Here is a 72,089-nt window from a genome sequence, read left to right as displayed (position 1 = left end):
ATTCAGTAGACGAGTTAACGACAATATCCCTAGGTCGAGTTTAGAGGGTGCTCAACCGATAGAGGAGTATCTGCGAGTAGTTCCCTCCGAATTAGAAATTATAAAACAAGATTTTGAGAAGAGAAGTTCAGAGTTGGGGAAAAAGATAGAGCAACTCGAAGAGGAGAATGTATATCTAAAATTGGACATTGACGTCCAGAAATTAGACGCCGAGAAATTGAGAAAGGGGAAAAGGAAAGCTGAAGAAGACTTGGACAGTCTGAAGAATGATTACAAGAAGCTACATATGTCGATTAGAACTACCGGGTTGGGAAAAACATCAAAAAAATGGCAACAAAAAATCCAAGAAGAAAAGTCTAAGGCCGATCAATGGAAGAAGAGGTTTTTTGATGCTCGAGCACGAGAGGAAGCCTTGAAAAGGACTACATTAGAGAACCAAAGCGAAAATAAAACGTTAAGAGCTCAAATAACAGAGTTAGAAAAGGTATTGCATCAGCATCGTAGTCGCGACTCTGTAATGGAATTAAAGGCTAGCTTAAGTGAGATCGAGAATCTGAAGGGGAAGATAGAAGAACTTGAGGCTGCGCTACAGGATTGTGAACACCGAATTGAATCACTAGAAGTAAATAATGAGCAACTGGCGGAACAACTTCACTGGTCTCAGAATAAGGTTCGAGATAGAGATCACCTCATTGGAGAAGCTATAGTTCAGATTCGAGAAGTGGCGGAACATTTACAAATCCTGGCAGTCCAAGCTGATGTATTAAATGTAAAATATGAGTCAGCATCGAACCGAGGTCAAGAGCTGGCTGAAGTTCTTAAAAAAAAGTTAGAGCTCTGGGCATAAGGGCTAGGCCGTATATGTAGTCTATTTTTTATGTAAAGGATTTTGTCTTTTAGTAAAATTATTCTAAATAAAATTGAATCAGATTGACGCATTTTTGCATTCATGTCGTACATTTGCATTGCATAGCATCATAAACATTAAGTTGCACAAAAGAACCCTATTAATTAGTGATAATTTATCTAGTTACCCTGGAACATCGCTACTATATCGGAGGAAAACAAGGGATATAGATCAGAGGTTAGAGAAATTAGAACAAATGCAAAAGGAGATGCAAGAGCAACTGCAAGCTCAGATGCAAGAACAACTGGCTAGGATCCAGCAGGAGGTGAGGGATCAAATGCTGGAGTCTCAGAAAAACATGCTGGAGTCACAGAACAACATGATGAGCCAGCTGACACAGCTGTTGAAAGGAGGGTCTAACAAAGGAAAAAGCCCTATGGGTGATACTGGGAATGACAATGAGGATTCCGCTTGTCCTACAAGTTTTGCGCCAGTGAACATGCAAATACAACCACCAATGGTGTCTGTTAATGTCCAGCCTCTTTATCAAACTGGTACCTCAGCACCAATAAACTTCTCAGCAGGATCGAGCACCAACCCTGGAGATAATCTGGCAAACCCTCAGGTCCCTAACTTCGACGGCGCAGCAGAGGTGGAAAAGACAAAGGCTGAGGTCTCAAAATGATTTGAGGATCGATGTAAATGGTTGGAGGAAAAGTTCAAGGAGTTGGAGGATGCTAATCATTACTGCGAAATCGATGCAAAAGAACTGAGTTTGGTCCCAGACTTAGTACTTCCCCCGAAGTTTAAAATGCCGGAGTTTGAAAGATATAACGGAACCAGCTGCCCTGAGGCTCACATTATAATATTTTGTCAAAGGATGACGGGGAATGTCAACGATGATCAACTATTGATCCATTGTTTTCAGGACAGTTTGAGTGGGGCTGCATCGAAATGGTACAATCAATTGAGTAGGACCCAAGTCAAGTCGTGGAAGGACCTAGCTCAGGCCTTCATGAAGCAGTACGACCATATAACGGATATAGCACCTGACCGGATCACACTCCAGAATTTGGAGAAGAAGCCAAGTGAAAGCTTCCAACAGTATGCTCAGAGATGGAGAGAGGCAGCTACACAGGTCCAACCACCGTTGCTGGAAAATGAAACAACCATGCTCTTCATTAATACCTTGAAGGCACCTTTCATTAATTATATGTTGGGGAGCGCAACTAAGAGTTTTGCAGACATAGTGATGTCTGGCGAAATGATAGAAAATGCAATAAGGTGCGGGAAGATAGAAACGGGGGAAAGCACAAGAAGGTCATCCCCGAAGAAAAAGGAAAACGAGGTAAGCAACGTGAGCTTAGGCTATTCAAAACCTGTCACTATTAATCAATCGAGAACGATAGTCACAGGCCAGCAGGCCACACCAAGGCGAGAGCCTAACACAAGGCAGAATACAGAAAGGTTCTAGTTCACTCCTATACCAGTGACGTATAGGGAGCTGTACAAAAAGCTGTTCGATGCACACGTAGTGGCCCCTTTCCACTTAGAACCGTTACAACCCCCATACCCTAAATGGTATGATGCAAATGCTCAGTGCGAATACCACGCAGGGATTACGGGGCACTCGATAGAAAACTGTACCTCGTTCAAAAGGTGTGTAGAAAGACTTATCAAAGCAGGTGTTGTAAAATTCGATGATACACCTGGTACAGGAAACCCGTTGCCCAGTCATACTGAAAAAGGGGTAAACGCGATAATTAAGAATATAAGGGGGAAAGTCAAGCTGAATATCGCGGAGGTGAGAACCCCATTAAAGCTAGTTTGGAAGGAAATGCTGAAAAGAGGTTTAGTCCCGCAGGGGTTGGGGAATAAAATCCAAGATACATGGAACTACTGTGAGTTCCATTATGAGAACTATCACGAAATTCAGAATTGTATTGAGTTCAGGGCCTTAGTACAGAGACTAATGGATAATAAGGAATTGGAGTTCCTCTAGTCTGTCGAAAAGGAAGATGTATGCTCTCTAGGAGGAAAGTCAAGTGAAGAAGGCTGCAGAGCCAACCGTCCAGTGATAATTATTTCGAGGCCTAGAGTTAGTGAAGTAGAAGCAAGAATTACACTAAGAGTTTTAATCCAGAAGCCAACAGCTCCCCCTTATAAAGATAGTCGTCGGGTGCCTTGGAATTATAACTGTTGTATAGCAGTTTCAGAGAAGGAGGGTTTGATTGACACGCTAAACACAGAAGCCGAACCAGCAAAAGGGAAACCCGTCATGCTCAAGCAAGAAATCGAGAGATCAGAACCACTGGTTAATGAGTCAGTAATGGAAAATGAAGCCAATGAGTTCTTGAAGTTCCTAAGACACAGAGTGTATACTGTTATGGAACAACTACAACAATCGGATCGCATATCTGTATTGGCTCTGCTACTAAATTCAGAGGTCCACCGCAACGCACTGATGAGAGTGTTGAACGAAACCTATATTGCGGATGACATTTCGGTTAACAAATTAGACCGCCTCGTCGGTAATATAAGCGCTGACAATTTCATCTCTTTCAGCGATGATGAGATACCTCCAAGGGGTAGGGGGTCTACTAAGGCTCTGCACATCACTACATATTGCAAGGGGTATACACTACCTGGAGTACTAGTTGATAAGGGGTCCGCATTAAACGTATTGCCTTGGTCTATATTAAATCGTTTACCTATAGACAGCTCCAACATGAAGACATGTCAGAACACAGTGAGAGCGTTTGACGGCATAGAAAGGAAAGTGATGGGAAGGATAGAGATACCTCTCTAGATTGGCCCAAACGCGTACGAGGTAGATTTCCTTGTGATGGACATTAAGCCTTCCTATAACTGTCTATTAAGAAGACCTTGGATTCACTCAGCTGGGGCAGTGCCATCCTCGCTACACCAGAAGCTAAAGATGGTTACTGATGGTCGGTTAATAACAATAAATGCGGAGGAGGATATTATTGCGTCAGTTAACAGTGATGCACCCTACGTAAAGAATGACAACGAAGCGGTTAAATGTTCATTTCGATCTTTAGAGTTTATAAACGCAACATTTATAGCTGAAGGAGGCAGGATTTCGATACCTAAGATATCAGGGGCTACGAAAATGAGCCTGCAGTTAACAGTTGGGAAAGGGGCGTTACCTGGCAGAGAATTCGAGAGGCACCTCTGTGGACAAGTTAGAGTGCCAGTCTTGGTTGGCAAGTGGGATCGCTTCGGTTTGGGATTCAGGCCAAATGCAAGCCAAGTAAAGAAAGAGTTTGAAAGGAAACAAGAATAGCGGAGAGCAAGATTGAGTGGGACAGAAGTCAGGTGGGAACCGATGAGCTTCCCTCACATTTCTCAAACATTTGTATTTGGAGGGTTTATTCATTCTGCACAGAAGAGGATAAAAGAAGGAATGGTCGAGGATGTGATGGGAATTTGGAACATCAACGCCACGTTTGAAGAGGAAGCAATGGAAAGAAATTTATCAGGCATTTGCCCGTATGAGCCTGGGAGTGTTTTGAATAATTGGACTGTCGAAAAAATTCCTGTAATCTTTAGAGATAACACAGAGTAATATTCAAAACCCACTTGTTGTCTTCTAGCCTAAGGACAATAAGAATCTTTTGTGAAATAGGCTCATGTTCAAACATTATTATTTTCAATAAAAAATGCATTTTCATATATCAGTTCGAGCAATACACAATCATACCATACAAAATAATTTATTTTGTTTTCTTTGGGTATTTTTCTTGCACCCGTAATACGCCTCCGGATGTCAACATTATGAGCAATACTGATACGAGTCCAGAATCTCCTTTTGAGCGAGACATGTGCTTTGAGGGATCTCAGGATTTTAAAGATAACGGGGATTGTGGTTTATCTCCGAACTTGTTAAGGATGGTGGAGCAGGAAGAGAAACAGATTCTGCCTCACAAGGAAACTATCGAAAATGTGACCTTGGAAGAAGAGAAAGAGGTGAAAGTTGGCACTTGTGTGAGTAAGAGGACAACACGGAACCTCATTGAATTATTGCAAGAATTCAAAGATGTCTTTGCATGGTCATACCAGGATATGTCTGGTTTAAGTACCGATATCGCAGTACATCGTGTCCCCACAAAAGAATAGTGCAAGCCAATTTAGCAGAAGCTCCGAAGAATGAGACCCGATGTAGCAATGAAAATAAAGAAAGAAGTCAAAAAGCAGTTTGATGCTGGCTTTTTACAGGTGGTTAATTACTCGGAGTGGGTGGCCAACGTCGTCCCTGTCTCTAAGAAAGATGGGAAAGTGCGGATGTGTGTAGATTACAGAGATTTAAACCAGGCCAGCCCAAAAGATAACTTTCCATTGCCTCACATAGACACTCTAGTGGATAATACGGCAGGCTATTCATTGTTCTCCTTCATGGATGGGTTCTCCGGGTACAATTTGATCAAGATGCATCCTGAGGACGTGGAAAAAACCACGTTCATAACTTTATGGGGAACGTTTTGCTACAAGGTGATGCCCTTCGGGTTGAAAAATGCAAGAGCCACATACCAAAGAGCCATGGTAACCTTGTTCCATAATATGATGCACAAAGAAATTGAGGTCTACATTGACGACATGATTGCAAAAACCCGAACCTGAAAAGGAGCATGTGCGGTTGTTGAGAAAATTGTTCCTGAGGTTAAGAAAATTTCAATTAAAGCTCAATCCATCAAAATGCACCTTCAGAGCTAGGTCCAGAAAGTTACTCGGCTTCGTAGTCAGTAAGAAGGAAATAGAAGTCGACCCTGACAAAGTCAAGGCTATATAGGAGCTGACTCCACCACGAACTCAGAAAGAAGTCTGGGGTTTCCTAGAGAGACTAAACTATATCGCATGGTTTATTTCGCAACTGACAGAGAAGTGTGACCCCATATTCCATCTTCTTAAAGAGCACAATCCTAGGGTATGGGATGATGAATGCCAAAAAACCTTTGAAAAGGTTAAACAATATTTGTCCAGTCCTCCAGTGCTAACACCACCAAGTCCTGGTAGGCCATTGATACTATACTTAACAGTATTTGATAATTCGATGGGGTGTGTGCTCGACCAACATGATGAGACTGGGAGAAAAGAAAGAGCGATATATTACCTCAGCAAAAAATTCACTGAGTGTGAAATGAGGTACCCGCCAATTGAAAAGCTATGCTGTGCTTTGGTTTGGACAACACGAAGATTGAGGCAATACATGTTGTACCATACAACTTGGCTAATCTCAAAGTTAGACCCTCTCAAATACATGATGGAGTCAACCGCTTTAAATGGAAGGATGGCCCGATGGCAGATTCTGCTCTCCGAATTTGACATAGTCTATATAAACCAAAAAGCTGTGAAATAGAGTGCAATAGCAGATTTCCTAGCTAGTAGAGCTTTGGAGGACTATGAACCTTTGAATTTCAATTTTCCCAATGAAGATCTAATGTATGTAACAATCGCTGAATGAGACATGCCTGAAGATCATTCTTGGAAACTAAATTTTGACAGAGCGTCAAATGCCGTTGGAAATGGAGTTGGGGCAGTACTGATATCCCCAAATGGAGATCATTATCCGTTCACTTGCAAGCTGAATTTTGACTACACAAATAACATGACAGAATACGAGGCATGTATCATGGGAATTCGGGCAGCTATAGACCGCGAAATCAAAGTATTAGAAGTATATGGAGATTCTGCATTGGTAATTTATCAGCTTAAAGGCGAGTGGGAAACGAGAGATCCCAAATTGATCAGTTACCGAAAGTTAATCCTGGAATTAATTGAAGAGTTCGATGATATTACCTTTCATTACCTCCCGCGAGACGAGAATCAGATGGCTGACGCCTTGGCTACACTAACTTCCATGATCAAAGTAAATAAACAGGAGAATATGAAGCCAGTTCAGATGAGTATTGGTGAGGCTCCAGCTCACTGCTGTAATGTCAATGAAGAGGAAGAGAGAGATGATCGTCCTTGGTATCATGATATCTTACAATATGTGAAGAGCCGTGCGTACCCAGATCAAGCAACCGAAAATGATAAAAGAACATTGAGAAGGTTAGCCAGTGACTATGTCCTAGACGGTGAGGTCCTATATAAGAAGAGAAAGAATCAGGTGTTGTTAAGATGTGTTGATACTATTGAGGCAAAGAAAATTCTAGAGGAGGTCCCTGATGGTGTCTGTGGGACACATGTCAATGGTTTCACAATGGCTCGACAAATCATGAGATTCGGATATTACTGGTCTACAATGGAAAAAGATTGCATCAACTATGCTAAGAAGTGCCATAAGTGTCAAATTTATGGAGATAAGATCCATGTGGCTCCTTCACCCCTCCATGTTATGACTTCCCCATGGCCATTCTCAATGTGGGGCATGGATATCATTGGGCCAATTTCGCCAAAGGCTTCCAACGGATATCGATTCATTTTTGTGGTCATTGACTACTTTACCAAATGGGTAGAGGCTGCTTCGTACGCCAATATCACAAAGTCGGCGGTCAGCAAGTTCCTGAAGAAGGAAATCGTATGTAGTTATGGTATGCCAGAAAGAATCGTATCTGACAACGCGTTGAATCTGAACAATAGCGCAATAGTAGAAGTCTGCAGTCGGTTCAATATTAAACATCACAACTCATCACCATACCGCCCGAAAATGAACGAGGCGGTTGAGACAGCTAATAAGAATATTAAGAAGATTGTGGGGAAGATGGCAGAGACTTACAAAGATTGGCATGAAAAGTTCCCATTTGCCCTTTATGCTTATCAGACATCTGTTAGAACTTCTACAGGGGCAACACCTTTCTCATTGGTCTATGGGATGGAGGCAGTTTTACCTATTGAGGTCGAAATCCCTTCCCTCCGATTTTTATCAGAGCTGAAGTTAGATGAAGCAGAATGGATCCAATCTCGTTACGATCAACTAAACTTGATTGAAGAAAAGAGGCTGAAGGCTATTCGTCATGGTCAAATGTACCAGAGGAGAATGATGCGAGCCTACAATAAAAAAGTTCGCCCTAGAGTGTTCATGAGGGGGACTTAGTATTGAAAAAAATTCTCCCTATGCAAAAAGATTTCAGGGGGAAATGGATGCCAAATTGGGAAGGACCCTATGTGGTAAAGAAGGCTTTCTCTAGAGGGGCATTGATACTAGCAGAGATGGATGGCAAGAGCTTGCCTAACCCAATAAATTCGGATTCTGTCAAAAGATATTTTGCTTGAAGCAGTTGAGGTGAAAACCCGTAAAGGGCACAAAAAAAAAAGAAGGGAGAGGCCAAGGTGAAAACTCGTAAAAGGGCACCTTATGACCAAAGGGGTTTTGAATTGAAAACCCGCAAAAGGCAATTCAAATTTCGATCCAAACTGGGGCAAGTGAAAGTCTCACTACACTTGAATCGACAAAGAGGAGATAAGCTACATCTTGGGGCATCAACAAAATCCTATAGATCCCTTGAGCGCGTGCCAAGTTTAAAAGGGTCCCCGAGGAGTTCTACAGGGAAGCTCAAACTGCGAAATCTGGGACACCTATTTTATTCATTTTCATCCGTTTTTGTATCTCAAACAATGTCTGCTTTCTTTGTTGATACATCTTTCGTAAATTTTGACTCGAATAAATTTCAGTTCTACCTATCATTATAATCTTTTTCGAGTATTTTCATTGAAATAATGATTAATGAACTAATAATGCTCTCAAAAGAAGGTTTTGCATATTACTCTGAAAGGTTTCTAAACAATACGAGAACCTGAAACAGGACAGTTATTTAGAACTCACCGAGCTTAAAAAGGCTAGAAACGTGTGAGAAATAAGGGACTAACCCATCTTCAAGTCCTCTTCTACCGAGCTAAACAAGAAGGCATATGTCAGGGATGTTACCTTAGTAAACAACGAGGGATGACAACCCAAAAAGTAAAAATGGATCATTCTCATGACATTTTGCATTTTGTGCATTTAACATCCATAATACATGTAGTTAGGAGCATTTGATTCATATTTGGCATCCTAATCATCTAGCATAAGCATATCACTCTTCCACAGATGGATTCCCCAATGGACAATGTAGCAGGATTACAGATATCATCAGCCTTATCTTCACTGAGCAGGAAGCGAACAGGCTAAATACCAGGTCTTATCTTCGCTGAGCAGGAGCAGAGCAAATCAAATTTTGGTGAATCTTATCTCCAGGTACCGGCGATGGAGCAGATTCCAATCATCAGCCTTATATTCACTGAGCAGGAGTGGAGCAGGCTAAATACCAGGTCTTATCTTCGTTGAGCAGGAGCGGAGCAGATCAAATTTTGGTGAATCTTATCTCCACGTACCGGCGATGGAGCAGATTCTAATCATCAGCCTTATCTTCACTGAGTAGGAGTGGAGCAGGCTAAATACCAGGTCTTATCTTCGTTGAGCAGGAGCGGAGCAGATCAAATTTTGGTGAATCATATCTCCATGTACCGGCGATGGAGCAGATTCCAATCATCAGCCTTATTTTCACTAAGCAGGAGTGGAGCAGGCTAAATACCAGGTCTTATCTTCGCTGAGTAGGAGCGGAGCAGATCAAATTTTGGTGAATCTTATCTCCACGTACCGGCAATAGAGCAAATTCCAATCATCAGCCTTATCTTCACTGAGCAAGAGTGAGCAGGCTAAATTGCAGATCTTATCTTCGTTGAGCAAGAGCGGAGCAGATAAATTTCCAACAAATCATACCTTCATGAAACAGCTAGGAGACATTTGGAAGTAATAGGATGCAGCGGGTTGCGATAAGGTTACACCAAGAAGCCAAGATCTGACAGGACCGGGCAAAATTGGCCTTTGTAATCTTTGCTTCGTTCCCATTACATGACAACGAGCAAAGAGGGACAGCCAGCTGTCGAAACCATTTTAAATTTGAAAAACGTGGATCGACTTTAAAAATGTAAATGGAGTCGACACCAATCTTTTCCAAAGTGAGATTGGGCCACCTTAAAATCAATCGTTTTAATAAAACATCTGAGCCTATTAAAACAATAATTTTTTTTTGGTCTGATAAGTTTGAGAAAATGGGCTCAGGAGTCGGTTACGTACGAGGAAGGATTAGCACCCTCGTAACGCCCAGAAATTGGTACCTATTTGATTAGTTGATGTCTTGATGTCGAAATTTGAAAAGATTTTAGAGTACGATCCTTTTATTTGAAAGAAAATCGGGATTATTCGAAAAAAATGTAAAGACCTACTCATTTCGAAGGAAAGAATGCCATACCCAGTAAGTTAGGGTCCAACATTTCAGACCTTCGGAATTAAGTTGGTCTTCGATTTTACAATTCATGTAAGGAGGTTCAAGAGAAGGGTATTCGGTCATCCGAGCCTTGTGAAAAATTGATGCTCAGTAAGTTAGAACGCAATCTCTCAAAACTCCTAAATACCGAATATTGCCTTGATTTTGGAAATCATTATCCTCAATATAACGCAACGCCACACCCAGTGAGTTAGGGTGTAACATCCCGAATTTTTAAGAATAGGTTTTTTATTCGAACTTCATACAATTAAATTTGAGAAGGGTACTCGGTTATTTAGATTCAACAAGGAAAATTGGAACCCAGTAAGTTAGGGCACAATCCTCCCGTGGATCCTAAATATCGAACATTGCCTTTATTTTGAAAACAATCGAGGATAAATCTTTGAATAAAATGAATTTGGGCGGCTGAAACTTAAAAAATGATAACATGCAATATGAAAATAGCAATATAATAACCCTAATAACATATATTAATACCTAAAATATAGCAAGCATAAAGAAAATTAAGAACAGTAGTAATAACAGAAGTGATGAATGTAATAACAGTACAAAACTAGTTAATATAGTGCCATTATAATAATAAAAATTATAATAATAAAAATAACAATATGTTACTAATAATAATAAATAAATAATGGTAATAAATATATATAAAATAATAGTAAAAGTAATAAAATAAAATAAAATAATAATAATAATACTCTCCCCCTCCCATCTAAATCCGGCCATCAGTCCGACCTTGCTCTGGTCACCAAACCCTCATGAGCCACTATCGGAGCCACCGTACACGGCAGCCGAACCTCAAAAAAATCCTTTTTCGGTAATTTTAAAATGGGTAAGTTTCTTCCTTTTATTTTTACTTTCGTATAAATAAAATAAAATAAAATTGAAATGAAAAAATAGACAAACAAATAACTTAAAACAAGAATAGACAAAAAAAACTCTTTTGCTTTGATCTTTGATTAATCTCCAAAAACCAACCCCCCTTTACAATAGTTTTGAATGGCTTTTATAGCCAAATTTTACAACTGATTGCCTCCTTCCATGGTGACAAGTAGGGTAATGGAGTTAGTGGGGTAACTTAGTAGGGTGATGGAGTTAGTGGGGTGGCTTAGTGGGGTAGTTTAGGAGTTAGTGGTCAGTTTAGTGGGTGCTAATTGGATGGTTGGTGTTCTGGGCTCTGCTTATTGGTCCCGGGCATAAATTTGGTCCTACATATAACAGATTCCAATCATCAGCCTTATCTTCACTGAGCAGGAGTGAAGCAGGCTAAATATAGCAGATCTTATCTTCGCTGAGCAGGAGCAGAGCAGATCGAATTTTGGCGAATCTTATCTCCACGTACTGGCGATGGAGCAGATTCCAATCATCAGCCTTATCTTCACTGAGCAGGAGTGAAGCAGGTTAAATATAACAGATCTTATCTTCGTTGAGCAGGAGCAGAGCAGATCGAATTTTGGTGAATCTTCACGTACTGATGATGGAGTAGATTCTAATCATCAGCCTTATCTTCGCTGAGCAGGAGTGAAGCAGGCTAAATATATCAGATCTTATCTCCGTTGAACAAGAGTAGAGCAAGTCAGATACAGCGGATCTTATCTTCGCTGAGCAGGAGCGGAACAGATCAAATTTCAGCAAATCTCATTTACATTAAGCAGCAAAAGAGCATTTTTGAAGCAATAAAGTGCGGTGGGCTGTGACAAAAAAGACAAGACTCAGCCAGCCCAAACAAATTTGGTCTTCCTAAAATCTTTACTCTATTCTCATTACACGACAATGAGCAAAGAGGGGCAGCTGTGGACCAAATTTTTAAACAAACCCAGGCCTAAACAAATTAACCACTAAAACAAAACCCAGCCCAATTTTATTCAGCCCAACTAAACTAAACTACCCAAAAACCCCTAACAACAAAAATAAGAACAGCATCCCCAAATAGTTTCCACGCCGCATGTCTCTCACCGGTAGCCACCACGCGCGCCGCACATCGCTCCACCATGCCACGTCGACGTCCCACTCCATCACGGCTCCGAGATTCTCGCACAGATTTGCAAAACAAGTAACAAAAAGCATTGTAAACAAAGGCTATATAAAGCCGAAAATCATATGTAAAAGAAGAGGAGCAGAGAGTTTTTTTTGGGTGTAAAGGCACGATCCAAGCAAGAAATAGAAAAAAATTTCGAATACAATATCAGAAGGAAATTAGGTTAGAGATTTCTTTTGGGTAAATTCCTATTTTTATATTTCTAGCTTTTAATTTCATTTTCGTTTTGTTTTCTTTGTATATATACTGAAATAAGGGAATAAAGAAAGGAATACTTACCTTCGTGGATTGACTTTCGTCGGTCGGGCTCCGGTTTAGTGTCAGTGGCATTTGGGGATTCAAAACCCCAGCCAAAGGAAAAGGGAAGAGAAGGCCTGCCCTTTTCCCTGGTTTTGCTTGCAACGTGCAGTAGCAAATTGTTTGGGGAGGGGGTAAAGGGTTTATTTGATTGTAAAGAAATGGGGCCCGCGTGTTTTGCCCTTAAAGGGTCAATTTGCACACTAAATCCCTGTGCATTTAATGCTGCCCAAATCTGCTTCACTTTTTTTTTGAATTTCGCCCAGAAATTTTGTGCAACTTTTAATTTGGTCCATATTAAATGCTGGGTTCAGGAATTTGGGTAAATTCCATTTTTAAACCCCCTTGTTTCACGCGCGCTTCAATGTGGTCCTCCCTTCCCCTTTTATTTATGCTTTTACCCCAGAACTCCCGTTTCGATTCCAATTAAATCCTATTTCGACTATTTGGCCACATTTATCGTAATTAATTTTTTTTAAATTGTTTTTTATATTTTATTATATCCTACTATTAATTCTTGGTTTTTTATCCTACTATTTATTATAATTTTATTATACTATTATCTATTGTATTTATTATATTACTTGTATATTATGTTTGTTCCTATAAAATTCATTCTTTATACTTATTTTAAACTATCATATTATTATAATTATTTTTCTTCTATTTTTTTGAGGAGTTAATTATTTTAAATATAATTTATTATACTTATTATATTTTATTTATTATACTTTATACATTATTCCTTTTTACCATTTATTATTATTATTTTATTATTACTTATAATTTTTACATGTATATATTTTTTTTGTTAAATTCTTAATAGACTTATTACGTCATTTTTATTATTATTTTTATTTCATATCGGTTACTATTTTTATGCCAAATTATTATTATTTATTATTTCTTACCATTATTAATTCACCATAGTTATTATTTTAGTTTTACTTTTATTACTATTTTGATACCATCATTGACATATTATTTTCATTTCCATTATATATTTTTATATCGTTAACGTCATTCTTGCTATGTTTATATGTTGTTATATTTATTACTATTGTTATAATTATTATTAATTTTTATGTTTGCTATATTTTAGGTGTTAATATATACACTGTCAAGTTTATTATTGTGACAGCCCTAATTTGACTCTAGTCGAAAAGTAGTTTCGGGACCACAAAATCGAGACACGAAAATAATTAAATACTATATTCTATGTCTAATATATGTGAAAATGCATGTGTGAATCTTTGAATGCTTTGATTTTTGTCATTTGATGTGAATTAATCAAAAAGGGCTTAGTTGTTAAACATTGAAATCTTGCTAGGCAAAATTAAAAAGTGGCTGAATAGTTGTAGTTACAAAAAAAGGAGTCCTTGCATGTCAAATAGCCCATCTTTAAGTGTAGTGGGCGTAATGATGATGAATCATGAATAAAATATGATTTTATTATTTTATTTTATAAGTTAAATTGTTTTATAATATGAAATGAATATTATAATATTAAAGGAATATTAATATTATAACAATAGTGATAAAAACAATGTTTTCATGGGGGGTTCATCTTCTCACCTAGCCGAACTTGTGAGGAGGGGAGGAGAAAAATTCCTAAGGCATTTGGCACTTTGTTTTCTTCTATTAGGTAAGCTCTCTTGAAAATTTTGATGGAAACTTGATTATTGAGGTTATTGTTAAGTTGTCTAGCTAACTCATGGTCCAATTCTTGTTTATAATTGTTAAGCATGTTTCGGCCATGGATGCTTTGATAAGAATTCTTGTGTTTGATGCTTTAAAATGTGAAATAATGTTGGAAATTGGGAATTAATAAGAAATTGGGTGGTGAAAACAAAGTTTTCACGCTTTACTTTCCTTCAATTGCCGTAGCTTAAAGAACAAAGAAACAATTAGGCTCTATGGTGTTCTGCCCTTGTGAAGGCAATTTGAGGTATGTTTGATTTTATATCTTGATGAATAAGGTTAGTTGTGGCTAGTTAGATAGATAGTAATTGGCTATAAGGGTTAAAATGCATGAATAGTACATAGTGGGTTAAAATAATGCTTGTATGAGGTATATTTGTCCTAAATGGCTATTGATGTTCGACAATTGGCAAGAAATGAATTATGAATTTGAATTTTGAGGGAAAGAACGAATGTTAAATTTCAGTGTATATGGTTGCCGAATTTGATTATGGATAGTGAATAGAGGGATTATCCTTGTTCTAAATCAAGAACCTCATTGTCGAAATGAGTTTTGAACTTGTTAAATTAGGTATTAATGAATTGGGTTTGATGCTTCAAGTGATATACGCATACGAAACTAGATTTTGAATTTAAGGTTTATTAATTGGTCCTTGCCGAATGTGAATGTGAGTAATAGCTTGGTGATGTGTTTTAAATTATTAATATATACTGGATAGATGCCGAATGACCCTCTTTAGTTAATAGATTGTGTATGTGTTGTAAAAGAAGACGAATTGTTGTGAAGTAGATGATAGGATAGAATCGGCTGGTGTGCTTAAGTATTTTAACATAATTGCCGAATATAGATTGAAGAATTTAGTTAAGTAAAATTAATGCTAAATCTTTGTATTCATGTAAGCAAATACCGAATGTACTAAATGGTTGAAATGAATTTATTTTGTTTCTATGTAATCTTGGTATAGTAAAATTTAGTTGAAAGTTCCAAGTAGATTATTATGGTAGTGACGAATGTGATATGTGATAGTAGTAACCAAGTGGATTCAACCATTTAGGTTATATGTACTATGGCAATGTGGTATTTTAGTCAAGAAATGATTTAATTGAATTAGTATATAAGCTATGAGCATACGGTAAATTGGTATATAAATGATTTATATAAAGATTTGGTTATGAGTTTATATTTATGTTCGATCATGAGAGAAATGCATTAGTTGGTGTTTTTGATGTTGCAATTGGAAGTATTAGAAAGATAAGGTTGAGTTGGCAAAATGGTTTTATATGTGTAATTTTAAATATACCAAATAATTGGCTAATAAAATTAAATGATTACAAGGTTTGATTTAATAGCTAAGTTAATGTGTAGTTGTGTGTTCGAATATAACTTACAAGTTCATGATTTTGAAAACGAAATTTGCATGTGAACATGAAAAGAAACCATATTTGGCTAAATGCATATGATATTAATGTATAAATTATATATAGATTCGGTTGTGAATAAATTTAGTTAAATGATGAACTTGTAGTTTTGGGAGTAGATCATCGAATGGTAAACTTTGTTTTCTTCTATTAGCTCGAGAACCGAGGACACCAAATTCGGATAGGGGGAAAATGAAAGTACTCGAATAGCCGTATAAAATCGTTCAACCACTTTTGAGGTAAGTTCTTTTTAAGTACTTGAGGTTGATTCTTTTATAAGTTTTAAGTGATTTATTAAGTGTTGTATTTATTTAATAACATAGTATATCGTGAAAAAGAAAGAAAGTCTTAGATGTTGGTATTTGATTTTATTATATGATTTGGTGTTATATCCGGGCTAAGCCCCGAAGGCATTCGTGCTGGTGTTATATCCGGGCTAAGCCCCGAAGGCATTCGTGCTGGTGTTATATCCGGGCTAAGCCCCGAAGGCATCGTGCTGGTGTTATATCCGGGCTAAGCCCCGAAGGCATTTGTGTTGGTGTTATATTCGGGCTTAAAGTCCCGCATGCTTTGTGGTGGTGATTGGATTTGGGTTTTAAACCTAGCAGACTTAACGCCGATGATTGGAGTAAGATTATGATTTCGAATGTTCGTAGTAAACTACCATTGAATATGTCAAATACATTAAGTTGATCAGGTATGTATTATATACTTTTATATGTTAGATTGATCGGAATTGAATCATGATTGAGAAATGAGAAGTATATGTGAAAATCTCATATGTGTATTCGGTTATGGTGAAAGGTTATATGAGATTGATTTGGTGATATACATGTTAAATAATATGAATGCAAGAATGGGTAATAAATCTGCTTAGGACAGCAGCAGTAACGTGATTTCAGAAAATCACCATAAATCGTGAAAGTTGAGTTAGAAGCTGAATAAATCATATCATGAAATATTAATGAGTCTAGTTTCTTATAAAAGAAACCGTGTGAGCAAAAGAATTGCCAATAATGAGATATTTGAAGTGGCGTGGAATAAAGTCAAAATGACTTCGAGGTCCCCTGTTCTGTTTTCAGAAAATCATTATAAATGGTACAAAAATGGTTATAAGATAAAATTTATATCCTTAGACTCCTTAATGAGTCTAGTTTCAAATGAAATAAACGATAACATATTTCAAATTATGTATAATGAGAAAATTGATTTGTAGTGAAGAGTGGTCAGAATAGTCAAACAGTGAAACAGGGGAAACTTCAATAAAAATTTGGTATTGATTGGTCAAACCAAAAATTCTGAAAATTTGATGGATGGAATATATATGAGTCTAATTTCAGGGAAAATTAACGGAACTTTATTTGGAGTTTCTTATCTCCAGTTATAAATAATTTAGTGACTGTTGCTCAGGAAGACAGCTTGTAGTGAATTTGTGATTTTGTTGCAAACATGGTTAAAACTTATTAATGAGATGCTTTTCGAGTTCTTATGATCTTATTTGTGATTTCAATATTTGGTTTTAATTGAGTTCAGATTCAAGTGAGGTGAATTTGCTAAATATGCATTATGTTCATGGATACTTGGCCAAAATGGCAATTATCTAGGAATGATTTCTTGAAAATTTGAAATAATCGATCTATAAGTAAATTAATTGTTTGCATTGCTTAAAACTTACTAAGCATTAAAGCTTACTCCATGTTCTCTTTTCCATTTCTTATAGGTTTATACTTTAGCTCGAGTTGGAAGGGCCGGAGATATCATCACACTATCGAGTCATTATGTGAGTTGAGAAGATTGTATATCATCATGGTTTAAGGCATGTATAGGATAGACTATAGGTAGAATGATATTTCGACCTTGTATACATTATAGCCATGCGAAGATGGCTTGCTCATTTTGTTTAGAGAAACCTTATAAGAACTAATGTGGTGAAATGTTTTAGTTATAACTTGACAGTAGTTAATTTGTTATTAGATATTCGGTTATGTTTTGATAGTGAGTATCTTTGACCTTATAGAAGTTTTATTCAGTCAAGCAATTCCTCATAACCTTATTCCGGCAACGGATACAGGTTAGGAGTATTACAATTATTATACTGCTATTTTCATGTTGCATGTCATCATTTTTTTGTGTTGAGTTTCAACCACCCCAAATTCATTTTATTCAAAGATTTATCCTCGATTGTTTTCAAAATAAAGGCAATATTCGATATCTGGGATCCTCGGGAGGATTGTGCCCTAACTTACTGAGTACCAATTTTCCTCGTTGAACCTAAATAATTGAATACCCTTCTTAAATGTAATTGTATGAGGTTCAAATAAAACCCTATTCTTGAAATTCGGGACGTTGCACCCTAACTTACTGGGTGTGGCATCACGTTATTGTGGGTAGTGATTTCCAAAATCAAGGCAACCTTCGGTATTTGGGAGTTCCGAGAGATTGAGCTCTAACTTACTGAGTTCTAATCTTTCATGAGTCCCGGAAGACCGAATATCCTTCTCTCGAACCTTCATACATGAATTTTAAAAATCGAAGACCAACTTAGTCCCGAAGGTCTGAAATGTTGGACCCTAGCTTACTGGGTATGGCATTCTCTCCTTCGAAATGGGTAGGTCTTTACATTTTATTCGAATAATTTTAATTTTCTTTCAAATAAAAGGATCATTGTAATATCCTAATTTTGGGCCTAGTCGGAATAGTGGTTTCGAGACCACAAATCTGAGATAGAAAGAATTTTTTTTATAATTGTTTTGAGGTCTATGATATGATATGATTGTATGATTGTGTGAAAATTTCATGAAGAAATTCTATGCATAAAGTGCTTAATTTGAAATTAGGGACTAAATTGAATAAATTACAAAACTTGTGTTCTAGAAGCATTTTGCATAAAATTGAATTAGATTATTAATTAGAGGTCCTTACAGAGCAATTTGACCAATTTGTAAGTCTATGGACAAAAATTGGACATGGATGGAATTTTTGGAAAGTTTAGTAGTAAGGGCATTTTGGTCACTTGGATATTAAATGAAATTATGTAGTATAGGAAGTTGTAGATAAAACGGAATAAAAACGAGGTATTGAGACCTCGAATTCATAAACCGAGCCATAAATATTTTTAGAAATATTTATGGAGTGTAAATAAGTTAGTATTAAAATTTCGTCAAGAAATTTTAAGGTTTCGGTAATTAATTAGGTGAAAAGGACTAAATTGAACTAAGTGCAAAATTTGTGAGATGTGATTAAATAGCTTAAGTATTTAAAAAGATGGATTTAAAGAGCAATTAGACCCAAAGGTTAATGGTTGGACGGTTTGGGTATGAAATAAGCAAGAAAACAATGTGAACAAGGGGCAAAATTGGAAATAGCATAAAAGTTAGTAATTAAATAATGATGTAATTGAAAAATCTAGACATTTCTTCATCTTTCTCAGCCAGAAACGCCGTAGCAGGTCTACTATGCTGGTTTTTCATATTTTTGCACCATGTAAGTTCAATTTTTACTTTTTCTTAGTAATTTTTATGTTTTTGTGACTTTTACAATTAGGTCCAATCATCTAATTCATTAGTTTTTGATTTGGTGGATGAAATTGGAAGTTCCCTTGGCTGAGTAAGGGCATTTTATGATGAATTATTATGAAATTGAAGTTCTAATTTCATATTAAGGTTGTTTTATTAAGTCATTTTGATAGAAAATGGTATTTAGGACCTAATTGTGAAAAAAATTGTGAATTAGATGTTGGTGTTGAAATTCAGAATATCAAAGGTTGTGAAATAGTTTATAATGATAAAATAAAGAGTTAATTGAGAAAAATTAGTTCAATTTATGGGAGAATTGAGTAGGGACTAAATTGTAAAAATTGTAAATTTTGGGGTAAAAGTGCAATTTAAAAATTTGAACAGCATAAATTGTGAAGTGAAATAGAAATCAAATAAATGCTAATGAGTAGAAATAATTTATATTATAGATCAAGAGAAACGAGATTCAAGTCGTGATCGAGGGAAAAATAAAGTTTACGAGGAATAGGCTCGATTGCTAATATTTTATATCGAGGTAAGTTCATATGATTTTTAATAATGCAATGTGTAATTTAATGTTTTGAAATGAAAATTTCATGAATGATATAGTATATTATTGCATATAAAATGTCATTAAACTGTGATAATTGTAAAATGATATTTGAATAAAAGTACAAATTAAATGGAACAACGGACTTGAGTACTTTCATTCAGTGGCTAAGAAGAATTGACGGAAAAGACCATGGTTGGACCATGGCAACATGTGAAATGTGATTTCCGTATAAGACCATAGCTGGGCTATGGCTTCGGAGAAATGTGATATGTGCTACTGTATAAGACCATATCTGGGATATGGCATCAGTGTGATACGTGATCCGTGTAAGACCATGGCTGGGCTATGGCCTCGGTATGTGATATGTGACTATGTGCAAGACCATAGTTTTACTATGGCATTGTGATAATGAGGTACTCAATTCCGTAATCGTTCCCTAATTTGATTATGAACGAAAATGTAAAATGGCCCGAAAAGATTAAGAATTGGTGAATACTATGAAAATGACACGATTTGGAATAAGTTCTTGATACTTGATGACATTGAGATTATGGATCTATGCTTATGAAGCATAATTATGTGTTCTTACCATGATGGATGAAATGATATTGTATGGATTTAGTGAATAATAGTGGTGAATGAATAAATATGGCCTTGGCAGTTTTGGGTTACTGCAGTAGTGTAACTTTTGAAATTCACCACAAATTGTGGAAATTGAGTTACGGGCTGAGTAAAATATGAGATTAAAGCCTGATGAGTCTAGTTTCATATAGAGGAAACGGTACATGCAATTGGATTTTATGTTATGAGATATTTAAATTGTTGTGAGACAGAGTCTGAATGACTTCGAGATCCCCTGTTCTGATTTTAGAAAATCATCAGAAATTGTACAAAAATAATTATGAGTTTTAATTTATATATTTAAAATCCTTATCGAGTCTATTTTCAAGATGGACAGACGGGAACATCATCCAAGTCCCGAATTATGAGATAAATAATTTTTAGTGAAGAGAGAGCAGAACTGTTGGACAGCGAAACAGGGGAAACTTTAATGAATAAACTGTACTAAATGGCTAAACCAAAAATTCTGGCAATTTTATGGCAGAAAGGTATATGAATCTAGTTTCAAGGAAAATTAACGGAACTTAATTTGAAGTTCCGTAGCTCCAGAAATAAATTATTTAGTAAATGTATCTCGATAAAACAGTTTAAGCTGAGTATGTATAATTGTACAATTGTGGTGTTTTATCTTAAAAGCATGTTGGTAATTGCTTATTAATTTCATATGGACTTACTAAGCATTTATGCTTACTCCCTCCTTTTCATTCCTTGTAGTTTTGACAAGCCAGCTCGGAAATCGGGAACAGTCGGAGGCCCACTCACACTATCCGTATACCATCTTGGCATAATGGCTTGTATATTTTGAGTATGGCATGTATAGCATTATAATCATTTTGTGTATATGGTCTTATGATATGGATATTGAGTGGTATGGAAATGCTTGGTAATGATTAGCCATTGGAATGGCCAATCATGATCATATTTGGTGTTATGTATGCTAAATTGCTAGCTAATCCATGGAAACCATGAAATAGGCAAAATTTACCATAAAATAGATTCAGACAGAAGCAGTGATGTGAGTTTGAAAAATCATTAAAAATAGTAGAGATACAATTAGATGATGAATAAAATATGGAATTTAAGAATTATTAGTTTATTTTCATATGGATGGAACAAAACAGGTATATGAGTTATATTTTATGAGAAGTTTAAATTTTTGTGAAACAGGGCCAGAGCGATTTCTGGATCCCCTATTCTGACTTTGGGAATTCACCATAAATTGTACAAATATAATTAGAAGTTATGCTTTATATGTACAGATTCCTTATTGAGTCTAGTTTTATTAAAAACAAACGGAATAGTCATTGAAACTCTGTATAGGGAGATATCTGATTCGTAATACACAGAGGTCAGAGTAGTCGAACCCTAAAAAAGGGGAGACTTTAACTAATAAACTGTACTAATTGGCCTGACCAAAAATTGTAGAAAAAAATTAGTAGATAGATATATGAGTCTAGTTTAAGGAAAAATTTACGGAATTTGATTTCGAGTTTCGGAACTCGAGATATGAATTTTTAAGAAACTATGACGCAGTTGGACAGCTTGTCCGAATTTGTTTAAGTGCTCAAATAAGTTTAGTAATGCCTCGTGCTCGACTCCGGCGACGGTCTCGGGTAAGGGGGCGTTACATTTATTGGTATCAGAGCAGGTTTAGTGGGTTCTCGGACTAACTTAGCATGTGTAAAAGTTTAGTTATACATGCCATGCCACTGATCTGTGATAGTGTGATGTCTTCCGACGCGTATAAGTACCGTCTTATTTAGATAGGGTACTCTCCAACCGAGCTGCGCTGACCATGTTCAATATTATGTGAAGGTATTTGAGTAAAGTTATGATTATGATAAGTCTCGGTTCAGAAAAGTATGAATAAAAGTTTATGATACATATGTGATAATATGTGAGATGAAAGTTCATATTGTGATAAATATCCATATTTGCTTAATGCTCATATGATGTAGTGTATGTGGCTTACTTGATAAGATGAACGGAATAAATAGAAAGTAATAGAGGTATGAATAAAGGTCATAATATCATGATACAAATGAAAATGTCCTGGTCTTGATTGGACGTTGAATGTTGATGAATGTTAATGATATATAATTTTTATGAGATAAAGGATTATAATGAAATGAACTTATCTATGTTAAATTGTTGGACTGAATTATATGATTGTAATGATATGTACATGATGATGCACGAAATGAAAGTTGTGATTGTGATGCAAATATCTATGTTTGTTTGGCCTTATATGATGTCAAGAGCATGAATTAATTTAATTAAATGAATGGATAAGTAAAGCTATCTAGAAAACATAGAATGTATGCATAAGTATATTGTCTAAATGGGACAACAGGAAAATTTGTGTAAGCCAACATGAATGTTGCATTGCCTGAATGAATGACATGATTTTGATAATGTTGCTATGATGATGGAAGTTGTGTCATATGTGTATGTATAAGAAAGTCGAGTCAGAGGTCCTACAACCCCTCCCCCTTACCGGAGTGGTACTTATAATGGAATTTCATGAGATTTGTAATGAATAAGTTTCCAGTTGAGAACCCAAAGAGTTCAGTGATAGAATAATTATAAGTATGATCAGAGATTGAAAATGAGCTGATAAGTAAAGTCCGAGACAGTAAAGTATCGGATTGATGTAAAGATTATTGGAGTTATGCACTGTCCCAATTAGAGAAGGAATTCTCTTTGGTAAATCGAATTACTCAGGTGCAAGGTCGAGAAAAGAGTAAATCGAAATTTATTCAGAACTGGCCTTCTTTAGTGAATGGTTTAATATGAAATTTGTGACGGCAGAACTAGTTAGGGAAATGATATTTGAAATGTGAACTATCTGAGTGTGATACTTATGACTGGACAGATTTAGCAGCCTCTTTCGAGATGTTCTATGTGTTTACCCGTTCTCAAAAAATATTTCTATGGCTATTGATCTTCTAAAGAAATTTTTGTTATATGGGAATGTCTTTTAATCCTGGTGTTGGATGAAAGCATCGGTAGTCTAACTGGTTTATAATTTATATTGCTCTATTTCATCGGGTATTCTATTTCATTTTGTCTGATAAGAATTGATAAGAGAATACGTATGATATTATGATTCTGTTTCTTCTACTTGATGCTTCATCTGATATATATGTATGGGAAGATATATTGTTCTTGTTATATTTGATTCTAGTGGGATTAAATGAAGTTTTCTTTTGGACTTTCTTTCTTTGAAGAATTATCGGGGTATTCTGTATTTTCTCTATGAGTTTGGTTTTCGATTCTCCGGCATAGTATCGTATCTTGGGTTTCTTTATCCTGGATCTCTTTATTCTGGATTTCTTTATTCTGGGTTTCTCTATCTTGGAATTCCGGTCTCCATTAAATCAAGTTGAGATACGGGTTTTATGTCATGATATCATAGGAAACTGAGAAGGGTTGAAAATTTAAGAACAATTAAGAAATGAGTCCGTAAGCTTTCAGAATATATGAGAAATTAAAAGAGATATATTGGAGGCACATGGCACTGCCTAAGTGAAAGTTCTTTGGCACCGAATATGAGATTAAAAGTGAATACCACTTTTCTGGTAAGATTTTCGGGGACGAAAATCCCTAAAGGGGGGGAGAGTTGTAATATCCTAATTTTGGGCCTAGTCGGAATAGTGGTTTCGAGACCACAAATCTGAGATAGAAAGAATTTTTTTTATAATTGTTTTGAGGTCTATGATATGATATGATTGCATGATTGTGTGAAAATTTCATGAAGAAATTCTATGCATAAAGTGCTTAATTTGAAATTAGGGACTAAATTGAATAACTTGCAAAACTTGTGTTCTAGAAGCATTTTGCATAAAATTGAATTAGATTATTAATTAGAGGTCCTTACAGAGCAATTTGACCAATTTGTAAGTCTATGGACAAAAATTGGACATGGATGGAATTTTTGGAAAGTTTAGTAGTAAGGGCATTTTGGTCATTTGGATATTAAATGAAATTATGTAGTATAGGAAGTTGTAGATAAAACGGAATAAAAACGAGGTATTGAGACCTCGAATTCATAAACCGAGCCATAAATATTTTTAGAAATATTTATGGAGTGTAAATAAGTTAGTATTAAAGTTTCGTCAAGAAATTTTAAGGTTTCGGTAATTAATTAGGTGAAAAGGACTAAATTGAACTAAGTGCAAAATTTGTGAGATGTGATTAAATAGCTTAAGTATTTAAAAAGATGGATTTAAAGAGCAAGAAATTTTTGAGCTACCCCTCGTTAACTTTATATTTTCCTTTCTTAGCCAAGGTCTCCGGCACCACATTAACTACGAAAATTAAACAATTAAAAATAATCAATACAACACAATTTCACATTGAATATTTCAATTTTTATTCAACTTTTGCCTAAATCTAATGTAGTCCCTAAACCGAGACAATTTTATTTCTCCATATTTCCATTCAATTTCTACTTTAGACTAAATTTAACTCTCTAATTTCACTTAAATCCCTAAATTTCAAAATTTCTCTATTTAGTCTCTAATATTCAAATTTTAAAATTTATTTCACAATTCAATCCCTTTTTCGTTTCTAACTTAAAATTCTATCAATTTAATCCAAATACTTAAATTTTTCAACATAAACAACATCTAAAAATTCAATATTTTGTAAAATTTCAACATAGATTAAATAGTATTTAATACTAAAATTTAAAAAATATAAAAATTACAAGAAAAGAAATTAAATTAACTAACCAATTTGAGCTTGAACCTTGAAATCCTTTAATTTCTCCTCTCTCTTTTTTCCTCATCTTTCTTTTCTCCCTTCTCTCCTGTTCGTTTTCTATTCTGTTCTTTTTCTATTCCATTTTCTATTTTCATTTCTTTATTTATTTGTTTTATTCATTTAATTTATTATACTAATATAATATAATAATATAATAATATAATAATGATTACTTAAATAATAAGTAAATATATAATTGTTACAGATATATGTATATTATTTACACACATAACATCACCATCACCATCACCATTCACTTGTCAACTTTTGGCTTAATTCTTATTTAGTTCCTTCTCTTTTCTCTAATCTATAATTTAACTTTCTCCCTATATTCAATTTAATCCTTACACCTAATTACCCTTAATTCAAACTAATTCATCTAGTCAAAACCTAATTAACCACACAACTAGCTTCATAAATATTTTTAATAAACATTTACGAATCCATTTTACGAAAATGGAGACCCGAGAATACACATTTCGATACCCATGACTATCAGGTCGTTACATATTATAAAAAAAAAGATATAACTTATTGTAAGTCTTTCTCCAAATTAAAGTTTATATAAGTTTTTATAATTAAAGCTACTAACTATTTAGGCTGTGATTGTGAACCTAAATATTACAAGGTTAATGCTAATTATGCAAATAGAAAATGTTTTCTTGCACTATATTGTGAGATATGATACCATTTGAGAGAATGGTGTCAAACACAAATACCATAAGCGACTCACAAACTCTTTAATTTGAAACATTTAGGGCTTCAAAATGTGATCAAGAAGACATTTGGTGTTCTAAAAAATATTTTATATCTTAACATCATCTTAGTATCATAAAAAATAAAAATAAAAAAGCTGGGTTGTACTAGCATGTTGCATATTTTATAACCTCAATCATATGTGGAATTGATATAATTCATATTTCAAACAGTAAATGAAAGAAGGAGATCTCGATAATCTTAATTATGCAAATTCAAATGATGATGAACTCGATCAAGAACTAACAAATGATGATAAGAGAAATATATTAAATATTAAAGAGAGAATAGTACGATAAATATACATTAAAACAATTAGATAAAATTGCATACGATGTTTATTGTTTTTATTTATAATCATTATATAATAAATATAATGATTTGATTTTAATTTTTTGTTACTTTTTTAAAAATTATTTTTATCATATTAATATTTTTTATAATAATTGATATTTTAAAAATATAAATTATGTAATTGTATAATTATAATTTATATTATCAAATATAAGGCGAAAAACTATTATGTAATTATAATATGTGAATCACACATGTATAGGAAATTATAATTCATTACAATTACAAAAGTGCGATTATTACTCTCGTGGTACAATTTCACTCAATTAAAGCGCAGTACAAACATTTAACAAAGTTTTTAAATTTCTTTCGAATTATAAGAGAAAATCTATAGGTACACTGTAAAATTGAAAAGGAAACAACAAATTTAACTGTTCAAATGCTTACTGTTCTAATTCAGAATCTAGACGTTTAAATTAATTTTTTTTCAAAATTAAAATAATCATATTAAGCATCATATTTTATTTACATTTTTTTTGGCCAAATAATTTATTTACATAATAATAAATGCTTTTCAGGCGAAATACCTTTTATTTGACGGTAGCTATACTAATAAAAAGAAAGTAGTATTAAATGCTTTACTTAAATTTTGAATATTTAACATATTGAATCTAAAAGTGTTCATTAATCAGGTCGGATACAAATCTAAGTTCAGGCAAAATGTCTAAATTAATTTTTCAAGCTCATGAATCAAGTTGGCTTGAAAAATGACTTTACTTTTTTTATCCAAGTCCGACCTATTTTAAGAAAAGTAAACTCAAATTCAATTAAGTTTACCCATAGTTGATTTTTTTTTTACATTAATTTTTTTATTTAAAAATAATTTTTTTAAATATAATACACTAAATGTATCCAAAAAAAGACTAAAACAAAAATTTTCTAGCATAAAAATACATTAAAAAAGTATTTATAAAAAACACTATCATAAATATAATAAATAATTATTATATTAAAAAACATATAAATATAATAAATATTTTATTCTACTAAATATAATTTTTAAAATTTATATTTTAGATAAAATTATTTAGATGAATGAGTTATTTTTAAATTTAGGGAAAAAAATTTAATTGTTATTAGATTATTGAATTAATATAAACATATATAATTAATATAATTACTTTTTATATATATATTCAGACCTGGATTCAAGCCAAAAAAAAAATTACATAAGACTGACCCATATAAAAAATAAATTTTAAATTTTACCCAAATAACAGGTGACCCAACCTAATTAAATCCCTCTTTAAAAATTACTTATATCCATACACGCAGATAAATATACTTTTTAAAAAAATAGTAGTAAATAAACCGCCATAAATGCCTTTTAATTCTGTTCTTTGTTTGGATTCATCCCCCAAGTAGGGTAGCTTTTCAAGGGGAGTAGTCATTACAAAAACGAGAGAAGAAATGAAATTGCAACAAATTAAGCATCAAACATCAAAAGTATAGGCAACTATGAAAACAAATCCAGGGAAGCAGCATTGACAATATCTAAATCCGATACAATTGAACAAGATAGAACCACAGACATGTGTTTTACGAGTTGAGAGTGGCACCAAATTTTGGGTTAATTGTAAACCATGTATTTTGGGGTTGCACTAAACTTTTGATATCCCTTGATGACCTTGTTCACCGCATCTAGGAAATCTTTCTCTGTCACTGTTTTTCTTCGAGCCCGAATAGCATACATTCCAGCCTCTGTGCACACACTTCTTATGTCGGCCCCTGCAAATAAAAAAAAAATCACAAATATCAAGACAAGACAAAGTGGAGCATGTCTAAAACAATAAACAAGAAGACTTTTACCAGTAGAATTTGGGCAAAGTCGGGCTAAAAGTTCAAATCTAATATCACGTTCACAGTTCATCGTTCTTGTATGAATTTTAAATATCTGTGTTCGACTCTCCAAATCAGGGAGACCAAACTCAACCTTACGATCTAATCGTCCAGGACGTAATAATGCAGGATCAAGAGTGTCCGGCCTGGAAAATGCACAAAAATTAAGGACCACAAATGCATAAGCATCGCCCGTGCACGATTCAAATACTTTATAGAATATTGTATCAACAAAAATATATATTTCATAGAATAAATCAAAATAAAACCTTTCATGAACATTATCTTCAGGTTGGGATGGCTTAAAGGGAAAAAAAATGATGCGTTGCTTCGCAAAACAGAACTAGATATAATGAGTTGAAATTATTGGTAGTAAGTTTAACCTGTTTGTTGCCATCAGGACTTTGATGTTTCCACGAGCATCAAAGCCATCAAGCTGGTTGACAATTTCAAGCATGGTACGCTGAACCTCATTGTCTCCACCCACACCATCATCAAAACGTGCACCCCCAATGGCATCAACTTCATCAAAGAACACAATGCATGCTTTCTTTGAACGTGCCATCTGCAGTATTCAACAATGTCAAAATGAACAAAAGTATTATAGAACAACTCCAAGAGAAAAACAACAATTTTTTAGCAGCTTATAACCTGAAACAGTTCTCGAACCATTCTAGCTCCTTCGCCCACGTATTTTTGAACAAGCTCACTTCCAATAACACGAATGAAGCAAGCATCAGTTCTGTTTGCAACAGCCCTCGCAAGAAGTGTCTTACCAGTTCCAGGAGGACCATAGCAAAGAACACCCTTAGGAGGATCAATCCCGAGCTTGACAAATTTCTCAGGATGAAGCATCGGTAGCTCAACAACCTAAAAGAACAAAATTCATCAACATATGCGCGTTAGCCTCAAACCTTAACTTACTATAACCGTACAAGGAATAGTAGAAAGGCTTCAGTTTTTCGGTGTGTGCATGTACAAATTAAAAGGTGTCATACATACTTCACGCATCTTTTCAATCTGCTCCTTGCATCCACCAACATCATTATATGTCACGTCTGGTTTCTCCTCCACGGTCATCATGGTGACACTTGGGTCAATTTTTGGAGGCAAAGGAATCTGTATCTGATATTTGTTGCGATCAACCCTGCAAATGCAGAACAATGATGAAGAGATAAGAAGCTAATTCACAATAAAAGAAAAGAACATACAAGGATGTAAAAACATGATTGGCTTCCATGAAAAAATAAATAAAGGAAAGAATGAAAAATATCATAACACATTCCAATGCCACTACTATTTCTAGTAAAACCTACACTCGTCCATTCTACAAAATGATGTGGATGTATCACAAAGTCGACCAAACAACCAAACAGTTATACCAGGTGACAACAAACTGACTGATCATTGCCCTGATCGCAGTTCTTGGTTTGGCAAGTTCTTAGGGTTTTCCATACTCCCCATAATAGTGGCAAAAACAAATAAGTTATATATTCTAACTGAATTGCAAGCAAACACCTACAGAAAAATATTCTGAAGACAACAAATGAAGGCAGCAATCTTATAAGAAACTTAAAACTTACCCCACCCGCATGCCTTCTTCTATATCAGTTGGTGAGACTTTGTCACCAAGGCCAACAACAAACTGCAGTTAGAACCCATATGCATATCAGACCAAAAAATTTTAATGTCTATTCTTCTGAAAAAGAAACTATTTTCACAATAGAAACAGTATGTTTAATCATCAGATTGGCTTCTTTTAAAAGAATATTAAAAAAAAAATCATCAGACTGGCAAACGTTAAGCTCAGGGACTTAATGGTACATACCTTGGCAATTTGCTTAACATTGATAACGTATTTGGCATCTTCTGTATTTGGATTAATTATCTTTGTGCATCTTGCCACCTGGATGAAACTATAGTCAATAACACAATAAAAAGAACAGAAATACACTGTTTTATGGAAACCCATTTTAGTCAAAAACAATACCTGAAGCGGTTGCTCCTCCTGCATCATTTGCTTATCTGAGACAAGATCCCATTGGCTGGGTGCAGCTAATCCCGTGTCTGACTCCTTGATGCCTATTTTGCAAAGTATACCAGCATAAAGACATGAATAAATTAAGAATAGACCTATTCCGCAAACAATTAGTGAATAGTGGCCAACAAATAATAACTTGAGGAACCATAATCATTGGATATAATTCAATTTTTCAATATGACAGCCACAGCTGCTAAACACACTGATGTAATAATATGTTAGCAGCTGAAAATCAGGAAAACACTACAATATTAGAGAGAGTGCATGAAGGTGATGATGCTGAATTTGCATGCTATAGGGATAGCTTCTCCTAGTGAACATTGGCCAGATACTGGAATCTATCGAATCTAGGGACAAGCAGGTATGTTACTACCTGAAGCTAGCTTATTCTCCATAGACCACAATCCTTTATGCAAAATTTTTATGTGACAATATAAACTATATGTCACATTAATAATTTGCTTTTCCCCCTTTACTTTTTTTTTTTTATAAAGATGCATATAACGCACACATGTAATGTCTTATTGCATCCTATGCTGTAAAAATTATCAAAAACAAAGTTAATACTTACTCTTTATTTAGCACCCTACAACAAAAGTAGCCAAATAGAACCCTCAATATCATGTTTAAACCAAATAATACAAATGCAGCCAACTAACAGCGTCCTAACACAACAACACAAGCACTGGAAAAAAGGGTAAAACACATACCGCATAAGTCATTTACTTTCTTTGCCATTTCCTTAATCTCCTTCTCAACTTTCTTTATGCTCGTTGAATAAGGCCCTAACCCCTGCAAAAAAACGAAAGCAAATTTGCTTTTTAGTTGCCCAAGAATATCAGCGCAGCCTAAAAAAATGGAGTATAAATATTATCAGGTCGTAAACTATATAAAAAAAATTTCATAAACCCTAGAAATTGGAGGTTGATGCTATCAGCACATCTCAACCAATTACTATAAAAAAAAATAAAGAACTAGAACCAAACTCCTATAGACAACATGTTGAGAGAAAAAAGAAAAACAAATCAAAGATTCAAAATCGGAAAGTAAAAAAAAAAGTAAAAGGAGAGAAATAAGTTAAAATTACATAGGTTTTGAGAAGCGCAATATCGTCTTCATCAAGAGGTCGGGGATTTTTCTCGTCCTTGATCTCGTCTTCTGGTTCTGGTGCCATTGTTTGGGATCTCTAGCTTGCTTCTCTGAGCGGAGATATCAGGAACTGAGAAAGTTTAAAGAAAGAGGAAACCAAAACAAAGAGAGTTTTCTTTTCCGCTTAAAGTTGGGCCTCGGACTCACCAGCTCTGAATATTGGCCTGCTATGATTTGGATTATAAAATTGGACCGGTCATTATTGGTTTTAGGTGGAGTTAATTTGGATTATAAAATTTTGGGTAAACTCCACTCAAAGTTATTAAACTATTTGTAAGTTTACATTTTGGTCATTCAAATTCAAAGAGTTGTAAAACGATCATTGAATTATTCGAAAGTTTTCATTTAAGTCACTAGACTGTTAAAATCGTTGTTGTATGGTCTTCTCTATTTGCAATATAGAATAGTACAAGATAAGAGAGAATCAAAACAAAAACCCAAAACCTCGAAAGAAAAACCCTCTAAAACAATTAACAGAATTCTCTCAATCTAAATATTTATGTTATGTAAATCTAGAGTAACTAATTCTTATTTATAGGCTGAAATTCTTAGCATATATGAGTAGAATATCCCTAAGTTAATAAAAGTTCAAGTGGGAAACTAAACTAGAGTTTAACTGGGAGAATAAAACCGAAAAACTTGAGGAACACGTTTACGTCGTTGAGACGAAAATCTTATTCTCACCGTGAGTCGACTACTTGTCGGAACGAGGAGTATTCTCTTATTGTGATGTCACTTGCTGTTTTGGTCGAAATGCGAGGCATATTTTCACAAATCTCCACCTTAATTCATATTTCACTAACTCCCTTGCCAATTGACCGCCTCTAGACATACCAATTGTAATAGCCTAAATTTTCAGTGGTGTCGGAACAGTGATTCGAGATCACTAAATCCGACAAATGAGTAGAAAAATATTAATAATTTAGTGAATATAAGTTAAATGTGAAGTTAGGAAAATTTTTGAAATAGCGAATAGTGTACTAGAAATAAATATTAAAAAAAAATTAGAATCGAAAATGAGGTATGGAGAGTTTGAAATTTTTAAAACGAGCCATAAATAATTTTATAAATATTTATGGAGTGTTAATAAGTTAGTATTAAAGTTCCGTCTTAAAGTTTCGTCAAGAAATTTTAAAGTTTCGATGGTTAATTGAATAAAAAGGACTAAATTGTAACAAATGTAAAATTATGAAGAATGATTAAATAGCTTAAATGATAAAAGAAAGAGGGTTTAAAAGGAAAATAGACCCAAGGTCTATTTGGGCTGGACGGCAAGGGGTTTGAAATCAGCAGGAAAATTGATGAATTAAGGGAAAAATTGGAATATTGCAAAATTAACTAAATAAAGCTAGGACTAAATAGGAAATATCTAGATTTCTCTTCATTTCTCTTCAATTCAGCAGCTAAAAACGCCATAGGAGGGTTCTATAAACTGGTATTTATAATTTTTGCACCAAGTGAGTTAATCCTTGCCTTTTTCTTGTAATTTTTGTGTTTCTAAGACTTTTACAACTAGGTCCTCCTATTAAATTCATTAGTTTTTGATTTCATGGATGAAATTGAAAGTCACCATGGTTGAGTGCTGTAAGTTTATGATGAAATAGAATGAAATTAAAACATTAATTTGTTTATGAGATGATTCTATTAGGTAATTTCAATGGAAATTGATTTTTAGGACCTAATTGTGAAAATGTTTGGAATTAAAGTCTATTTCTGAAATTTTGATTCCTAAAGGTTGTAAACTAGTTAAAGGTGATAGAATAAAGTGTTAATTGAGAAAAATCAGCTCAATTGAGAGGCTAATTGAGTAGGGACGAAATTGTTATTTATTAAAAGCTTAGGGGAAAAATGGTAATAAAAAGCTTGCACTAAAACAGTTTGGACAGCAGCAGTAGACTAACTTTGAAAAATCACCATAAATTGTAGGAATCGAATTAGAAGATGAACAAAATATTAAATTAAATCTTATTGAGTCTAGTTTCTCATAAAAGAAACAGTGTAAGCAAAGGATTTGTAAATCATGAGATATAATTAATTTTGTGAGACAAGGTCATAATGAATTCGAGTTCCCCTGTTCTGACTTTGAAAAATCATAAAAAATTGAATAAAAATAATTAGGGACTTAAATTTATATGTCCAGAATTATGAATGAGTCTATTTTCAAAAGAAACAAACGGAAATATCATCCGAATTCTGTATGAAGAGATAATTAATTTTTAGTGAAGAAGAGTTAGAGCTGTCAGACAGCAGAACAGGGGTGACTTTAAAGAATAAACTGTAATTATTGGCTAAACCAAAAATTCTAAAAATTTTATGTTAAGAATATATGTGAGTCTAGTTTCAGTAAAAATTAGCGGATCCTAATTTGGAGTTCTGTAGCTCAAGATAAAAATAATTTAGTAACTATGACATGGATGGACAGCATTGAATATACATAGGTAAATAGTAAAATTGCAGATAATGTTACTTGTAAGCGGGTTATAAACATTAAGGATGTGAAATAGAATGAATGTGAAGTCAATACTGATAAGTGAAAATTTTATATTATAGATCAAGAAATTGAGGATAAACGAGGAAAAGAGAAAATTCCGGAATAGTTCAAGAAATCTCTACAACTACTACAAATTGTTCCGGGTAAGTTCGTACAATTAAATTATTAAATTTCAATGTTATTTTATGAATGGTGATTAATATTTATGTATGTTAATTGTTGAAAATAATTAAATCATGTACAAAAGTTACGAAATTGAACTGAGTAATTCGGAGGAACGGAACGCAGGAAATGAGTATGATCGTTTGGTGAAAAAGATGAATTGACGGTAAATTACCCAAGTAAACCGAGATTCAGCATTTGTTGCGAACTCTCGTGTTTGCTTTCTGTTTAGCTCTTACGAGTTTCCATTAACTCATATGAGTTTCAGTTAACCCTTTTGGGGTTTCAGTTCAGCTCTGATGAGCTTCAGTTAGCATTCGGGCTTCCGTTTAGCACTTATGTGCTTCAGTTAGCCTTCGGGCTTCCGTTTAGCACTTTTGTGCTTCAGTTAGATTTCGGGTTTCAGATCACGATGTACTCAAATCCGTAAGTCGTTCCTTAAATTGACAAGTCAGTAAGTCGTAATTGTAACGTGTGGAAAAAGAAATGTAAATAATGTTATCATTATTTTTGAGCTCAATTAAGTAAATTATTTTTAAAATGAGATTATGATTTACAGGATGAAAGTAACTTACTTGAAATGTCCATATGATTTGAATTTTTGAAACTAATATTGGTAAGGTTTATGGTTTAAACCGACGAACTTACTAAGCTATAGTTAGCTTACCTGTAATGTTTATTGCTCTTTGTAGATTAACAGGAGGGTCAGAGGATCGGATCATCATGCTCAAGTCACACTATCTCGATTTTCCGGTAGATTTTGTTATAAATACTTTAAATGGTTTATATGGCATGTATAGGAGCTGATGTGACTATGTTTTGTATCAACTCATGAATATATTAGTTAAATTAATATAAGTTGATATATGATATGAATGGAAATTAATTAAGATGTTTAAATACTACTTGAAAGTATGAATGGATATAATGTTAGATAAAATAAGGATTAGTGATATTGTTATAAGACGAATATGATTTGGATGAAGATTGTATTTGTTGAGTTGTTGTTGTGTTGAGTTAGTTGCAAATTTGAAATTGCAGGGAAGGTTATATGTTTCTAAAGGGGTTATATTGAATTTTTTTTTAAAAAATTATTGTTATATTACAAAAATTTTTCGGAGTACTTGAATAAGTCCCTATTCATTTATAATACATGATTTATGCCTCGATGGTTCATAAAAGAGACTTAATGATTTAATTTTAATATATTTGTTGTTTATTCATAAATTGTTTTGTAAATTAACCAATATGTTCGGTAACGTCTCGTAACCTTATTCCGGCGACGGTTTGGGATTAGGGGGTGTTATATTTATTGGTATCAGAGCCCGTTTTAGTCTATTCTCGGAATAGACATGATACGTAAAATGTTTAGAAATACATGCCATATAAATCTGTGATAGTGTGATGTGTATGATCCGATTTAACCCTTGTTTTTTTTATAGATTGTAAAGATGTCGGATAGACCTGAACATACAGGAAGAAGCAAATAGTAGAGTACAGACATCTGAACAAGGGATAAGTAGCGATGTTCCAATTTCCTTGATGCGAGAACAAGAACTTAGAAACATGATTATTGGAGTAATGAATCAGTGGTATAATGAGAGGATGCAGGAAAGGAATCAGACCCAGCAACCTCCTCCCCCTAAAGTACCACCAGTGGTATCCTCGGTTGCTCCTCCACCTCCTCCTCCGGCAACTGAATCAAGTAAGAGAACTTCGGTAGAAAAACTCAAAAAATTTGGGGCTGAAGAATTTCGGGGCAGGTCAGATGATGATCCAATAAAAGCTGAGTATTGGTTGCATAGCACGATAAGAGTTTTTAAAGAAATGACTTGTTCTCCATATGACTATTTAAGGTGTAATGTTTCCTTGTTAAAAGAAGAAGCATATCACTGGTGGGAGACAATAGAAGCTGTGGTACCAGCCGATAAACTTACTTGGGAATTTTTCCAAGCTGAGTTTAAAAAGAAATATGTTGGTAAAAGATATTTAGAAAAGAAAAAGAGAGAATTTCTTGATCTTCAACAGGGAAATCGGACAGTAGCTGAATATGAGAGGGAGTTTGTATACCTTAGCAGATATGCTCGAGAGATTGTTCCTACAGAAGAAGACATGTGTGTTCGATTTGAAGAAGGTCTGAATGATGAAATCAGAATGATGATAGGCGGTACAGAAATTCGAGAATTTGTGGTTTTATCCGATCGAGCTCAGAAAATGGAAGAAGTGTACAACAGAAAGATGCAACGAGAAAGAAGAAATAAAGAATCTTATAAAAGAAGCTCCTCCAAAACATTTTCAGCATTTCCGATTAAAAAGTTTAAGGAGGATTCCATTAGAGCTACATCGGTACCTGAACGATCGAAGACTAGAGTAACTCAATCTGATCGTGGAATATCAATCAGATCAATTGCTAGTGAAGCCAGTGTACAAAATACTCCCAGGTCTAAATGTCAACACTGTGGAAAATACCACTTGGGTGAATGTAGAGGTAAAACAGGAGCTTGCTACAAATGTGGAGCCACTGATCATTTTATCCGGAATTATCCTCTGTTACAAAAAGATGAAGAAGAAAAGAAGGAGAAACAGATGACTACTTCTCAGAGAAGTAAACGTACGAGTCAAAGTAGTGCTGCAAGAGCTACTCGCTCGAGTGCAAAAGATTCTGTTGCTCGGTCAGAGGTTAGAGCACCAGCACGTACATACGTCATCCGAGCTAGAGAAGAAGCCACGACTCCAGATGTTATTGCTGGTACTTTCTATCTCTTTGATGTTATTGTATATGCATTAATTGACCCAGGGTCTACACATTCTTATATTTGCACAGTATTAGCATTAGAAAGGAAATTCTCTGTTGAACCAACTGAATATGAATTCAAGTTACTAATCCGTTAGGACAAAAGGTGATAGTAAATTTAGTGTGTCGAAATTGTCCACTGAAAATAAAAGGCTGTGAGTTCCCTGCTGATTTAATGTTGCTACCCTTTCGGGAATTTGATGTTATATTAGGAATGGATTGGTTGACAAAATATGATGCTGTGGTAAATTTTCGTGAGAAGCGGATCAGTTTGAAATGTCGGACAGGTGATATACTTTCTGTTGAGCCTGAGAATTCAAATGATGTTGTTAAAATTATTTCAGCTTTTTCGGCTCAGAGGTTAATGCGGAAGGGTAATGAAGTATTTTTAGCTTATATCCTTGATACTCAAGGATCTGAACCAAAACTAGAACAGTTGTCGGTTGTTAATGAATTTCCTGACGTATTTCCTGAAGAATTACCGGGTTTACCACCAGATCGGAAGTTGAATTTGTGATTGATGTAGTACCGGGGACAGCTCCTATATCAATAACGCCATACCGTATGGCACCAGTTGAGTTAAAAGAGCTGAAGACATAGTTGCAGGAATTACTAGACAAAGGGTTTATTAGACCGAGTATGTCACCTTGGGGTGCACCAGTTTTGTTCGTGAAAAAGAAAGACGGATCTCTAAGACTGTGCATAGACTACAGACAGCTAAACAGGGTTACAATTAAAAATAAATATCATTTGCCTCGCATTGATGATTTGTTTGATCAGTTGAAAGGTGCTGCTGTGTTTTCAAAGATAGATCTTCAATCCGGATATTATCAACTGAAAGTTAAAGAATGTGATGTGTCGAAAACTGCCTTCAGAACTCGGTATGGTCATTACGAGTTTTTGGTAATGCCTTTTGGTTTAACTAATGCCCCTGCTGCATTTATGGACTTAATGAATCAGATTTTTCAGCCTTATTTGGATAGATTTGTAGTTGTGTTTATTGATGATATACTGATCTATTCAAAGACAGAACCCGAGCATGCTCAACATTTAAGGATAGTGTTACAAACTTTGCGAGAAAAGCAATTATATGCAAAATTTAGTAAATGTGAATTTTGGCTTCATGAGGTGAGATTTCTAGGTCACATTTTTCAGCCGAAGGGATTCGAGTAGATCCAAATAAAGTATCTGCAGTGGTAAATTGGAAAACTCCAAGGAATGTAACAGAAGTACGAAGTTTTCTGGATTTAGCTGGATATTATCGCCGTTTTATTAAAAAAATTTCAATGATTGCTTCGCCTATGACATGATTGCTATAGAAAAATGTTGAGTTTGTGTGGTCTGACGAATGCCAGCAAAGTTTTGATTAGTTGAAGAATATGTTAACAAAAGCTCCAGTGTTGACTCAACCAGAATCAGGTGTGCCATATGTTGTATACAGTGATGCATCTTTAAATGGTTTAGGTTGTGTGCTGATGCAGTCGGGAAAAGTGGTGGCCTATGCTTCTCGGCAGCTAAAATCACACGAGAAAAATTATCCTACGCATGATTTGGAGTTGGCTGCAATTGTTTTTGCTTTGAAAATTTGGAGACATTATTTATATGGTAAAAAATGTTATGTGTATACAAATCATAAAAGTTTGAAGTATTTGATGACGCAGAAAGAGTTGAATTTGAGACAGAGAAAATGGCTTGAGTTATTAAAAGATTATGACCTTGTTATCGATTATCATCCGGGGAAGGCTAATATAGTTGCTGACGCACTCAGTCAGAAATCATCTTTGTTTACACTCCGGTCAATGAATGCCTATTTGTCTGTTAGTGAAGATGGATCTGTAATAGCGGAATTGAAAGCCAAACCTATGTTTCTCCAACGAATTCGGGAGTTGCAAGATGAAGATTCAAAGTTGGTATTAAAGAAACAAATAGCTCGAGACAAGCAGGATTCAGAGTATAACATCGATGAGAATGGTATGTTATACTATCGTAAAAGAATTTGCGTTCCAAATAATTCAGACTTGAAAAATGATATTCTTTCTGAAGCTCACAGTAGTAGGTATTCTATTCACCCTGGAAGTACAAAAATGTATTGTGATTTGAAACAGATGTATTGGTGGCCTGGTATGAAAAGGGAAATTTGTGAGTTTGTAGCAAAGTGTTTAATATGTCAACAGGTGAAAGCAGAACATCAGGTACCAACGGGTTTATTACAACCTATTATGATTCCAGAATGGAAGTGGGAACATGTTACGATGGATTTTGTATCCAGGTTACCTGTGACCCCGAAGAAGAAAGATTCAATCTGGATAATTGTCGATAGATTGACAAAATCAGCACATTTTATTCCAGTCAGAACAGATTTTCCACTGGAGAAGTTAGCAGGATTGTATATCCCTGAGATTGTGAGGTTACATGGGGTTCCAACATCGATTATTACGGATCGAGATCCAAGGTTTACATCGAGGTTTTGGAGCAAACTACAAGAAGCTTTAGGCACAAAGCTAAATTTTAATACCGCTTTTCATCCTCAGACTGATGGGCAATCAGAGCAGGTAATTCAGATTTTGGAAGACATGTTAAGATGTTGTATACTTGAGTTTGGTGGTAGTTGGGAAAAGTGTAATGACCCGAATTTTACCGTTACCGAAAAAGTGTATTTTCGGGTCTCTGTTTCTGAAAAATAGATTCCTAAATATTTATTAAAAATATTTACGAAGTAAAATGAGTAGTTAATTAGAGTTTAATTAAGTGAATTTAATTTAATTAAGAGTAATTAAGAAAAAAGACTAAATTGAATAAGGGGTAAAAGTTAAATTATAGATTAAAAGAAAATAAAAAGGACTAAAAAGGAAATTATACAAAAAGTATAAATTGAGGCGGTGTACCGTGAAGAAAATCTAAGATTTTTTTTATGTTTAATATATTATTATATTATTATATTATTATATAATAAAGATATTTTATGTTTTAATTATATTATATTATATTATATTATATTATATTATATTATATTATATTATATTATATAAACTAAAGAAACAAAAGAAAGGAAATAGATACAGAATGAAACGAAACAGAGAGCAAGGGAGAAAAAGAAAGAAAGAAAGAGAGAAAAGAGAAAATTGAAGGTTTGAAGGTTTGAAGCTTTAAGCTTTAATAGGTAAGTCAATCAAGCCCTTTTTACTTAATTTTGATGTTTTAGAAGTTTTAGAACAAAGTTTTGATGAAATTAAGTTGATATTTTGAAAGTTATTAGATTTCTAGATGTTGTCCATGTTAAATAAAATGATGAATTAAGGCCTAAATTGATAGAAATTCAAGTTAAAAATGATACAAGGATTGAATTGTAAAGTGATTCATAAGTTTTATGCTTTAAGGACTAAATTGAAATAATTTCAAAATTATGATTTTATGATGAAAAATAGATAATTATGTCTAAGTTTGGTTAAAAAAATGAGTAGAAATAAAGTATGAATTAAGATAGAAAAGTAAGTGAATTTAGTTAGGATTAAATTGAAATTAAAGTAAATCAATATTTTGTACTAAGACTATTTTGGACAGCAGCAGTAGTCTATATTTAAAAAATTACCAAAAATTTTAGAAATTGAATTAGAGGATGAATAAAATATGGAATTAAAGCTTATTGAGTCTAGTTTCTTATAGAAGAAACAGTATAAGCAATTGAGTTGTAAATTATGAGATATAATGAATTTTGTGAGATAATGTCAGAATGAATTCGGGTTTCCCTGTTCTGACTTTGGAAAATCACCAAAAATTGAAGAAAAATAATTAGAGGCTTAAAGTTATGTGTTTAGAATCCATAATGAGTCTATTTTCAGGAGAAATAAACGGGAATATTATTCGAGTTCTGTACTGTGAGATAATTAATTTTTAGTGAAGAAGGAACGAAACTGTCAGACAGCAGAATAGGGGTGAATTTAAAGAATAAACTGTATTTAATGGCTACACCAAAAATTCTGAAAATTTTATTGTAATAAGATTTGTGAGTCTAGTTTCAGGAAAAATTAGTGGATCTTAATTTAGAATTCTGTAACTCAAGATATGAATTAGTAATGTATTAATGATTATGAATTGTATTAATTTCGTAGTCAATGTGGTACCGGAAATCTTGGCTAAGAAAGGACAAGACAAAGTCAACGGGAGTTAGCTCGAAAATTACGGTTTGTATTTCTATAATCTGAACTTAGTTATTATTTGTCATATTTATATACATATGGCAATTGTTAGTGTTAGAATTATGATGTTTTATAATTGGAATGGATTGATTTTGGTATGCGATGAATTTATTGAATTTATATTGATTGAAATTATTTTGATTGAATTTATATTGATTTAATTATATAATATATATGACTTATGTAGAAATTTGAATATTGAATGAATGTTATATTAAAAATTATATTGATTGGAAATATGAGGAAATTGATATGAATATATGAGATTGTGATATTTGAATATTTGGTATTGAAAAGTAAATTGAATTGTATTGAATTATGAATTAAAGTGCATAATTGAAATATATTTGTTGAATTGAATGAAATTGTATGAATTGTGAAAATGGGTAAATATGTGTAATTATCGGAATGAGATATTGATGAAAGAATTATTAAATTGAGAAAGTGAATGAAATACCCTATTAACTAGTCAGGCTGAGTCGGATATAATTGGCATGCCATAAGATCTGGAAGTGTACGGGATTTGCTGGCTTTATCGATCAGGCACTTTATGTGTCGTATTTCAGGCACCTCGTGTGTCGTATCAGGCACCTCGTGTGTCGTATCAGGCATCTCGTGTGTCGTTTTAGGCACTTTATGTGTCGTACTCTGATCAGGTACTATGTACCGTTTTAGGCATAATGTGTCGTACTGGTGTGTTTGGGTTGGAATCCGTGTATCCGTCAAAGTCCGGCTTTGTTAATAGGGGTAAATAAGTGAAAGATAAATCGAATAAATTTGATTGATCAAGCTATTGAAATGAAACGAGAAATTGAATTGAGAATTGAAAATTTAGATATGAAATTGAAAATATGAACCAAAGGTTCATGAAATGATTGGAGTTCGAATTGATGATATATGATGCCACTTGATGAATTGAAATGTGATTTGAGATATATGAATCGTATGTATATACTGAAAGCTATCAAGGATAGTAAGTTGATACGATATAAATGAAATTGACTGTTATTGAAATGAATTAAAATGGAATATGATTGATAAGTGTATAGTTGAATATAGTTTAATGATATTGAATTGTGAATAAATTGAGGAAAGCTATACCGAATAGTAAGTGAAAGAATGGAGTAAATAGTAATGGATTTATTTAAGAATTGAACAATTATGTTATTGTGTTTATTATATGAACTGTATAAAATTTATATGGTAAGTAGTTGAAATTTATCTATGAATAAATAATTGCATAATTGTAATTGTTATTACGATCTTAAGTGTTTGTTATATTATTAAATGTTCGGATTATAGAAATACCACTGAGTATACCATACTCAGCGTACGGTTTGTTTCCGTGTGCAGGTTAAGTAAAGATAGTACGTTGAATCAGCATCCCAAGATGATCCCGAATTCATTAAGGTAAAGTATGTTGAGTATTGATAATGGCATGTACCCAGGATGTTTAATGAGAGTCATTTAGGTTGTAAAAGTATTGATGAAATGAGTAAATTATGGTTGGCAACGGTATGTAGTATGAATTTTGAAATTTGCTAAAAATTCGTAGTGATTCTAAATTAGTCCCGAACTGAATTTACTGTTCATATTAGACCGCGAGGGCCCATTAAAGGGACGACATCTTAAAACTAGGATGTGTGTGAATATTTATTTTAATTAATGACCGGAATTGGACTGTACTGACTGGTAATGTCTCGTAACCCTGTTCCGGTGAAGGTATAGGGTTAGGAGACGTTACAAAAAGTATTTACCACTGGCCGAATTTGCTTACAACAATAGTCATCAATCCAGTATAAAGATGGCGCCATTTGAAGCTTTATATGGAAGAAAATGTAAGACTCCATTGCATTGGTTAGAATTGAGTGAATCCAAGTTAGTGGAGGTCGATTTAATTCGAGAAACTGAAGAAAGGTTCGGATCATCCGAGATTGTCTGAAAGCTGCTTCAGATCGTCAGAAATCATATGCTGACTTGAAAAGAAGAGAAATAGAGTTTAATGTGGGTGATCAAGTGTTCTTAAAGGTGTCGCCGTGGAAAAATGTATTACGATTTGGCAGAAAAGGAAAACTAAGTCCAAGATTTATTGGACCATACGAGATTATTGAAAGAGTCGGCCCTGTAGCATATCGGTTAGCTTTACCTCCAGAGCTTGAGAAGATTCATAATGTATTCCATGTGTCTATGCTGAGACGTTATAGATTAGACCCTTCACATGTGATTCCGCATACAGAAATTCAGCTTCAGTCAGATATGACTTATTCAGAAGAACCAGTAAAGATTTTAGCTCGAGAAATTAAAGAGCTGCGGAATAAAAAGGTACCATTAGTTAAAGTGTTGTGGCATCGACATGGTGTGGAGGAAGCAACCTGGGAAACAGAGGAATCAATGAAAGCACAATATCAGAACCTATTTTCAGGTAACAAATTTCGAGGACGAAATTTCTTAAGAGAGGGAGAATTGTAATAGCCTAAATTTTCAGTGGTGTCGGAGCAGTGATTCGAGATCACTAAATCCGACAAATGAGTAGAAAAATATTAATAATTTAGTGAATATAAGTTAAATGTGAAGTTAGAAAAAAATTTGAAATAGCGAATAGTGTACTAGAAATAAATATTTAAAAAAAATTAGAATCGAAAATAAGGTATCGAGAGTTTGAAATTTTTAAAACGAGCCATAAATATTTTTATAAATATTTATGGAGTGTTAATAAGTTAGTATTAAAGTTCCGTCAAGAAATTTTAAAGTTTCGATGGTTAATTGAATAAAAAGGACTAAATTGTAACAAATGTAAAATTATGAAAATGATTAAATAGCTTAAATGATAAAAGAAAGAGGGTTTAAAAGGGAAATAGACCCAAGGTCTATTTGGGCTGGACGGCAAGGGGTTTGAAATCAGCAGGAAAATTGATGAATTAGGGGAAAAATTGGAATATTGCAAAATTAACTAAATAAAGCTGGGACTAAATAGGAAATATCTAGATTTCTCTTTATTTCTCTTCAATTCAGCAGATAAAAATGCCATAGGAGGGTTCTCTAAGCTGATATTTCATAATTTTTTGCACCAAGTGAGTTAATCCTTGCCTTTTTCTTGTAATTTTTGTGTTTCTAAGACTTTTACAACTAGGTCCTACTATTAAATTCATTAGTTTTTGATTTCATGGATGAAATTGAAAGTCACCATGGTTGAGTGCTGTAAGTTTATGATGAAATAGAATGAAATTAAAGCATTAATTTGTTTATGAGATGATTCTATTAGGTAATTTCAATGGAAATTGATTTTTAGGACCTAATTGTGAAAATGTGTGGAATTAAAGTCTATTTCTAAAATTTTGATTCCTAAAGGTTGTAAACTAGTTAAAGGTGGTGGAATTAAAGTCTATTTCTAAAATTTTGATTCCTAAAGGTTGTAAACTAGTTAAAGGTGATAGAATAAAGTGTTAATTGAGAAAAATCAGCTCAATTGAGAGGCTAATTGAGTAGGGATGAAATTGTTATTTATTAAAAGTTTAGGGGAAAATGGTAATAAACAGCTTGCACTAAAACAGTTTGGACAGCAGCAGTAGACTAACTTTGAAAAATAACCATAAATTGTAGGAATAGAATTAGAAAATGAAAAAAATATGAAATTAAAGCTTATTGAGTCTAGTTTCTCATAAAAGAAACGGTGTAAGCAAAGGATTTGTAAATAATGAGATATAATTAATTTTGTGAGACAAGGTCATAATGAATTCGAGTTCCCCTGTTCTGACTTTTAAAAATCATAAAAAAATTGAATAAAAATAATTAGGGACTTAAATTTATATGTCCAGAATTATGAATGAGTCTATTTTCAAAAGAAACAAACGGGAATATCATCCGAATTCTGTATGAAGAGATAATTAATTTTTAGTGAAGAAGGGTTAGAACTGTCAGACAGCAGAACAGGGGTGACTTTAAAGAATAAATTGTAATTATTGGCTAAACCAAAAATTCTGAAAATTTTATGATAAGAAGATATGTGAGTCTAGTTTCGGTGAAAATTAGCGGACCCTAATTTGGAGTTCTGTAGCTCAAGATAAAAATAATTTAGTGACTATGACATGGATGGACAGCATTGAATATACATAGGTAAATAGTAAAATTGCAGATAATGTTACTTGTAAGCGGGTTATAAACATTAAGGATGTGAAATAGAATGAATGTGAAGTCAATACTGATAAGTGAAAATTTTATATTATAGATCAAGAAATTGAGGATAAACGAGGAAAAGAGAAAATTCCGGAATAGTTCAAGAAATCTCTACAACTACTGCAAATTGTTCCGGGTAAGTTCGTACGGTTAAATTATTAAATTTCAATGTTATTTTATGAATGGTGATTAATATTTATGTATGTTAATTGTTGAAAATAATTAAATCATGTACAAAAGTTACGAAATTGAACTGAGTAATTCAGAGGAACGGAACGCAGGAAATGAGTACGATCGTTTGGTGAAAAAGATGAATTGACGGTAAATTACCCAAGTAAACCGAGATTTAGCATTTGTTGCGAACTCTCGTGTTTGCTTTCTGTTTAGCTCTTACGAGCTTCTGTTAACTCATATGAGTTTCAGTTAACCCTTTTGGGGTTTCAGTTCAGCTCTGATGAGCTTCAGTTAGCCTTCGGGCTTCCGTTTAGCACTTATGTGCTTCAGTTAGCCTTCGGGCTTCCGTTTAGCACTTTTGTGCTTCAGTTAGATTTCGGGTTTCAGATCACGATGTACTCAAATCCGTAAGTTGTTCCTTAAATTGACAAGTCAGTAAGTCGTAATTGTAACGTGTGGAAAAAGAAATGTAAATAATGTTATCATTATTTTTGAGCTCAATTAAGTAAATTATTTTTAAAATGAGATTATGATTTACAGGATGAAAGTAACTTACTTGAAATGTCCATATGATTTGAATTTTTGAAACTAATATTGGTAAGGTTTATGGTTTAAGCCGACAAACTTACTAAGCTATAGTTAGCTTACCTGTAATGTTTATTGCTCTTTGTAGATTAACAGGAGGGTCAGAGGATCGGATCATCATGCTCAAGTCACACTATCTCGATTTTCCGGTAGATTTTGTTATAAATACTTTAAATGGTTTATATGGCATGTATAGGAGCTGATGTGACTATGTTTTGTATCAACTCATGAATATATTAGTTAAATTAATATAAGTTGATATATGATATGAATGGAAATTAATTAAGATGTTTAAATACTACTTGAAAGTATGAATGGATATAATGTTAGATAAAATAAGGATTAGTGATATTGTTATAAGACGAATATGATTTGGATGAAGATTGTATTTGTTGAGTTGTTGTTGTGTTGAGTTAGTTGCAAATTTGAAATTGCAGGGAAGGTTATATGTTTCTAAAGGGGTTATATTGAAATTTTTTTAAAAAAATAATTATTATTATTATATTTCGAAAAATTTTCGGAGTACTTGAATAAGTCCCTATTCATTTATAATACATGATTTAGGCCTCGAGGGTTCATAAAAGAGACTTAATGATTTAATTTTAATATATTTGTTGGTTATTCATAAATTTTTTTGTAAATTAACCAATATGTTCGGTAACGCCTCGTAACCCTATTCCGGCAATGGTTTGGGATTAGGGGGTGTTACACCAATATCCAGAGTAAGAATTATGCACAAAAGATATGAAATAAATGATGTCCGTAAGTACTCTGAGGATCGTACTCAATGGAGGCTAGCACTAAATTAACTCTAACTTAAGCACAAATAGATTTAATTAGTAATTTAAATAAATTATAATACAATAAAACATAAAAGAAAATATTTTTAGAGTCTCCAAGCAACTAGCCCAAAAAGCCGCGACCAGGTAACTTCCTTATCCTGCAACTTATCATGACAACAAAGATTAGTGTAAAACCAAATTTGAAGGGAATCAGAAAAAAAAAACCTGGAAAGCTTCTCTGCGGGAACAATGAGCCTCCAAGCTTTCTTAGCCATGGAGCAATCACAGAGAACATGCAGAATATCCTCAGTGTCGTGCCCACAAAGAAGACACGCAGTACTTTGTCCAAAACCTCTCCTAAATCGTTCAGAATTTGTAAGAAGCCTCTGTTTGGCTATAAGCCATAGAAAAAGACAAACTCTTTGAGGGCCTTGATATTTCCAAACGACTTTCCAATCATCATCATTAGTATTTCAGGAACTCTCTTTAAAGGCCCAATAAGCACTTCGAATAGAAAATGACCTTGAACCAGATCGAGCCCAGATAATTCTATCCAATCCCCCATCAGGATGAAGAGGAGGAATACTAGCTATACACTTAATTATGTCCTCAGGTATCCATATCTGAAGCATATCCAGATTCCAAGTACCATCAGGGAACACCTAATCTCTCAATGAACACTCTAGATCAAGACTAGAGTAGGTCGGGACATAAGAAAGAAGAGGACCAACATCAGGAATCCAAGAATCTTTCTAGCCGTGGCTTGTTGCACCGTCACCAATAGACCATATGAGATTCTCTCGAAAAAGTGGTCACACCTTAGATAGGGAGCGGCAAAGATAAGAATAATTGCTCCTGCAAATGTTATCAGTAATATGATTCTTCCATCCATATTTCGAACGAAGAACATGAACCCATAAAGCATCCTTTCGAGAAACAAGATTAAACCCAATTTTCATAAGGAAAAATATATTCTGGTCATGCAGATACCGAAACCCAAGTCCTCCACGAGATCTAGTGTAACACCCTCTACCTGTATTCCGAGCCTAGAATAGGGTACGAGGCATTACCAAACTTAATATGATCAATCATGTAAAAAAAAACCAGCTATAAAAGCTTTTTCTAAATTAAAAACTTTCATACATATGTTTAACGTCCCTTATATGGGCCTACGGGGCCCAAAACATACATTCAGGGTGGTTCGGGACCAAACTGTAAACATATGAAACTTTTGCAACACTTAGAAAATTTTCACACTTTGGAGAGTCACACGCTCGTGTTTTCAACCCGTGTAACTCTCTGTTTATAACTTCATCACCCTTGTCAGTACACTTCATATAAATAACAAGAAACGTCTATAGGCTTAATTCTCATTCAATTTCTCATATATATACACAATTTCACGTTATGTAATCATACAACATATATCAGCCATATCTCTGTAATCTAAATATATTTTCATAACAACTTATCTTGATTTCAGACTATTTCTTATTTAAGCTTAAATAACCAAAGTATTTGAAATATCATCTTTATGCAAATAGTACACATGAGGTATATAATTCCATAATTATGAATAAACACATTTATCAAACATTTTCCATATTCATATATCAATGTCTCATGTCTCCATATATCAATAACCGTCATTTTCATGAATTTCGAGTTCAATTTTATAATTATTTGTCTCGTGTTCAATTTATTCCATATCGGAATTTTATTTATTAAAACATTTGAATTATCAATACATATGGACAGTACATTCAAGATGATCAATTATATAATCACAAATGAATTCATTTATCAACCAAGTTCTATACTCGTATCTTATCAACTCGTACTTCCTTGTATCACATAATTCCATGTAACACTTACCAAACTTTGTCAAATTAGTGAACGTCTTACGAAATTGAGTACTTCGTTTTCTCGATGCCATAGTTCAACTATGGTCTTACACATCTTCACATAATGATGCCATAGCCCAGCTATGGTCTTACACATATTCATATATCGATACCATAGCCCAGCTATGGTCTTACACGAATCACATATCTCACTGATGCCATATCCCAGATATGGTTTTATACAGTAGCATATATCACACCGATGCCATATCCCAGATATGGTCTTATACGGAAATCACTTGTCACTTGTCACTTGTAGCCGAAGCTACCACTATTCACTGATCAGGTAGCCGGAGCTACCATTTTTCACTGATCAAGTAGCCGGAGCTACCACTTTTCACTAATCAGGTAGCCGGAACTACCACTTTTCACTGATCAGGTAGCAGAAGCTACCACTTTTCACTGATCAGGTAGCTGAAGCTACCACTTTTCACTTGTCATTTGTCATTGATCAGATAAGTGTAGCCGAAACTATCACTTATCACTTTCACTTTTCCTTGATCAGATAAGTGCAGCCGAAGCTATCACTTATCACTTGTTGCCATGGTCCAACCATGGTCTTTTCCTTCAATTCATCTTGTCACTGAACTGAAATGCTCAATTTGATCATTTATTCAATTTTCATGCTTTTACATTATTCACGATTTATCATCAACACATATGAAATAACACATCATGAAATTCATAAAATTAACAAATAATCACTAAAATTTAGCCATATAAACTCACAAGTTCAATTTTTGTATTATAACGATAATCATAATTTCATAATAAATATACCAAGTAAAACATTATATCATTTCTAATCCAACACTTATCGATTATAATTGGGCATGTGATCAATTTATACACGAGTCATTCATATATTTTTGTATATTTTCCTCCTCCTCCTCTCCAACCACATCCTTAGTATAAACAACACACTTGTAGGTAACATTATCCATAATTTTCACTATCTACTTACGTGAATATTCAAGCTATCCATCTGTGTCATAGTCACTAAATTATTTTTATATTGAGCCACAGAACTCCAAATTAAGGTCCATAAATTTTTCCAGAAACTAGACTCATATGTCTTCTTACCATAAAAATTTCATAATTTTTGGTTGGTCCAATTAATACAGTTTATTCATTGAAGTCTCCCCTGTTCTGCTGTCTGACAGTTCCGACCCTTCTTCACTAAAAAATAATTATCTTCTCGTACAAGATTAGAATGATGTCCTTGTTTATTTCTCTTGAAAATAGACTCATTCAGGATTCTAAACATATAAATTTAAGCCTCTAATTATTTTTATCCAATTTTTATGATTTTCCAAATTCAGAACAGGGGAACCCGAAATCATTCTGAACTTGTCTCACAAAAGTTATTGTATATCATGATTTACAATTTCATTGCTTACATAATTTCTTTTATAAGAAACTAGACTCAATAAGCTTTAATTTCATATTTTATTCATCCTCTAATTCGATTTCTACAATTTTTTGTGATTTTTCAAAGTTAAACTACTGCTGCTGCCCAAAACAGTTTTAGTGCAAAATGTTGATTTTCATTTTACCCCAAATTTCACAATTCATACAATTCAGTCCTTGCTCAATTAACCTATAAATTAAGATAATTTTCTCAATTAATACTTTTTATAGACATTATAAGTTATTTCATAACTATTGAGATTCATAATTTCCACATAAAACTCTAAATTCAAACTCTTTTACAATTAAGTCCCAAACATTCACTTTCTATTCAATTCTTTCAATAAAATCAGAATATAAACAATTTAAAGCTCTAATTCCATGCCAAATCATCCTATACTTCCAGCACTCATCCATAACAACTTCAAAAATTAGACATGGAATCACAAACTAATGAAATAGTAAGTTGGACCCAATTGTAAAAGTCCAAAAACATAAAAATGTCAAGGAGAAAGCAAGAATTAAACTTACATGAAGCTAGAGTATGAAAACCAGCTTGAATCCTCCTCCATGGCTGTTTTTCAGCTGATGAATATGAAGAGAAATGAAGAGAATTCTAGATATTCCAATTTAGTCCCATTTTTATTTAGCCAATTTTGTCAATTTTCCAATTTTGCCCTTATTTCACCCATTTCCTTATTTTTCTCAGCTATTGCAGCCCAAAATAACTCCTTTGAGCTTATTTTCACTTTAGGTCCTTCCTCATTTGACAATTGAGCTATTTAATTCTTTTAGTAACTTTTACACCCTTTTCAATTTAGTCCTTTTTATTTAATTAACCACCCAAACGTCAAAATTTTCTAACTAAATTTTATTACTACCTCACCAACACTCCATAAATATTTCTAAAAATATTTATGGCTCGATTTATGATGTCGAGGTCTCGATGCCTCATTCTCGACCCAATTTACCTAATTAATTCTTTTAAATCACCAAATTCACTAATTCAAAAATGCTTTTCTATTCACATTTGACTCATACGTATTAATTTATTAAATTTTCAACTCACCCATCGGATTTAGTGATCTCAAATCTCTATTCCCGATACCACTGAAAATTAGGTTGTTACATCTAGGTTCACCAATGGACTCCCATTCAACTAAAGCACTTTTAGGATGGCCAGTAGATACTCCCCAAATAAACTGTCTAGCAATTTTTTCAATCTCATCACAAACCCCTTTCGAAACAAGCAAGGACTGCATGAAGTAGTTCGAAATAGTGAGAAGAATTGATTGGGCGAGAGTGACATGCCCCGCAAATGACAGTTTTCTGGCTTTCCAATTCTGAAGTTTACTCCTCACTTTTCAACTATAAAATTCAGAGTGTTTTTAGTAACTCGATCATGAAGGAGAGGCACCCCCAAATACTTTCCTAGATTAAGAACCTTCTGAAAACCAAAGAATTGACTAATCCGGTCACATAAGTTGTTATCAACACCTTTAGAGAAATAAATGTTACTCTTCATTGCACTGATCTTATGCCCAGAAAAATCACAGAAGCATTTGAGAATTTCCTTTAACAAAATAACTTATCCATCTCTACTTTACCAAAGATCACAAGATCGTCAGCAAAAAAGAAATGAGATAAATACGGCCCTATCCTAGAAATCCAAATCAGATGCCATCTTCTTGTTGATATCTCAGACCAAATAGTATGTCCTAAACATTCCATACACAGGACGAAAAAATACGGTGATAACGGACAGTCTTGTCTAGTTCCCCTCACATATTTAAAGGATTGAGACGGAACTCCATTCCGTAAAATCTGCATAGAGGATGAAGATATAGCACCCATAATTACCTTTCTAAGGAACTCGGGAATCCCAACAGCTATAAGGGTCGCGTCAATAAAATCCTAGCTGATCCTGTCATAAGCTTTCTCCAAATCCAACTTGATGGCCATCTAGTTTCTACCTTCTTGCGTAATAATTATATTATCCGAGATATTACGTCCAGCAATAAACCCAGCTTGCTCAGATGATATATAATTTGGAAACACCACTTTGAATCTGTTTGCGACACCTTCATCACCAATTTATACATAACCAAGCAAAGACTGATTGGCCGAAACTGACTAAAGTCCTCCAGATGATCCTTCTTAGGAATTAGCACAATTAAAGTATTATTAAGATCTTCCTCAATCTTATTACCAGCAAAAATTCTCTGAACCCACTCACAAACTATCTTTCCAACAGAATCTCACTAAATTTGGAAGAAATGTGCATGAAACCCATCACTTCCCGGAGCCTTCAACGGGGCCATATCAAAAAGAACTTTCTTAATATCATCATTCAAAATCAGATTCTTAAGAAAATCGAAGTCAATTTTAAATCTGTATTAATTTAGATTTATCAATGGAGTTTTTCAATCACCTCATTTAGCGTTCAAATAAGTTGAAAACATTCTTACAGTTCCTTCTTTAAAGTTTAAATTATTGATGTTTTATAATCAATTTGATTTAAGTTCAAAATATTAATTTTTTATAATAATATCGATATAAGTCAAATTTAACGTATGGGGTTGGATTTTCTAGAGCTAAGGACTCATTATTCGTTCAATCTAATTGAATACCAAAAATATATACCCAATTAACGTAGCTTGGAATGAGCATGTAATGCTGTGTAATGCGTATATACAATAAATATTAAAAAATAAAATTGAGAATTAAGAGACATACTGGGCCTTATTATTGTATTGAGAAAAAAAGGAAACACTAGAAGTTCAACATGTACAGAAGGGTGAAATAATTTCAATGGATGGGTGTCACCAAATGGACTATATAGCAACATATTACAAACTGAAGAGCTGAATTGAAACTGAAACTAAAGGGATGTATAATTATTTTACAATAAAAAAAAAACCATTCAAACATGATTACAATCTCAGAGTCCTCGTCACCAAAACAATCAAGCAAGAATTGTGCAACCATTTAAGACATGTAGTCGTGTGTATCATCGGGGTTTCCGATTCGTGGAGATGCACCTTGGTCTGTCCCTGTTGTTCTCTTACTCATGTTAGCTCGCTGCACTAGTCGAACCAATGCTTCAACCACTTCTGACATGGGTGGCCGAAACTCAGGCTCCGGCTGCACCAAATAACCAAGTAAAAGGATCGGTTTAGCGTATATGAGAACACAAAAAGAACACAAGTGATCTTTCATTTTTCAGCAAAGACATTACCTGGACACAAAGAGCGATCACATCGGCAAAACGTGAGAGAGATTTAACGGGGTAAAGCCCTTTAAGTGCCGGGTCAACCATCTTGGATAGAGCATCGATATCATGGAGTTGAGGTGTTGCCCATCGAACCAAAGATTGCTCCAGTCTAGGCCTTGTGCTGTAAAAAACACTCAGCATAGTAGTTAGAATTGTGGTCAACTAAGATGAAGGTAACACCCTGAATGATGCAATACCCTATTCTTCATAGATCATTCCTCACCTGTCAAATGGCTTACGTCCAGTGAGAAGTTCCAACATAACCACTCCAAAACCATAAACATCACTCTTAAGAGAGTACTGTCCGGACATAGTAACCTCAGGTGCACTGTGTCCAGACCCCACATCGTCACGATTTAGTACCTGCATACCAGAAAGAGATGGGTTCAGTTTATGCGCAAGCAACCATTGAAACCTTTACGCACTAGAGCAAACATCATGTGTCATACAAAGAACCATATTATTCATAGACCATGAAACACCCTAAGTTCAGTTCATGTTACCAAATATAATGAACTCTTTTGCAAGGAAGAATACAAAGCCATTTTATGATTTTTCTAACCGTTGCTTCATTTGCGGTAAAAAAAATGTTAAGAATAGGATATAAACATACGAAGTCCGAGATGCTAATAGCCAGCACATCCTTTGACAAACGCTAGTCAACATGCGTGGAATGAAGGACTTTTATCAAACAAAAGAGGCAAGATAATTCAAAAACAAATTATGGACAACATAGTTTTGTAAAGCTAGTGGGAAACTCAATAACTAACATAAAATGGAATCATATTAGTTCTTGTAGGAACAGTGACTTATAGAATGTACAAAATTTACCTCATCTGCATTTGGAATAAACGTCGCCAAGCCCGAGTCTGAAAGGTGAGGGTTGAGTTCAGCATCAAGTAAGATGTTAGCTGACTTGATATTTTTGTGAACAACAGATGGCGAGCAAACTTCATGGAGGTACCTGGGGGAAAAATCATCCTTTCATGAATTCGCAAGGGATAATAATCACCGTGGGAACAAAAGTCTAACTTCCTACATGAATTTTACTCAGGACATGGTACATATCAGATTTTAACAGGCAATTCCTCAAGTTAATTTGGAGTTATAACCAATTGGACATCACCAGGTACACCAACATTTTTAACCTCATCAGTGATGATCTAAGATGATCTAAAATGAGACAATAAAAAATAGATCGTTACCCATCATTGAAGTTTCAACTTACTCTAATGCACGTGCAGTCCCGAGAGCAATTTTGACTCGGGTGTTCCAAATCAATGGCTTGCTGTACTCATCTGATATATGTAGGAAATCGTAGAGTGAGCCATTTTTGTGGAACTCGTAGACAAGCAGGTGTTGTCCATGCTCTGAACAATAGCCAACCAACTCGGTTACATTTGTGTGATGCAACTGGGATATATTTGAAACCATCTCCATGAAATTGTCAGACATGTTACTGGGAAGAGCCGATGAGTCTATTTTCTTCACCGCAAGAACCTATGGCAGTACAAACACAAGATACCTGCTAGGTAAGCACTGAGTATAACATTTCTAAAAAAAATTAAGGCAAGTAGAAGACAAACTACGGGCAAAAAATTTAATTGCGATAAAGGCGGATATCTCATGTGCCTCACATAAAGGTCACAGTCACAGCTAAAAAAAGTCTCATGTACAAGATTAAACATGCGGATCGCAGATGAAAAAAGTATTTCTCAAGTTAGAACATGTTAAAAACTATAGATTACGTTCTCTTTGTTTTGACATGGCTTTGGATTTTATAGGCTGGAATATTCTACCTTGCCATCAGCGAATTGAGCTCGATAAACACGTCCAAATGACCCTTCACCAAGAAGATTTTCAACACTGAAACTGCCAGTAGCTATCTGGAGGTCTGCTATCGAATATGATGTAACATTTGTAGGAGCCGGTACAGCTTTCTTAACAACAACAGGCTTTTTAGAAAACTCTTCATCATCGAATGATTTGTGACGGTCAATAGGAGGGGGTCGAAGGCTTATTGAAATGGGTGTATCAAGTGCCTGGCTATCAAGTGAAGAGGAGGACTTGACTGATTTTATTTCTGCAATACAATTTTAAGAATAAGAAGAGAAACAAATAATGAGATCAAGAGGATTAAACACGTGTTCAAAGCTGAAAGATTTAAAGAAAAAAGTTAACATAAACTATGATGAAAAGCAAACTAAATTTGTACAATTTATGCACAGTCAAAAGCGGCCTAGAATTTGTAAAAGTCACATGGTTCAATAGGCATCAGGCAGCATTTGGTAGCATTTTGACATGATGAAATCAGACATTTTGTGAACATAATATAGTCCTAGTCTTAGTCTACCCTCCCCCTCCCCACATGCCAAAAAACAAGACATTAAAAGGCATCAATGTCTTCTATTTGCTAAGATTTGGTTTCATTTATAACAAGCCTTTATCAAAGCAAAAAGCTTGAATCCATGAGAGAATTCACAAAAATGAGAGATGAAGAAAAGCCCACCAAATTGTGCGGCCAAGAGAATTTTTTACATTATCAGCATTTCAACTATCTCAAGCATACACTCAGCATATCTAATGCTTCAAATGGAGTCTAAATTTATAAATTCTAAAATGAAATTCCTATATATTCTTAAGAGATTTAATAACTACAAGAACAATGTTATATCTGTTTGTAGCTAAAAGTTAAAGGACACACAATTTCTTCATTAAGAAATACAGCAACGATAGATTTATGGTGACATGTAACTAGGCCACCATGCAGAATTGCAGATAGACTGCAAGTGGTACCTTGCACTTCATTAGAAGCAAGAGGAGCAAGGGGTTGATTGTCGAGCTTTTCGATATCCGAGGATGACCTCCTGGATCTTCTCTTCACCAAAAAGAACGCTACTATAGCCCCGATAATAAGGATTGATATCACTATTCCAGCTATGGCTCCACCTCCAATTCCTGAGCTGCTACTCCCACCACCAGAACCACTATCTGATGCAGAACCATCGCTGCCAGATTTGTGCTTTCTATTTCTAGTGGCAGGAGGAGTACCAGGTGGAGGAGGAGGTGCAGGCCCTGAGCTCCATGAATTACCATCCTTCCTGTCATAAAAGATTATTCAGATTGAAATCACAAAGAATTTTCTTACCATATAGAAACCTCAACACTTGATAAGGCAGTCATATGCTTACTTCAAATTGATACTTTTCAGTTGATCAGGTACCCAGCCAGTAAAACGGTTGTTCGAAACATCTCTGCGAGACATAAATACAACTATCAAAAAGTGAAGTATTATAGGGTCCATTGCATTATAAGAAAAAAATATATAACGTCTAGCATTTTTGAAATGATATACTGGTTACGCACAGAGTATCGAGGGGAAGATTTGCGAGGACATCAATAGTGCCTGAAAACTGGTTGTTTTGCAAGTACCTATAGGAAGGGTAAATAATACATGAGGAAAATTCATCATATAAAGATGTTCTATAAAAGATGTCTCCTCTAATACTTACATAGAGTTTATACTGGTAAGATTCTTAAAACTCTCGGGGAGACCACCGTTCAGAGAATTGAAAGAGAGATCCCTGAATCAAGGAATAAAGATAAAATTCAACTAGCTCTTTCATCTAAATTAGCTTAAACACAGGCAAAATATATATTATCAGCTTCGTGGTTGGTAGGAGAACATCTTACAGTGTGGAGAGGGAAGAAAGTGGTCCAAACATGTCGGTCAGCGCATTCTGCAACTGATTATGAGCAAGATTTCTGAATTTCCAGAAATGGAAAAGAAGAAAGACAATGTGTTAGAGTTTAAATGTCTACGGACCTCATGAAAATAAACAAATAATTGGAATATTACTTACAGGTACTGAAGAGAAGGCATCTGACTGATGGCAAAAGGGACGCTGCCAGTAAATTGATTATACTCGAGATTTCTGCATGGAAATGAACATTATATTAAATCTAAATCAACTTTGAAAAAAAAAACAAAAAAAAAGAGGTAGTAATAGGAAAGGCAACAAATGCGCAAATGAAATATACAATCGCTGCAAGTTCGGAAGAGTAAAATATGGTATATCTCCTGCAAAATTGTTGTGGCTCAAGTCCCTGCATGTTTTGTCAAATATCAGTATGAATCAAATAAACATAGAACAAATGAACACATAATTAAAGATTACAGGTTTCTTACAATTCTTTCAATGATGTCAAACTTTGAAAGCTGTAACCCACCGACCCGGAAAGTCCAAGATTTGACAGTTTACTGATAAAAAGGACAATATAAGAACCTACTATAGTTGATATCAGCAAGATATAGGCTAAGATGTCGCCAAGGAAAAACAGGGAAAACAGAATATCACATTTCAGTGACGCGTTTGTTCGAGCAAGTAACACCTTTCCAGGACTGCCCACATGGATCACCATTGCTAGCAGTCCAACCTGTTAGCTGCTGTGGTGAATTTAAGCTGGTATACATAACCCCTAGAGCAGAAGCTGCACATCGAACATCCCACGTGCAGAAAATAAGTGAGAAAACAACATTTTTCCAGGGAGTAAAGACCTTTTCGAAACTAAAATATGTTACTGTCCTAAGAAGATACTTAATGAAGGGAAAAAATGAAAAGGAGGAAAATATGTGAATCAAACCCAATCCTCAATGTTGCCCTTCCAACATTTTGAAACATTGGTTTTGGAAGTAGCAGGATAAAATATCATTACCAATTGGAGTAGACCATTAAAAGAAACAGATTTTATTGACATCTATAAGCAAAAGCCTTGCCCTCAGCAAATTGCATTGGATCCAGTCAGCAGCAATTAAGAGAAGAGCTAAAAAGATTGTAAATTTGTCCAGAAACTCGTGTACTAGCAAGTTATGAATTAAACTAACTAACAATAAACCCAAACTTTCCTCATCCTTAGTTAACCTCCATAATCTAAAAGAACTCACCTTTGAGAAGCAAGGTCAAAACTTTATAAAGAACACCAACAAAGTTAAAATGGCATTGTAATTAAACAAGTCCATTTGAAGCCACAAGCGGCTCAAAACAGATAAAACATATCAGAAAAGCAAAGGTAACCAAAAAAAGTAAAACCAAAGATCACAAATTTGGCAAACTATAAAAAAAGAAGAAGCAAGCAACTGAAAAATCTATGAATCTAAAACATAATAAAGCAGAAAAGTAAAACAAAGTAACACTAACCATCTGCTTGATCTGTTTCGCCATTAACACATCTTGGCTTAAACCCCAGAATGCAGACTGTAAACAGCACCAAAATCAAAGCCTTTTTCCAATTCTTCACCATCTTTGCCCAAACTGGTCTCTTCCCAGAAACCAAAAGAAAAAAAAATGGCTTTGGCCTTTGGTCTTTAACACCCTTTTTTCCTTATTCGTCTTTCTTTATATATTTTTTTTATTATTTTCTGTTGTTAGAGATTTTATACTTATTTAGCCATAAGTCCATACCATAACCAAGCAAAAGCTGGCAGGCACGATTTGCCAGAAGAATCCAAAGCCACACATATGCTTTATATTTACCATTGCCTATGTCTACATCATTATCATTAACATCAATATTAATATATATATACACACAGTGACTACAAAGCATCACAAATTCCCTATTTTGTAATTTGGGTTTTTGTTTTTATTCTTTTTTACGTTACTGAAACTGTTAAAAAATTGAAAAAAAGTTAAACAGATGTTTATGCCCTTGGTAGGTGGTCCTTTTCCTTGAAACACTGTTTTTGCAACAACAAAAAAATGTTTGATTACATTCTTTAGATTTATTACATCTAATAATTCTAAATATTGATATAATATTGTTTTTACCCAATGATAAAATACCAGTTGTACTGATGTAACTTTCACACGGTATTTGGGTTAGGGTCTTATTTTTTATTTTTGTGATGATGATTATACAGCTTTTAAGGGTAGTAGTTGGCATCAAATATATGGCCCATGGTATATTTTATATGGAGAAAAAAAATAGAATAAAGACATGATATATTGCATTGCTTTAAAGATTGAATGATTCATAAAATAATAATTGGAATATTTCATTTTATACCCTCCCATTTTCAAGTTCCACAAATTATTTATCTCTAGAAAATTTTATGGTTGTTTTCCCACCTCCGTTCATGTTGTAATTATCTTTGTTATATGCTGGTATAATTGAATTGATATCATGTTATTAAATTAATTCGAATTTTTTTAAAACTTTAATCATACAAAATATTATGCAATTAAAAATTACAATAACTTATTATGTAATTAAACAATTATACAAAACATTAATTAATTGTACAAATAATTACAATTTTCATAATGTAAAATATTATACTAATAATTATAAATCTCATAATTATATAACATTAAGGTTTACCAAAAATTCATCCAAAACAACTTTCTTGGAACTTTTTAAAGTTATTATAAGTTTTATTAAGAAAATTTTTAAAAAATTATTGCCAAAGAAAGCCTAAATTTGGTGTTAGCTCAAGTTTGTGATTAGTCCCAACCATTTTCAGTTGCCTAATTTACGTAAATGCTTGAAGAAACCCTTTAATTTGGTGTGTGCGACATAAAAGCTTGCATTAATGTCGTAATTATGTCACATGAGTTTTTATTGGGTATTTAATGGTGGGGGCTCTGAAGGTTCTCAATTCTCGTAGATCTTTAAAAAGTCGATTGTAGGCCTCTTCTTCTTCTTGTTGTTTTTTTTTTCTTTATGCCCAAAAAACCAAGTCATTTCCTCAAAGCTATTAACTACTCCATTTCTAATTTTGTCATTTTAAAGTAATAATATTTTTAAAAAGTTAAAATTTTAAGTTATGAAATATATCATTTTAGCTGAGTAAATTAATTTTCCGGTGGCTAGTTATTTATTTAGAATTGAGACACTCAATTTCCTTTTATTTTATGTAATTTTTTATTTGAATTAATGTTAGCTTTTTAAGGGAATTGAATTAATGTTAGCTCCTCCTTGAGATAAATTTTATAATAGAATTTATATTGTTATTTGAGAGTTTGATTGAGTTGAAATTGTTCGAGTCAGTAAAATATTTTCTTTTATAAAATAATATTTAATTTATAGAAATACATACGCAAGATAATACGTGAACTTGAAATATCATAATTTTAATATGTTAAATTTATCGTTTTAACTAAAGTCAGGTGCGGAGCTAGAAACTTTGGATGGTGAGGTGAATTTTTTTTAACTAAAACATTTATAAAAATTATATAAACTAATGCTTATTTTTTCTTCCTGATATTCCTCTACTTCACTAGTAATATTCTTTCAAAAATTAAACATAACTTAAGTGTTTTTTGGTGTCACAATAATGCAATATATCAAATTTCCAAATGTAATGTTCACGATAATCACACTAACAACAACAATTTTTAAATGAAAATGTTAAATTTCTAATCAATTCTAATTTCTTCAAGGATTTGTATTAATCAATCCTAATTTTTTTCAAGGATTTGTATTAATCGTCTAAATTTTATTACCCAAACACTATGTTAAGAATTCATACAAGATCAATAATCCCAACATCATTTAATAATAAAAACTAAATATTGCATAAAATCTCAATCTATCATAAAAAAAGACATGATCTTGTTTTTTTAGATATTAATCAATAAAGCATGAAAGATTGGACATTTATATTGTAAAACTTCTAGAGTGTAAAAGAAAGAAATAATTTTGAGAAAAATGAGTGTTGGAAGTAAATGAAATAATTAGGGAATTTTAGATTTCAGTGGCTGTAGAGAGATTCATTTATTTTTATATAAAATAAAATTTTTAAATTTTTGTAGTATCAATTTTTTTTTGAATTAATACATTAATTATATAAAAAATAAAATTTATAACCAATATATTTGGGGGTTAATTGACCCCTAAAATATGGCTTTGTCACTAACTAAAGCCTTATTGAGGCTTTTGTTATACCTACAAATCACAAACTCATCTCACGTACCACCACGGGTGAAGCAAAGGGGTTGGCATAGGCTCTTATCCCCCTAAAATGTAAAATTATTTTTTAGGCCTTTAAACTTTTTTAAAAAATTTTAAATTAATAAAGGTAAAATTGTACTTTGGCCTCTCCAAAATTATAAAAATTCAATTTAATCATTTACAAATTATAAAGATATAAACTATAAAAAATTAAAATTTTATTGGGCTCGCCCTAAAAAAAATTTTCTGGTTTCGCCCCTGCGTACCACTGGCCTTATAAGACGACACCTTGTGAGCCTACATTATGGGCTTTACGTCTTCATTATATATAGAACACTTGCTACTTGTTCGTCGCATTTATCTGTTGCCTTAATATGACAATTGATACCTACGAGGAAAATGACATTAATAAGCTGGCTAAATTCTAGTGAATATGGGACCATTCCAAAAGGCAACACTTGCCGTCCCAAAAAGAATTGGCGATCTCCCTTTTTAACACTCTTAGGGATGATCTCTCTCTTCCGACTTAGACTCCCCCAAAAAATTATCATTCAATCCTTTATTTGTATCAATAATTCTACATTACTCTTTTATAAATATAATCGTTACATAAATTTTCTCTCCTATTATAGTTATGCTATAATCTAATAATTATTTAAACATTTAAATTTTAAAACCAAAAGATTATATAAATAATTATTATATATTTTAAGAGTAAAAATAAAAAAAAATTAATTTTTATTTAATATGTTAAATTTTATTATATATATTATTTAAGAGACTAAATATTTTGCATTCTTTCTTTCTTTTTGAAATTTTGTTTTTACCAAGAACACGTTTATCATTAAAAGAATCTTAGAAACACGTTAAAATGTTGACTTAATGGAAAAAAGTCACTTTCAAAGGTTGTTGAAAAAAAAAATGAAATGATTTGCTTAAGCTTTCAAAATAACAAAATTAAATAAACTAGTTTCGGTGTTAAAATCAACAAACCTATAAACCAAATTCTTGTAATAAAAGCAAAATTGTCAGTTAATAAAACAATGGTGAAACTAATGTTGGACGAAATATAAACAAATTCAAAAACATTAAATAAAAAATATGAAATATCACCATAATAATATTTAATTTTGAACATGTTTATTAATTTATAATTATATAAAAATTAAACATATCTAAGTGATTTTGGTTTTCAATGACAATGACACTTTAAACCTTGTGTTGAGTATGAAAATAAGGAAAGGTTTTTGTTATGTTATGAATGGATAATTAAATAATTAGTATAAAATTAAAATAAATAAAAAAGAGTAGGAAAAACGGGGTTGTCAAAAAGGAACAGGCAAAGATGATGTTGCCTTCCACTTCTACGCCATGTGGCATTTTTTATTACTATTATAAAACCTTGTTTTTGAGTTTGAGATACCACTTGCTACCTCATTTCTGCATGTGTCGGTGATACTTTGATTTCTATTTAATTTATTCTTCAATTAATGCTCTTGCCTTTTGATTTATAATAGATATTTTTTTATGGTACTGAATTAAGCTTAAATTATTATTTTTGTCATGAAATATTATTTCAATTATTTCAGTTTATATTTTTATTAGATTGTACAGGTAAAAATAACAGTAAAGTCTTGTATTTAGGAGTGGATAATGTTTGGTCTCTTTACTAAAAATAGATAAATTAATTCTTATATATTTTAAAATATGTATTTGTCATTTCGTTAAAATTTTCTGTTAAATGTGGTGTATGACTATACTTTTCGTTTTATTTTGGTCATCCAACAATTAAAATTTTTTATTTAGTTACTAAATTTTTTGAAATTAAATATTTTACTCTTGTTTTTTATTGGTCTAGTAACAAAATTAGCCCTCTAATGTTTACACATTCTATCAATTTGATTCTAAATATAAAAAATTCAACAAGTCTAGCCTTCAATGTTTACAAAATTTGTCATTTTAGTTCTAATTCTAAAAAAAAAAAATTTATGTCTCAATGTTTATAAATATTTTCAATTTAACCCTAACTCTAAAAATTTTAAAAATAATCATTTTTAACCCTTTATAACCCATCAAAACAATTTTTTTTAAAAAAATCGATAGACTTTTTGTAAATGTTGAAGGCCATTTTCTTTTAGAATTAGAAGTAAAATGATAAATTTTGTAAACATTGAGAGCTAAATTTGTTAAATTTATTATATTTAGGAAGAAATTGATAGAATATGTATATATATTAAACGGATAATTTTATTATTAGACCAATAAAAAAGGCCCATATCAGCTCAAAATGATTGAAATAATTAATTTCAAAAAGTTTAGTGATTAAGTAAAAAAAAACATTAGGCGACCAAAATAAAACAAAAAGCATAGTTTTGTGACTATTTTTATGGTTTACCCATAAAAAAATAATTTTCAACAATTTTCCATCATTAGTTAATAGAAAAATTTAATGTAATGATTAATTTATACGTTTTAAAATATATAAAAATTAATTTGTTAATTTTTTAAAATAAATGTGTCCAAATGTAATCTATCCCTAATTATAAATACTTCATGTTACTTTTACTGATTATTATGAAATATAAATTTGACACTAGAAATTTAATCTGGATACTAAAACTCTTAATTTAATTGAATTTTTTTTTGAGATTATAGATTAAAGTATTTACTTTTAAATTTTACAAAATTATTGAAATATAAAATAATATTTTTTTTCCAAATCTTTAATTTAGTTTAATTAAATATTTCATAAGTAATATATAGCTAATGAACGTGTTTAACTTTTTTTAAAAAAAATTTTATATGTTTTAAAACTAGAACTTTTATTTGTATTTTAGAGAGAGGGAGAAATATATGATGTTTAAAAAGAAAAAGAAAAGAAAAGAAGGTGTTGAACCCAAAAAAAAAAAATTAATGATAAATTTGGCTATTAACGTTTATATGTTTTGTCAAAAATGACCTTAATTCTATTTTGAGTCTTTTTTGACCATTAATTTTTTTTCACTTATATAACCCAATAAAATATTTACATGCGAAAAGTAATAAAATAAATAAATAAATCACGAAGTTAAAAAAATAACTCTTAACTTAAAGAAAATAAACATAATTGTCTAAAAAATTTTCAAAATGAATGCACACATTCAGTATTTTCAGTTTGATTTATTAATTATCTTTTTGAAATCTCTCATTAAACGTTCGTATGCATTCATTTTAAAATCATTTTTTAGATAATTATGTTTATTTTTTTTAAATTAAGAGTTATTTTTTTAATTTCATGTATGATTTATTTATTTTATTAAATTTCACATGTAATTATTTTATTGGGTTACATAAGTAATAAATTATATCTCATTAAAAATATTCCACATCATCCACTTAATTTTTTTAACGATACTTTTATCAAATCTGTTAGAGAAAGCAGTTTAAGAAAAGAACAAATATTAATGGCCAAAAAATAATACGATTATTTTGACAAAATATATAAACGTTTTGAAATTTGTTATTAAGAAAAAAGAAAAAAAAAACCAAGCTTGTAGGTTCCGATGCGTATGCAAATAGAAAGACGTAAAAATGAATCATGGGCTGCTTGGGCCCCTTTTATCGAAACAGTTTTATTGTTTAAGGCTCCATCCTTTGAAAGGGCCCAAACAATTACCAAATCTTCAAGAAACAGCAAAGCTGAAGCTGCCATCCACTCGGCCCGTACATTTCATTGCTTTTAATAACAGTAAGCGAACTCTTTTTAACTATTTTCTCAATCTTCTTCTTTTCGCCTAAGCTATGGTGTCAATGTGTGTATGTGTATATATTTCCTCAATACTCCTCCTCCATTATGTATTTCCCTTTTCTTTTAGAAAATAAGTTTATTATACCCGTATCTTGAAAGTTCAAGTTGCATCCTACTGATCTTGTAAGATAATACTAGCAGCAAAGTTAGAAAATTTTTTGGGATCGGAATAAATTGTTTATTTTTACAATAGTAAAATTATAATTTCGTAATTTGAATAGCTTATATTTGTATACTTTTTAAATGATCAAATCAAATTTTTATCATTTTTTAGGAAGTAAAGTGTAATTTTAATATTACTAATTTAAAATTTTAAAAACTATAGAAAAACTTAAATGAGAAAATTTTTATTTTAAGGGGTAACATCACTACTAAATCATACTCTTGATTAAAAAATGACATTGTCAACTAAACATACTTATAGAGTCAACACTTTGCGAGCCCTCAACCTCATTAGCCCATGACATGACGAGCATACACACCATGAAAATTGTACCTTTAACGTATGTATGTCATTAGTTAATAGGCTGGGCTCTAGTGGAGGAGTGGAAGAAAGGGGATAGTGACTTTCGCCTCTAACATGATAAATTTGTCGCTTTAATCTCTTTAAATTTTATCAAATTACAAATAAATATAATAATAAAATTATATCTCGCCCCAAAAATAATATTTAAAAATAAATTTTAAAATAAATTTTAAAATAAAATAAAATAAAATAATTATTTGGATATTTTTATTTTTTCCTTAATTCATTGGATGCGAATTCTAAACTGACAAACAATTAATGTGCATGATAATTTGTTTTGGTACACAATTTAAAAACAAAAATAAAATAATAAGGCCATCGATGCTGTTTGGGCAGAGCTGAAAGCATTGATTGTGGGTTTAAAGTTGGCCTTAAGTTTAAATTTGATCAAGATTATTATGGAGTCTGATAATCCTACTTTTAGTAATACAATCAAAAACCGTAATAAGAATATTACAATTTTGGGCTGCTGCGTGAAACAAGAATGCAAGGTTATTAAAAAGTTTGATACGATCCATTTTAATTGGATTGATAGAAATAGTAATGAAGTTGCGGATATGCTTTGTAAAATTGCATGTGATTTGATGTTTAATATGGATTATCTTTTAGAAATCCACAATGTTATTATTCGAGATGCAATAAAATGAAGTTGACCTTCGGGTCTTTTTTTTTTTTCAAAAAAAAGAAGCCACTTGTAAGATTTTCAAAATATAAAATAAAATTAATATCTATACTCGATATTATATTTTGGGTAAACTATAAAAAATAATTATTAAACTATTGTTTTAGTTTTATTTAGATTATTAAGTTTTCTTAATTTTTTAACTTATTCATTAATTTTTTCAAAATTAAATATTTTGATCATTCTCTAATTAATTGCAGTTAGATTAATAATGATAAGTTTATGTAATTTTTTTATTAGTCTAATAATAAATTTAAGCATCAATAAAGTAGTAAAGGGATCATCCGACATCTGTTTTTTCCTAAGTGGGCCTAATCTATTGAACAAAATTCCCAACTCACCTGATCACATGGGAAGTGCCACTGCTATAAGTATGCGCAATTTTGTTTCTATTTATTTTATTCATAGGGAAGAAAAATAATAATATCCCAAAATACAGTGACGGTCACTCTTTTATTTCTTTAATTGTGGTGGATAAATGCTAAATTTTGCTCATGAATTAGCCTAATATAACTTATATCCATTAATTAAAAATTAAATCATAATCTCAACAAACTTTGATTTTTATTTTTTCTAGCCCAAACAACTTTCAATTTTGTTTTGTTTTTTTCTAAGCATTTTAGATAAGTGATGAAATATTTTATTGAATTTCATTAAAGTTGTAACGGTGAGATTGTGATATTAGAAAATGACTATTAAGGAAATTATATTTTATATTATATAATAAAAAATATATTAAAATTTATTTATGTTAAAATAATAATTTTATTAATAAAATAATTACATTTTTATTAATTATTGTTAATATATCCATTATTTTATTTGTAATTAATTCATCTAAAATTTATATAATTATTAAATTATTATAAAACTCAAATTATATATTTATATTAAAAATTAAAATATATTAAATAATAATTAATTATGATAGTAAATTTATATATTTATTCCATCATCATATAAAAGAATAAAATTTATAATTTATTTATTTTCTGTTATTTTAAATTCACATTATTATGTAATATATATGTTTTATAACTGTCATACAAAGGTGGATTTAGGGGGTTGGCAGCCCCGACTCTCCTAAAATGAAAATTTTTTTATTTTAATTTTTTAAATTTTTAAAAACTTTAAATTAGTAAAATAAAATTATACTTTAATCCCACTAAAAATGGTAAAAATTTAATTTAATTTTTTAAAATTTATGAAGATATAGACAATTTAATTTCAACCCCTAACAAATTTTCCTACCTTCACCCAGCCTCCATATAAGAGATAAAGTGGTAAAAGTATTTCTCATTGTAGTTGCTTCATCTTTACTAGTGCTCCATGCTCCGGTCCAAAACTTGACTTCCAACGCATTCATCGGCCAAAATTAATGGCACACAAACAGCTGACTGTGGTGCTATTGCACCGAAACCCATCATAAACGTCTCTCACCGGGGGCAATTGGACATTTAAAGGAGATTTAGACTCTCTAATTATAAATTTTATCAAAAAAATCCGATGTTGGATAATCACATTGATAATACAATAAAAGGAAAAAATATCATAGCAATCCCCATAGTATAGCCCGAATTGGAGCTCGGGTCCATTACTAATAAAATGGACAAAATGATCCTTTTACCTTAGGTCAAGGTATGAAATAGTTCATCCGTCAAAATTGTATCCTCAAAAGTTTATTTTAGTGCTTTATATATAAAGAATAATGATAATTTTAATCCTCAACGTTTTTATTTTTATTCAATTTAATTTATACTATTTTTTATAATGAGCAAATTAATCCTTAAATATTTCATTACGAAAATTATCGTATATTGTCTCATACATCATATCACTAAATATTTTAATAATTAAAAATAGTTAAAAAGTTCAAAAAATTATAAATAAAAATGATAATTTCAGAAATCCGAATACATGATTTGAGAAATAAGAACTAATATTATATGGGAGTTACGGCATATCGATAGATAAAAGTGGAAATAAAACTGAGCATCTAACCTTGTTCATCAACACAAAATAAGTTAGAGAAACAGAAATGTTGAGTATTGTAGCGCACCAATTTCCCACTTTAAATGTATAATGACTCTTCATAAAAAACCATGCTCCAATTTTAGAAAATACAGACTGTAATTATCAGAATAATATTTAAAAATATAAAGAATTATGAATTTTTAAATATATTTAGCTGATAAAGTGTAATTATATTATAATTCCGTCTTCATATTTGATGGTACAAATTATAATTATACATACATAATTTATATATTTTTAAAAATATTAATTACTATAAAAAATTCTTGGCATCATAAAAATATTTTTTAAACTAGTAACAAAAAAGTAAAATCAAATCATCATATGTTTTATGTTAGTCTATAAAAGCAGTTGATAATATGATTATTGATAAAAATAACTAGAAAAATACCATATGCAATTTTATCTCATTGTTCTACTCCCTTTTTGATTTTTAACATATGTTTCTTATCATCATTTATCGGTCTTTGACCGAGTTTATCATCATCATCATCTAAATTTAAATATGCATCATTAAGATTATCAAGATCTTTATTCTTCTATGTATTTTTCTAAGTATGGATCATCTCAATTCCACCTAATATTGAAACTATCAAATATGCAATATATTAATACAATACAATCCAACCCTTTATTATTATTATTATTATTATTATTATACTAAAATGATGTTGTTAAGATGATAAATAGTTTTGTAGAACAACATTTCAACCACATTTCGAAGCCTTGTATGTCTTAAATTAAAGAGCTCGCAAACTATTTATCGTGTTTGTATTCAAAACCATTCTCTCAAATAATGTCATATCCCACAATATGAAAACCTTTTGTAATTTGCATAATTAGTATCGACCTTATAATATTTGGGTTCACAATCCAAATAATCTATAGTTTTAATAACTTATATAAACTTAATTTCGAGAAAGGCTTATGATAGATTATATCATTTTTCTATAACACGTAAATTAAGTAAAAAATAATACAAAATTTATAATATCCAACCTTTATAAATTGTCCCATAACTCTCATAACACTTTTTATAAATAATATAATTTTTTACAATAATTTTAGAAAGTTATTTTTTATAAATAAATTATGATAAAAAATATAATATTTTTTTACTTATTTTTATAATATATAGTATGAACACATAAATAAGTTATGTCAATACTTTTTTTATCATAAATTTTTATAAACAAATATATTATAACACTTTTATAACATGTAAATTATTTTTTATAATAAAAAATTTTGCTTTAATTTTAGAATTTTTTTAAAGACTTAAATAATATAATTTTTTTATAACTTTATAAAGTACACAAATGATTTTTATAATATAATTTTTTTTGTTATAATCATCCCAAAAACTCATATATGTTCACACTTATAATATAATTTTTATAAACTCGTATAAAAATAAAATTTTTAAAATTGACTTGGGAGTAATTGTTTGTGTAATTTTTCCAAATTATCACTCCCCTTAAGAACTAAAATGTGTAATTAAGTGCTCTAATTATACCCAATTCGATGGGACCCACCAATTACGGCGACTACCTAAATATGTCCTCCTTGTGTAATTACAACAATTACGCTTAAATTTAATTACTAGATGACTTTTCAAATACTGCCTAATAAAAATTCTAGCCAATGACAATAAAAAAATTGAAATCAAAGACTGAACACCTCATCTATATTAATTCCTAAAGATAAATCTCAAAATTATATATGATTTTTCATTCCATATGTAATGTTATACATGGAATTTGATTGTATGCAATTTTATACATGAAATTTTAATTTGATTCAATTTTCACAAACCACCAACACCATTAACGATATAGTAACATTTTACGTTTACATATTCATACACAAATAATTATCCTCATCCAATATAAAAAATATATTTACATATTTATTTATTTAATTATGTACAATTAAACATGTACAATTGAATCAAAATCAAAATTTTATATATACATTTGAACCACAATTATAGTTTCACACATATAATGTAACACCCCCTACCCGTATCCATTGCCGGAATAGGTACGAGGCATTACTGGAGTTTACTGAACATTTTCAGATAATTCTGAGTCATTTATTATTCATATTTTGAAGATAATTATAACGTCTCTCTATTGGGCCCTCGAAGCCCCAAACATACATTAGAAACCAACCGGAATTAAATCGGGATCATAGAATTTTTTTTTAAATCTTAAATTATATTTTCATCTAAGTACTTACCATTTCAATTCTCCTTATAACTAAACATGTTACCATTCAATCAATAGCTTGGCACTTGTCTAAGCGTCAAATAACATCATTGTAAGTATATGTAATATCCTGATTTTGGGCCTAGTCGAAATAGTGGTTTCGTGACCACAAAATCTGAGATAGAAATAATTATTTTATGATTATTTTAAGGTCTATGATATGATTGCATGATTGTGTGAAAATTTCGTGAAGAAATTTTATGCATAAAGTGCTTAAATTGAAATTAGGGACTAAATCGAATAATTTGTAAAACTTGCATTCTAGAAGTTTCTAGTATGAAATTGTTTTGAAATATTAATTAGGAGGTCTTAAATAGCAAATTTACCAATTTCTAAGTCTTGGACAAAAATTGGACATGGATGGAATTTTTGGAAAGTTTAGTAGTAAGGGCATTTTGGTCATTTAGGGGTAAAATGAATTAAAATACAAAATTAAAAGCCAATTTTGCTCATCTTCAACCCCATGGCCGAATATAGCAAGGAGAAACCATGGCTAGGGTTTTTCAAGCTTCCAAGTTCGATTGTAAGTCCGTTCTAGCCTCGTTTTTAACGATTTTTACGTTTTTAGAGTCCCGGTAGCTCAATTAAGCTTATGCTAGCAATAATTCAACCTAGGGTTCATATTTGGAAAAATACCCATAGGTGAAATTTGTGTATTTTGGTGTTTTATGATAGAATATGAGGTTTTAAATTATGTTAGACAACTTGTGCTACTCGGTTTTAAGCGAAAACTAGCAAAAGGGCTTAATCGGTAAAAATACCTAATAGTCATAAGTACATGTTAGAGTGAGAATTTGATGTTGCCATAGAAGGGAAAAATGATCAGCATGTCATAAAACATAAGAAAATAGGCTGAAGTTTAATTTACGAGCTTTGGGGAAAAAGTGTAAATATGCAAAAGTTTAGGGGCAAAATTATAATTTTTCCAAAATATTATTTTGGGTCAATTTGAATAATGTGAGTCCTAATTAGACTATATTTTAAATGATAGAGCAAGGAAAACTAAAATTCGGGCTAAAATGGGGAAAATACCAAGTTGTGGACGAAATGGTAAAAGTAGCCATTTTCGCATACGAGGTAAGTTCATGTGTAAATGTAGTAACATAATTGTCATTTTAAGCAATTTAATGTTGTTTATATGATATGATGCTGATTATTATCATGAAATATTATGCTTTGTGGTTATTGTTGAATAATATGTAATTATGTGAATTACTTGATGAGTATGAACTATCATCGAAGTATCAATTTCGATATTCCGTGGAAGATGGCAAAGATGTGTGATCAAGGAAAACGCCCGTTTGAACCTTAGGAATAGATTAGGATACAAGTGACATGTCACTAGGATGTTTGGGCATCCGAACTCGTTGAGTTGAGTCCGAGTTCACTTATGGATGCAAATGTCCGAACTCGTTGAGTTGAGTCCGAGTTCGAGAGATGTAACTAGGCATCCGAGCTCGTTGAGTTGAGTCCGAGTTCACTTATGGATGCGAACGCCCGAGCTCGTTGAGTTGAGTCTGAGTTCACTTATGGGCGGGTTACATGGTAGCTTGGCTACATATGTGGCACTTATGTGCAAACTTTCCATGTATCCGAATTATATTCCGATGTGTTCAACGGGTAAAGTTCTACTGAAATGGAGAAATACTCAAGATGAAAGGGACGTATTGGTAAGTGTTGTGAAATGGGTACTTTGAACAGG

General features: G+C 32.6%; 2 protein-coding genes and 2 long non-coding RNA genes across 4 annotated transcripts; 1 reads left to right on the top strand and 3 right to left on the bottom strand.

Annotated features, from left to right (window-relative positions):
* Positions 1-11,065: 11,065 nt before the first annotated feature.
* On the bottom strand, positions 11,066-12,957 carry LOC121208586 (uncharacterized). Its single transcript, XR_005903697.1, has 2 exons — positions 12,097-12,957; positions 11,066-11,741 (listed from the first exon to the last, which is right to left on the bottom strand). It is a non-coding gene; the product is annotated as an uncharacterized lncRNA (long non-coding RNA).
* A 980-nt stretch (positions 12,958-13,937) lies between these two features.
* LOC107896120 (uncharacterized) lies at positions 13,938-17,377 on the top strand. Its single transcript, XR_001683602.2, has 3 exons — positions 13,938-14,120; positions 15,750-15,834; positions 17,316-17,377. It is a non-coding gene; the product is annotated as an uncharacterized lncRNA (long non-coding RNA).
* Positions 17,378-27,482: 10,105 nt separating this feature from the next.
* On the bottom strand, positions 27,483-31,370 carry LOC107897470 (26S proteasome regulatory subunit 7A). The gene is made up of 10 exons (XM_016822940.2): positions 31,129-31,370; positions 30,752-30,833; positions 29,991-30,082; positions 29,829-29,906; positions 29,584-29,645; positions 29,003-29,147; positions 28,652-28,870; positions 28,384-28,565; positions 27,971-28,146; positions 27,483-27,889 (listed from the first exon to the last, which is right to left on the bottom strand). The coding sequence occupies exons 1-10, from the start codon at positions 31,213-31,215 to the stop codon at positions 27,732-27,734; spliced, it is 1,281 nt and encodes a 426-aa protein (XP_016678429.1). The 5' UTR covers positions 31,216-31,370; the 3' UTR covers positions 27,483-27,731.
* Positions 31,371-52,577: 21,207 nt separating this feature from the next.
* LOC107897471 (protein STRUBBELIG-RECEPTOR FAMILY 6) lies at positions 52,578-58,683 on the bottom strand. The gene is made up of 16 exons (XM_016822941.2): positions 58,334-58,683; positions 57,494-57,626; positions 57,325-57,396; positions 57,177-57,242; positions 56,999-57,070; positions 56,829-56,900; positions 56,648-56,719; positions 56,502-56,567; positions 56,327-56,389; positions 55,932-56,236; positions 54,935-55,218; positions 54,364-54,635; positions 53,967-54,099; positions 53,359-53,498; positions 53,100-53,256; positions 52,578-53,005 (listed from the first exon to the last, which is right to left on the bottom strand). Exons 1-16 carry the CDS (start codon positions 58,434-58,436, stop codon positions 52,850-52,852), a joined length of 2,166 nt encoding a protein of 721 aa, XP_016678430.1. The 5' UTR covers positions 58,437-58,683; the 3' UTR covers positions 52,578-52,849.
* Positions 58,684-72,089: the final 13,406 nt, after the last annotated feature.

The sequence above is a fragment of the Gossypium hirsutum genome, chromosome A10 (genome assembly GCF_007990345.1).
Source record: "Gossypium hirsutum isolate 1008001.06 chromosome A10, Gossypium_hirsutum_v2.1, whole genome shotgun sequence".
NCBI lineage: Eukaryota > Viridiplantae > Streptophyta > Magnoliopsida > Malvales > Malvaceae > Gossypium > Gossypium hirsutum.
Note: the sequence above shows the minus strand (reverse complement) of the source record. Positions and strands in the feature narration are given on the sequence as shown.

Excerpts from the sequence above, each read along its gene's own strand:
- LOC107897470 (XM_016822940.2), bottom strand. The coding sequence starts at position 31,215 with ATGGCACCAGAACCAGAAGACGAGATCAAGGACGAGAAAAATCCCCGA. Across the intron at positions 30,834-31,128 it reads TTGCGCTTCTCAAAACCTAT|GGGTTAGGGCCTTATTCAAC; the intron begins GTAATTTTAACT and ends GTTTTTTTGCAG. Across the intron at positions 27,890-27,970 it reads ACTTTGCCCAAATTCTACTG|GGGCCGACATAAGAAGTGTG; the intron begins GTAAAAGTCTTC and ends TTTTATTTGCAG.
- LOC107897471 (XM_016822941.2), bottom strand. The coding sequence starts at position 58,436 with ATGGTGAAGAATTGGAAAAAGGCTTTGATTTTGGTGCTGTTTACAGTC. Across the intron at positions 57,397-57,493 it reads AACAAACGCGTCACTGAAAT|TAAACTGTCAAATCTTGGAC; the intron begins GTGATATTCTGT and ends CCTTTTTATCAG. Across the intron at positions 56,901-56,998 it reads ATGCCTTCTCTTCAGTACCT|AAATCTTGCTCATAATCAGT; the intron begins GTAAGTAATATT and ends CTGGAAATTCAG.